This window comes from Triticum aestivum, chromosome 3B (assembly GCF_018294505.1).
Source record: "Triticum aestivum cultivar Chinese Spring chromosome 3B, IWGSC CS RefSeq v2.1, whole genome shotgun sequence".
NCBI classification, from domain to species: domain Eukaryota; kingdom Viridiplantae; phylum Streptophyta; class Magnoliopsida; order Poales; family Poaceae; genus Triticum; species Triticum aestivum.
The window spans coordinates 634,366,092-634,438,180 of NC_057801.1; positions in this window are offsets into that span (position 1 = coordinate 634,366,092).

The window sequence follows — 72,089 nt, forward strand, 5'->3', positions numbered from 1 at the left end:
ATGACAGATGCTAAGCGGAAGAGACATGTTTAAACCGAAAATACAAGGTGGGGTATATGTTTACTAGCTGCTTGATATTTGTGCAGACAGAGATGTCTGCCCGTTGCTATTTTGCAAACAAACAAAGTGACCGCAATTTTGGTTGAAGTGCACAAGAGAATAGTATAGTCACTTCATGCACTGCCATTTGAAAATAGATACAGAAAGATTGGATAGTCGCTTCATGGACTGCAAAAAAGTAGTATTGTACTATTTATTGGCCGACACTAGGTGCTTCATTGCTTTGGTTTGATTATACAATGGGAATCATTTTGCCTAAGTTAAAGTTTGTAATCCAAAAATAGTCTTGCCGTATGATCGAGAGAAAACCAAATCATATTGAAGTGGATGTTCCTCTATCATGTGTGGTTCATTCTCATGGTTCCAGCTGTTGGTGAAACCTTTTACGTTTGCAAGAGGAATTGTAGACTTCACAAACAAATTTGTCTTTCGGTCTGTACTGAATGTTGTCCAAGAGAAGCATGCATGTTAGTAGGAAGAACATATGTTTTTTCTAGATCTTTGTTTTTGGAGCTACATACTTGTATATGATATCTGAATCAATGAGATGCATTAACATGTTGATCTTATGTATGTGAATTGTACTAGTTGGTTTTAGTTGTGACGCAAGATGCGAAGTGGCTGATCTTTGCTTTTGGAGCTACATATTTGTATATGATCTGTGAATCATTGAGATGCATTAACAGTTCCTTATTTGTGTTTGCTCAGTGTTTACAAGTAACTGATCGATCACTAGCTAGCCTACTAATGGGCTCCTGGCAGTTTTAGTTGCGACGCAAGATCCAAAGTGGCAGTTTTTTGAATAAAAATGCCTACCTCTGAAGAAACAGACAAGCTACACTATCCGACCTACTCGATCCTACATGGATAAATAGCAGATCACACACGTACTACCTTCTTTCCTGTTTGCAGGGCTCAATTCAAGAAATGACTACTCGATCCTACATGAATAAATAGCAGATCACGCACGTACTAGTACGTCCTTTCCAGTTTGCAGGGCTTAATTCAAAAATCTCACCAACCAAGGTACTCCCTCTGTCCTGGTTTATTAGTCCCGCGAGCAAAGCAGCAAAGACCAAGGCATGACAATAATTAACTGCATGCAGAAGTTTAAGCCTAATTAATTCCAGTGATTTAAGTGGCTACATGCGTGCCTTCGGCTACGTATCATTGCATGCTACTCAGCATACTGGCTGCGAGCAATTCTGAGTGCCTGCATGCAGTCGGCCGTAATTAAGGCCGCTAACTAATGTGAAAAAAGATGCGCTTTAATTGTTGCGGGCCTTTTAAATCCGTGGAATCATTATTGACAAGGAGGGAGATAATTTGAGTGCACTGTTTGACTGTTAGGCCAGCGTGCGACCCAGCACGGATGGGACGGGACGGGACAGTCATAATTTCAGTTTCTCTAGTTTTCCACGGCAAGCTTATGCATTGAATTCCGATGACCATCGCGCTACCTTCCGCCTATAAGTACTATTTCCCAGCCTTCTCCGGTGGCACCGTGACCCAACTTTCCATATCCTCATAAGCCCCCACCGGCCCGACGTTGCTCGCCACTTATCCTCGCTCTCGCCACGTCGTCCATGCCCCCACCCGTCCGCGATAGGCGAGGCCGGAGGCGATCACCGCCGGAACTAGTGTTCGGTTTTTCACCGGAAGGCAGATGGAGGGAGGAATCATTCTATCGGTCTTTAGATGGCAATGCGGAGATCGAGGACTTGTTGGAGCGTGACTGCCTCGTGGAGGAGCAGCAGTTGTTGGAGTGCGACCACCTGGCGGAGGAGAAGTGTATCACCGATTTGCGCCACCAGCGGGACATGGAGTAGCAGCGCACCGACGCTTTGAGTCGCGAGCAGAGTGCTCGCAACTGGGCCAACTACGTGGAGGCTGGTGCATGGCAAATAGCCCTGGAGGCTGTCGGGCACGCACACATTTGTGATGCCAATATTTACTATCAACTCGTCAAGTGTGTTTCCCGCTTAGAAGCCGAAGCTTCGGTGGACCATGCTGGCATGGAAAGGGCCAACGCGCGCGAGCACCGCGCCCTATCGCACCTCTGGCAAGTCCGAGGCGAGGCGGAGGATGCCAGTGCCGGCGTTTTAGCATGTACCGCAGATGGCGACCGACATCGTTTAGTTATCTAAGAGTAAGTTAGTACTTGTATGCTACTGGAGTATTCGTGGGAGTAGATAGTTAACTTGGCTATGCTGGTTGTCAATGTGGAAGTTCAGTACTTTATATGCGGATCAGACCTGTTACTTTGCTCTGAATGTTGAACTTTCCGTTTGAACATATGGAATGGGCTGTTATTTTTTAAATGGGTTGTATTTATCCTCCACGGGTTTAGAGGCTGACTTGTGGGCCTACCAAGTTGACGCGTACACAATCAGGAGATGATTGTACGTGGAGTGGATGACAGCAGGGACCCGCCAAGGTCATGGCAGTATGCAAGCAAGTGCCTCCTTATTTCAAGCCAATAGAAAAATGGCTCCTCCTAATTGATTTCTGACATCTGGGTCACATGCCATTGTGAACGTAGTCAATAAACGAGAGAATTTCACAACGAGCGGCTGACACCAAGGACCCAGCAGCTCGCCTAGTTATTTTTGTTTTGGGTTAATTTGATAAATTCCACTCCAAATTTGGTGTTTCCGAGAAATGCCACTGCAATTTCCATACTTTGAAAAATGCCATTTCATGCCATTTCCAGTGGCATTTTTCGAAGTCTAGAGTGGCGTTTTTCAAAGTTTGCAAATTGCAGTGGCGTTTTTCAAAGTTTGCAAAAATTGTAGTGGCATTTTTCAAAGTTTGGAAATTGCAGTGGCATTTTTCTGAATCACCATAATTGGAGTGGCATTTAGCTAATTTGTTTTTGAGATAGAAGGAGGGTGTCAACTGGGCCGTGCGGGGCACTCTGGCCTGTCTAGACAGCCTTTTCTTTTATGTTTACCACAGACCAGCCTAGTAGTTTTTGTTCTTTCTGAAAATGGCTAGCCCAGTTTTTTGTGATTTGTCAGGTAAGTCGCTTTGTCAGGCCTGTTGGGTTGCAAATCTTTCAAGACGGGGAGAGCTTCATTCGGCTGGCCAAGAAAATGGCCTATCAGTAATGAGAAATGGGTTGTACATTTTTAAAGCACATCAAACCGGCAATTTGTTTCAAATTTCTTTTTTTCATTTCGAGATTTTAAATGCATTGATTTTTACAGTGACTCAAAATTTCAGGATTAAAAACAGCTCAGACCGCACAAACATATGCAAATTTTCGTATAATTTTTTAACCATGGCCACAATATGGGCTTGTAATGCTAACAAAAACAATATGGGCTCCAAAAAAACCCGTAAGAATTGGCAAATGGGATGTAAATTATTAGAAATAATGGCAGATGGCCTGTATGTTGTTTTCCACAAATTTGAGGCTTTCCTAAAAAAGGTTGACGCACAAGCAGTGACTGTTGGATGTCCATCCAACGGCCGTCCTGCTTCTTCAACCTCTGGTCTTCTTGCTCCAGCCGACCAAAGCAGCACCGGTCGTGCCGCCTGCTCCTGCCTCCCGTGGCCGGCTGTGCTTCCGCGGAGGCCTCACCGCCCCCATACTACTCCCACCGCTGGCCAGGCCATCCCTCCACTCACCCACACCCCCTATTATTTTGCGGCGATGGCAGCGTCACACCGCAGCCTAACTAGTGAACCCTCGTACTCCTCTCCGCATGGGCATACACTGCCTCGTCTTCCCCGGCACCACGTCATCCCCTTCCTAGGCCTCGCTGTCATCCACCGCTGTGGTGCTCTCGGCCCGGCGTGGTCAATGTGGTCAACGACCGACTTCCATCGGAAGAGTACTGTACGTGGAGAGGCTGATAACTGGGTCCACGACAGTCGCAAGGAAGTGCCTCCTTATTACGCAGAAAATAATTATTCCTCCACCTGACAGTAGGGACCCACCAGACAGGCTACCGTATTTCGTGAAAAAAACGTTTCCCCCTGACTGTTGGGACCCACCGGACGGGCCACCGTATTTCACGAAAAAACATTCCCCCCGCTGTCAGCTCGGACCCACCAGAAGTGCCTCCTTATTACGCACAAAAAAACGAATACTCCCCCTGCTAGCTGGGACCCACCTTAGTGGGAGGCTGACTTGTGGGCCTACTAAGTTAACTGGGATGGAGGGCTTGTCAATATGAATGATTCTAGCTCCAGTGACCGTACGATGTCCATACAATGACCGTAGTACTTCTTCAACCTTTGGTCTTCTTGCTCCAGCCACCCAAAGTAGCGCCGGTCGTGCCGCATGCTCCTGCCTCCCGTGGCCGGCTGTGATGCCATGGAGGCCTCACCGCCCCCTACTATACCCACCACTGGCCAGGCCATCCCTCTACTCACCCACACCCCCTGTTATTCTGCGGCGACTGTAGCCTCACACCGCAGCCGAACAAGTGAACCCTCATACTCCTCTACGCGTGGGCTTCCACTGCCGCGTCTTCCCCGGTTCCATGTCGTCCCCTTCCTAGGCCTCGCCGTCGTCCACCACCCTGGAGCTCTCGACGCGGAGTGGTCAACATGGTCAAGGAACGACTTCCATCGGAAGAGTACTGTACGTTGATAGGCTGACAGCTGGGTCCAGGGCAGCCAGAAGGAATTGGCTCCTTATTACGCAGAAAATAAAGATTCCTCCACCTGATAGTAGTGACCCACCGGACGGGCCACTGTATTTCGCAAAAAAAACCTTTCCCCTGACTGCTGGGACCCACCAACTACATCTTCACATGCAAGGAAGTGTGTCCGGGCAAAAAAGAAAAAACGATTCGCCCCCCTGACTGCTGGGATCCACCACCTACATCTTCGCACGCAACGAAGTGCCTGAAAGTCGGGACCCACCTGGTCGAAGGGTACGTAGCATTGTCATTTTGGTCGCGAACGTGTATGTACGTACTGGTCGATGTAGAGGCGTGCAAGTTTCGTAGTAGAGGCGCGCACATGTCGTATTAGAGGCGCGCACGTAGCATGTACACGTACGTCTAGCGGCCAGGGTGCAATAAAGTAAATATGTCCACAGACGTACATATGGGCGGAGTCTCGAACGCCTACTCGCGCATACATATGGCCAGGGCTCGTATACATCGCTGGGTCGGAACGGAGAAACAACGTCGTTGTCGTGTTCATGGGGAGCCAACCAGCTGGGTCAGAACGAAATGCGTCATCGTGTTCATCAGGAGGGCTTGGACAGAACAACCAATGGAAACGTGGCCTGGCGTACCGCAGAACGGAGGAAACGGCCTTGTGTTCGATCGGCCACGTTCGAAATGGGGTCCTGCTCGTCGGGAGGGGTGTGGCGTACCACAAAACGGAGGAAATGGACTTGTGTTGGAGTGCTACGGTCGAAATGGGGTTCCTGTTCATCGGGAGGGGTGTGGCGTACCGCAAAACGGGACTCCACGGGATAATGTGCATCTCCACCGTCGACCTCCTCCAGCCTCCACGGACTACTGTTCATCCACCGTCGACCTCCTCCAGCCTCCACTTGCGACTGTTCATCCAGCCTCCACCGCGTGCTACTGCACCGGCTACTGGTCAACCAGCCCTCTCCATGGGCTCCTGTTCAACCACCCCTCCACGGGCTAATGTTCATCCACCCCTCCACCATCTACTATTCATCCAGCCCTCCACGGGGTCATCCTGTTCATCCAGCCCTCCGCGGGGTTCTGTTCATCCAAGCCCAACCCGCTCGACCAATTAGGGTCATGTTCATGCAGAGGCAACACCACGGGGTCCTGTTCATCGACCCCCACCGGAAACTGTTCATCCAAACCCCACTGCAACGCTCACTGTTCATCGAGAGGTAGCATCGACCGGCTTCAGTTAGCAGTAGTAGCGAAGGAATCACTCGATCGGGTTCAGTTAACAGCCATTGATCGATCGCTCGTGTTCAGTAACGCATAGCTTGAAGTGCAATCGCTTGGGTTCAATAGGCGAACTCCTCGCTCGGGTTCAGTTAGAGCCCAACGCCTCGCACCCATGCGCGTGCGTGTACGAGAGAAACGCGCAAACCTCTGTGCATTGCTCGGCCCCGACCACCCATTGTAACTGGGAACACCCCGATATTTTCCTCGCCCTCGCTTCTACCATGGTTTTTCCCGTCATGGAGGGCCCAAAGAATGTCATGCAATTGCGTCTCCGGCGCGCCTAGGACGAAAAGCCCATTTTCTGTCATGATTTTTGGTCATAGAAGTAGGAGGCCACCACATCTATGATGATACCGGGTTTTGTCACAATTATCTTCATATAAGTGTCATAAGTATGACAGAAAAAAATTCGTTTGGCCCAAAATGTCACAGATGTGTCTTTTTTATAGTGGATGGCGGTGGAGATGCGCGTGCAGATGGACTCATGGAGGCGATATAGAAGCAGTTACGACTCCGTGGCCAGCATCCCTTCATGTAGTAGAGAGCAGCGGCCCAGACTTGTGTGCGCGTCTTCCTTCCTTTTTCAGTGGGGGGGGGGGGCTAATCTTCTTCTTTTGCTCCTGTGTTTCTGATTTTGCTTCGAGTGTTTTGCCGCACGTGTCACATTCTCTGCAAGGCATAAATATAACAATGCTAATGATGATTGGTGTCGTGGGACCGATGACTAGCAAATTAGATCATTTTTATCGCATATCGCATTGGGATGCCATGTTTTGTGCTTCTCAGTCGTACTAGTACTCCATTGGAGAACTTGAGTATACTGCATGGTTCTTTGCTCCTCCTCAGGTCGTCGGCAATATTTATACGAGCAGTCAAATCACAAGGCCCTGCCTTCCAGCAGTAATGAGCCGTCAAATCACAATGGCCCTCGCCTCCCATGAAATCACAGTAGTAGTACCGATGGATTGCGCCATGGAGCAAAACTAACAAGATGAAATTAAAGAAAAAAGGTGGTACATATAGAGAGCACTCGTCGCCAAGTTATGCATATAGTACTATTAAAAACCTAGTACGTGCTTAGATGGGGTGCTAAATTCTATTAAAGAAATTAGCATACCTATTTAATTCTTGGGTTTTTATTATTTATGCCACTAGTTGTGTCTCACTACTCAGTTTTGCCAATAGAAAATACAACCACTCAAAATGCCATCGATCCGTGAGATGCTTGCTCAATAATGCCATTAGATATCTCAAAAATGCCATCATTCCGTTAGATGTTTGCTCAAAAAAACCATTAGACAATTTTATTTTCACGCCAAACCGGTTGACCATGTTATATGACAAAAATAAGCCTAGACCCACATGCCGATTCTTTCTATCTCACAATGATAAGTGTGGCCCCGCTTGTTTGGAGTAACGAAGCAAATAATTTTATAGCAAAATAAGAACGTTGTTGGGATCAAGTAGGCCCTACACTTTATTGTAGTGAGATAGAGGGAGAGCTGGCATGTTGGTCCATAGGTATTTATGTCATTACAACATGACTAACCAGTGGCATTTTTGAGCATGTGTCTAACGAAGCGATGCCATTTTTGAGCAGTTGAAATTCCTATTGGCAACACTGAATAGTGGGACACAACCGGTGGTATAAATGATAAAAACCCTTGATTCTTTGAAAACTGAAGTACTGACTATATGATGTTGGCCATATATATTGTACGTATATAATGTGAAGTAACGAGTGGTAGTACTACCAACTACAACATGAACTATAAGAAATACTTGTATGTACGCACTGAAGAGTTAAAGTAACGACAAGGAACATAACATAGTTCTGCTGGGGGCTCAGCACAACACACCCCTCAAATAAAACTAAGCACCCTGAAATTAAACTAAGCCACTAATCCGGTAGACACTTCATTACAACCACCACGAGCAACCACACTGCCACCTTACTTGGACTCCTTGTCCACGTGCTCGACTTCGTCCTTGTCCCTCTTCCTCTTGGCCGATACTTCCACTACAAAAAAAAGACACATCCATGACATTTTGGGCCGAACAAATTTTTTTCTGTCATACATATGACACTTCTATGATGATAATTGTGACAAAACTCGGTATCATCATAGATGTGGTGGGCTCCTACTTCTATGACAAAAAATCATGACAGAAAATGGGCTTTTCGTCCTGGGCGGGCCGGAGACGTAGCTGCATGACATTGTTTGGGCCGTCCATGACGGAAAAAACCGTGGTAGAAGCGAGGGGGAGGAAAAATTTTGGGAGTTGCCGGTTACGGTGGGAGGTCGGGGGCGGAGCAATGCGCGTTTCTCTCGTACGTACGCACGTGTGTGCGAGGCATTGGCTCTAACTGAACCCGAGCGAGGCGTTGGGCTCTAACTGAACCCGAGCGATTGCACTGCAGGCTATGCGTTACTGAACCCGAGCGATCGGTCGATGGCTGTTAACTGAACCCGATGGAGCGATTCCTTCGCTACTGCTGCTAACTGAAGCAGATTGATTGGATGAACAGTGAGCGTTGCGGGGGGGGGGGGGGGTTGGATGAACAGTGAGCGGTGGTGTTGCCTCTCGATGAACAGGAACCCATGGTGTGGAGGGCTGGATGAACAATAGATGTTGGAGGGGTGGCCGTGGAGGGGTGGTTGAACAGGACCCCATGGTGTGGAGGGCTGGATGAACAGTAGACGGTGGAGGGGTGCCCGTGGAGGGGTGGTTGAACAGTAGCCGGTGGAGTAGCGCGCGGTGGAGGCTTGATGAATAGGAGCCCGTGGAGGCTGGAGGTGGTCGACGGTAGCCCGTGGAGGCTGGAGGAGGTCGACGGTGGAGATGAACAGTATCCTGTGGAGTCCCGTTTTGCGGTACGCCACACCCCTCCCGATGAACAGGACCCCCATTTCGACCGTAGCGCTCCAACACAAGTCCGTTTCATCCATTTTGCGGTACGCCACACCCCTCCCGATCAACAGGACCCCCGTTTCGACCGTAGGAGGTCCATTTCGTCCGTTTTGCGGTACGCCACACCCCTCCCGCTCAATAGGACCCCCGTTTCGACCGTAGGAGGTACATTTCCTCCATTTTGCGGTACGCCAGGCCCCTCCCGATCAACAGGACCCCGTTTCGAACATGGCTGGTCGAACACAAGGCCGTTTCCTCTGTTGTGCGGTACGCCAGGCCTTGTTTCCATCGCCTGTTCCATCCAAGCCCTCCCGATGAACACGACCACGCATTCCATTCCGACCCAGCCGGTTGGCTCCCCATGAACACGACGACAACGCTGTTTCTCCGTTCCGACCCAGCCATGTACGTATGCATGATAGGCGTTAGAGACCCTGCCCGTATGTACGTATGTGGCCGTATTTTCTTTCTTGCACCCTCTCCGTTGTACGTACATGTACATGCTACATGCGCGCCTCTACTACGACACGTGCGCGCCTCTACATCCACCAGTATATATGTACGTACACGTTCGCGACCAGAATGACAACGGTACGTACGCTTCGACCAGGTGGGTCTCGATTGTCAGGCACTTCCTTGCTTGCGAAGATGTAGCTGGTGGGTCCCAGCAGTCAGGGGGGCGAATCATTTTTTTTGCCCGGACGCACTTTCTTGTGTGCGAAGATGTGGCTGGTGGGTCCCAGCAGTCAGGGGGGCAAATCATTTTTTTGCCCGGACGCACTTCCTTGCGTGCGAAGATGTAGCTGGTGGGTCCTAGCAGTCAGGGGGGCGAATTGTTTTTTTCGCTCAGACGCACTTCCTTGCGTGCGAAGGTGCAGCTGGTGGGTCCCAGCAGTCATGGGGGAAACGTTTTTTTTGCGAAATACTGTGGCCCGTTCGGTGGGTCCCCGCTGTCAGGTGGAGGAATAATTATTTTCCATGTAATAAGGAGGCACTTCCTTGCTGCGGCCGTGGACCCAGCTGTCAGCCTCTCCACATATAGTCCACGTCCGATGGAAGTCGTTCCTTGACCACGTTGACCACGCTGCGCCGAGAGCACCAGGGCGGTGGACGACGGCGAGGCCTAGGAAGGGGACGACGGGGATCCGGGGAAGACGCGGCAGTGGAAGCCCGCGCGGAGAGGAGTACGAGGGTTCACTGGTTCGGCTGCGGTGTGAGGCTGCCGTCACAGCAAAGCCTGGCCAGCGGTGGGAATAGTAGGGGGCGGTGAGGCCTCCGCGGCAGCACATCCGGCCACGGGAAGCAGGAGCATGCGGCACGACCGGTGCTGCTTTGGGCGGCTGGAGCAAGAAGACCAGAGGTTGAAGAAGCACTACGGCCGTTGGATGGACATCGTACGGTCACTGGAGCTAGAATCGTTTATATTGACTAAGTTGACAAAGCCCTTCGTCCCCGTCAACTTAGTAGGCCCACAAGTCAGCCTCCCACCAAGGTGGGTCCCAGCTAGCAGGGGGTATTCATTTTTTTGTGCGTAATAAGGAGGCACTTCCGGTGGGTCCGAGCTGACAGCAGGGGGAACGTTTTTTTCGCGAAATACGGTGGCCCGTCGGGTGGGTCCCAGCAGTCAGGGGCAAACGTTTTTTTCGCGAAATACTGGTGGCCCGTCCGGTGGGTCCCTGCTGTCAGGTGGAGGAATAATTATTTTCCGCATAATAAGGAGGCACTTCCTTGCGGCTGCCGTGGACCCAGCTGTCAGCCTCTTCACGTACAGTATTCTTCTGATGGAATTCGGTCGTTGACCACATTGACCACGCCACGCCGAGAGCACCACGGTAGTGGACGACGGCGAGGCCTAGGAAGGGGACGACGCGGAGCCGGGGAAGACGCGGCAGTGGATGCCCACGCGGAGAGGAGTACAAGGGTTCACTGGTTCGGCTGCGCTGCCATCGCCGCAGAATAACAGGGGGTGTGGGTGAGTGGAGTGGAGGGATGGCCTGGCCAGCGGTGGGAGTAGTATGGAGGCGGTGAGGCCTCCGCGACAGCACAGCCGGCCACGGGAGGCAGGAGCAGGTGACACGACCGGCGCTGCTTTGGGCGGCTGGAGCAAGAAGACCAGAGGTTGAAGAAGCACTACGGCCGTTGGATGGACATCGTACGGTCACTAGAGCTAGAATCCTTTATATTGACTAAGTTGACAAAGCCCTCCGTCCCCGTCAACTTAGTAGGCCCACAAGTCAGCTTCCCACCAAGGTGAGTCCCAGCTAGCAGTGGGAGTATTCATTTTTTTGTGCGTAATAAAGAGGCACTTCTGGTGGGTCCGAGCTGATAGTGGGGGGAATGTTTTTTTTGTGAAATACGGTGACCCATCCGGTGGGTACCAGCAGTCAGGGGGGAAACGTTTTTGTCGCGAAATAAGGTGGCCCGTCTGGCGGGTCCCTGCTGTCGGGTGGAGGAATAATTATTTTGCACGTAATAAGGAGGCACTTCCTTGCGGCCGCCGTGGACCCAGCTGTCAGCCTCTCCATGTACAATACTCTTCCGATGGAAGTCGGTCGTTGACCACGCCGCTCTGAGAGCACCAGGGCAGTGGACGATGGCGATGACTAGGAAGGGGACGACACGGAGCCGGGGAAGACACAGCAGCGGAAGCCCGCGCAGAGAGGAGTATGAGGGCTCACTGGTTCGGCTGCGGTGTGAGGCTGCCGTCTCCGCAGAATAACAGGGGGTGTGGGTGAGTGGAGGTATGGCCTGGACAGCGGTGGGAGTAGTATGGGGGCGGTGAGGCCTCCGCGGCAGCAAAGCCGGCCACGAGCAGGCGGCACGACCAACACTGCTTTGGGTGGCTGGACCAAGAAGACCAGAGGTTGAAGAAGCACTACGGCCGTTGGATGGACATCGTACGGTCGCTGAAGCTAGAATCGTTTATATTGACCAAGTTGAGAAAGCCCTTTGTACGCTCCAACTTAGTAGGCCCACAGGTCAGCCTCCGGAACGGTGCACCCCAGATGTCAGGGGGAGGAATCATTTTTTGGGCGGCCGAAGCTAAGAATATCCGAGATTGAAGAAGAAGCACGACATCCGTTGGATAGACATCCAACGGCCACTGCTGTTAGAACCGTGTGTTGACTATAATAAGTTGACAAAGCCTTGCTTAACCGTCAACTTATTTTTTTAGGGGACGCGTCACTTAGTAGGCCCACAAGTGTGTGGCAGAGAACTTATAGCCCATTTGCGTTTTGTAAGAATGTACAGCCCATTTTTGAATTCTAATGGAATTTACAACAGCCCATTTACAGTTTGTTAAAAGTACAACCCATTTTCTAGCTAGGACAACGATTAATAATTTCAACCAACCGTTGAAGACAGAATTCAATAAAATTTCCCACATTTTTATGGGATCCGAAATATTTTTATCCCGAAATTTCTATTCAGATTAAATATAAATTTGTATTACGTAAAAATCCAACGAAACATTGCGCGCGCAACAATGAAAATTTAAGATTTTCAAAATCCATAAATAATATTTTATAAACTAATTTCGTGTTTGGTGCATTTTTTTATAGTTACTGCCCAGTTTTTATAATTACATCCCATTTATTATTAAAGCCCATTTTCCTATTAAGCCTAATGCATCCCTCCTAGGAAAAATTTGCAGCACAGCGGGGCGGAGAATAACAAGTTGACCTTGCCTGGGTATTCCTCAAAAAGACGTATAGCTGGGCTAGCCATTTTCATCTTGAAAAAAGTAGTATCTGGGCTGGATATCTGGCCTGGGCTAGACGGGCCACAGACTGCCCAGTTAATACCCTGCTCTCCTCTGAAGAACAACGAAATCATCGCCAAGAGAAACTCTGCAGTGCTCACGCCTCAAAAACACAAATACTGCTCGAGCTGCTTGGTCCCAGCTGTCGGCCGCACCTTGTGCAATTCTCTCGTTTATATTGACTACATAGGTTGACAATGGTGTGGGACCGTGATGTCAGGAAACCAGGAGAAAGCAAAAAAATATAGTTATACATAATAAGGAGGTAGTTGCGTATGTACGGCTATGGCCCTAGTGGGTCCCTAGTGTCATCTAGTCAAAATAAAGTCATCTCCTGAATCCTCATGTTCGTTGACCATGTTAACAATGCTCGGCGCCACGGCGAGCGCAACAACTCGAAGGACAACGGAGAGGGCCTCGCGGGCCCTACGGAGGTCTGATACAGCGCCCGCTGCTCATTCAGGAAGCCAGGATCATCGGACACCTATGAGCACCTTCGAGAAACTGAGACGGCATGAAACGGTAAGGCCGCGCTTGGGAGCTCTGGTTTATTTCAAACCTGTATTAACATACAAGTGTAATTTACTCGTCATCGGAAGGCCCGAGGTCTGTAAGTAAAACCGGCGGGTTACGCGTGTAATTTGAGAGACCAGTGTATATTTTACGAGCATTGCTATATGGACGACATTACCAGACGATACATGCACGACGTGCGTATCATGCCATCCATGGGCAAGGCTGAAACAACAGCTAACGGCTGGATTAGCAATCGTCCGAGTGTCGTTCAGCGTTTTTATCGTGTGTGAAGTACTTCCGATATTTTACTAGTCGAAATCGACCAACCAAGCGCCTTCGCCCGAGACCATCTGCTTTAATTTACAAGCGTCAGTTTTACAAGCGGTTTTGGTTGGAAAACGACGATCCAATCACGGCCTAATATCATGAGTTGGTCGGAAGATCATATGGTTTCACGTCTAACCTACCCGACATGTCGTATAGGCTATGAATGAAACATCAGACGATGAACTTCTTACGCACGGAAACAACAGAAGAGGATGATCTTCTTAACAAGCAAATCACTGGCATTAGATCGACATGCAAAACAATACGAAGCATTATTCTCAGGAGGCACGGTGAACAGCTCGTGATGCCGCATGCCACAACATTCCAAGCTCAACTTTGCAATCAAACACAAGGCCTGGCATTACATAGACAATATTCAGAACAAACTCTTAACACAGGAATATCTCAGCAGAGTAACTATTTACTTCTAAACTGAACACAGGAATAGGAAAAAACACTCGACGCTGCTCACAGCAAGGGCGTCCCACTCAAAAATATCAAATGCATGTCTTCTGGCTAACATCAATGAGCAAATTTTGACAAGGTTTTCCAATTCCAATATATTAAACTAACGTCTTCTTGCTAACATCAATGAGCAAATTTTGACAAGGTTTTCCAATTCCAATATATTAAACTAACGTCTTCTTGCTAACATCAATGATTAAACTTTGACAAGCTTTTCCCATTCAAAATATGTAATGCCTATGATCGTGTCCTGTCTTAGCTTCTTGTACTTGTTTGGGCACTTTTTGCCCAGGGCACTCCACGTGTTGTTAAATTGCCAATGGTCTCTGCAGACTAGTCATGTCACCGGTGTCTAATAATACTCTGTAAAGCTTCTCGGTCATTCCTTCTGTAATGTACCGCATCCAGTGACTGCTTCTTTCTGCAAAGTGGAACGACCAACTGGACCCAGTAACGCAGCAGTTTGCCTTGGACACATTGGCTCCTTTTGTGCAGTTCAACTAAAATCGAAGTCGGAATAAAACCGAGCTTTAATTTTGATATCCCTGTAAGCAACAATAGGTATAAGGGAAACAATTACTGAGAAATAACGGTTGATGACTTGTCTTAATGGGAAACAAAGCAGGAGAGGAGCAATTCTCCATCAGTGTGATTCATTCATATTGACTCCTGTTTTAACAGAGGCAAAAAAGGAAACAATTACTTGCCGATAAAGGAGGATGAAACAAACGGTGACAGAAAGAAGCATCTAACTTATCTTGGATGGAAAACAAAGTAGGATAGTAGCATTTCTAAAACGGTAGCATTGATTCATATTAACAGAGACACTCTCTTGAAACAACATTCGTTAAAAAATGTAATTTACTTTTAACAGTGGCATTGCTTCAATTTTCCGGCGGCATTCTAGCAAAATAGCTGTATGGGACATGCTAGCACCATGTGCGTCCACACGTATAAATGGGTGATGCAGAGTATGTAGCCAAGCAGCATATCTGTGTTGGTCCCATATTTGTTCTCTTTGAACTTTTTTCCTATGTGAGGGCAGCAAATCTAGTCCTGCACAAACTACCCGACCCCCCCCAGTTTCTTTCCCTTTTCAACAAAGAGATCGGTTCCTTACAGATGTGTGTACTGGGTTACCCCCTTTTTCCCTTTTCGACCAACAAAGCGGCTGGATAGCCAGTCTATACTACTTTTCCTCCCTCCTTTCCTCATTGAACCACGTCCTAGATTCATGCTCCACCCCACCGCACCTTTCTTTCCTCTTTGAACCAAGACCTAGATTCGACTACAGATCGAAAAAGATCCACATGCAGCTAGAGCAACGACGGTTTCAAAGAAACTTATACCTTAGGGTCGTCGGGATGTGGCAAGGCGTGCGGCGGGAGGCCGGATCTGCCCACACTACGTACGACAGCGAGGAAGAAGGGGTCGGTGGCCCTCCCGCACAGGCGCTGGGTGAAAGAGAACAGCGCAGCCGGCAGTGGATTGCCTCCCTCGCCGAAGGCGATAGAGTTAACGCTGCACCTCCTCCCCTTCCCGGTGCGACGGGATACGGACGCCTCCTTCACCAGCTGTGAGGGGGGAGAGAGACAAGAGGCCAACGCAGTCTTGTTTAGATCTGGTGAAGAGAGGGTGAGAGACTGTGAATATAGCAAACCCTAGCAAATGAACGCTGAGCCTCCAGCGTGTAACATATATGTATTGCGGCGAGCGTGTGGAGAGTGCAAACCCTAGCGAACAAGCGCTGAGGCTCCCGCTTATATATATATACTAATGTAGTACGGACTGAGCTCCGGTGCCTTCACTCCATCTGCTTTTGGCTGTATGACAGGTGAGCCAGCCACATTTTGGGCCCACCTGTCATAAACCCAAAGGCAGGTGCACTAAGTCAATGAAGCTGCGTCCATATAGTACTCTCGTGTGTATACGACTAATATATAGTGGAGTGGTTTTCTTATTCTCTCCATAACAATCGTTTTAAATTGTGTAAGTACGAAACGAAACTCTTTATTTAATGTACAGAGGGAGTACTACTTCCGATGAACTAACGATCCACGCCCACGCGTCCTGGTCGCACTTCCTGTCCTTCACGTGTGGTACACTACCCTCCCTTAAGTGAACAACCACACATGCGCCAAATTATCGGAAACGTGTGAGAGTGTGTACAAATAAAGAATTTTAATTTCAATTATCGGAAAGGTTTGAGAGTATTACAAAGTTTGACTTCAGTCAAATCTAATATGCGGAGTAAATAAAAATGGAGGGCTACTACGTCCATCCGGGTTTTTAGTCCACACCATTTTTTAAATCAAAGTTAATAGCTGGACAAATAAAATTACAGGGGAGCTGGAGACAAAGTTGTGAGAAGGCTTAGAAATCAATACAAAACTTATGCTCTTAGTACCAACGTCGATCCTTCTTCGAGGAAACATTTGGTTCATAGCCAATTGTGTGATAAAATTGCACCAACGTGAAAGACGACTGCGTCTCCAACGCAACCAAGGTGAACTGACGAAGGATATCATCTTTGTGCGTAACAAGCAAAGAGCACTGATGGAAGACAGCTTGTTTTTCATTGAAAATCGATCAGCTTCACCAGCCGACGCAACCATGAGGCGCGACCATGAGCATCGATAGTTTGTGGTCTATTTTTTTGTCCTAGTTTTTTTGTTTCTTGTTGCTACATTATATACTTGTGGGAGCTTAGATGTGATATCCTTAAATAACATCTAGATGTGAATTGGACAAACTGATTTTCTAACGTACCAAGAAAGAAAACTCGATCAAAAACACGCCCCCGCTTCCAGGTCGCGAGAGTCGTCGCGCACACACACATAGACATAGACATGCATATCCGTGTTTACGTAAAATTCCATTTCCATCTCCATCTCCAATCATATTTGTCCAACTGGCACATTATTCACGTTGTTAATTATATACGCAGCAATATTAACGTACAACATCTCTTGTTTGCGCACGTCCGGACCGCTGCCACGGCCGGTCCTGACCAACCCGAACCCTCTTCATCACCCGCGCGTGCTTCCCGCCCGAAACGGTCAGTGCCGCATTCATGCCCGGCCAGAGCGGACGCGACCTCTCACTGGCGCCGGCATTGAAGCGGCGCGCCGGCCGAGAGAGCGTCGCCCGCGCCGCTTCCGGGTGCACGCGGCTGCTCCGCGTTCAAAGGTCGCAATAGCCGGCTACAACATGCATGTAAAAAGTTTTTGGGAGTCCGTGCTACAACTAGTTGTCCTCCCCCAACTCGTCAATCTCTTCCAGTAGTGCTAGTAGTACTCCATGGCGCGATCCATCGACAAGCAGGCGGGAAAGTTACCGTATACTCGGTTTGCGGTGAGTGGCATGCCGAGCGACCGTGTGGGCCGGGTCGAGCCGTGGAGGAGGGTGAGACACGAACACGACAGACGTGATTTACTGTGTGATTTGACTGCTCCTTAGTGGCCCCTACACGTACTCCCCCTATGTGTATGCAACAGTCACACGTACACATGGACGCAAAAACGCGCGCGACGGAACACACACGGTCACGCTAAGTGCTCAACCTACACGTGCATGCACACACATACTCAGTCAGGGTGAGCTAGTGACCGTATAAACACCGGAAAATATATATATTGAGCGCAATGAGCATATTATGAAGTCCACTGACCGTATTTTTACAAATATACAGTGACAGACAGTGTATTTATCTCGTTTGAAATTAATCCATATTAACCGGAGAGGAGGCAGTATGGACTAGCATTACTTGCGTGCGGTGGCTCGCAGGACAAGGAGAAACTTTTGACTAATGCAAGCTCTCCCTCGCTCAGGCGGTGGATGTGCAACAGTTAATTCGGTGTCAGATTGCCAGAAGCATACACTATACTACTAGTTCTACTATTGTTCGACTTCCCGAATAGGCGAACAGCCGAGCGCAAAGTTTACTAATATAGTCTATAAAGGTACGTACTATACTAGTACTAGGAACCGGATGGAGGAGCATCTGCACTCTTATTATAATTTTAAAATGTGATAAAGCAATCTTCAACACATTTGGTTATCTTCGAGGGTTCTCGCATGTGATAATGGAAGTTGATTGCATGGAACACTCGCCATAATTCTCGCTTAATTCTGGCTCATATCCTGTTACAAATAGTAGCACTCGGTAATATTTCCTATTTTTTGCTATTTAGCATGTAAACAGGTCAGCAAACCTTGCAGCGCATCTTCGTGCGAACCGTGCTTGCTGCACTTTGAATGTGGCCGAGAGCTGGCTTGATGAAACACCTCGCTTCCTACTTATTTTTTTGTGGGGTACCTCACTTCCTAATGACCAGTGTCTTGGTTGATCGTCCTAAGAATTCTTATATATGAATAAAGCTCTCTCATTTACCCGCAAAAAGGATTGAGCCATATTAACCGGAAAGGAGGGAGTATGGAGTAGCACTACTTTTTGGTGTGTCCCGTCAACTCGGTGAACGAGGAGAAGCTTGCAGGACAAGGTGAAGTTTGCTTACGCCTTTTGACTAATGCAACCTACCCTCGGTGGACATGGATCAGTCCATTTGGTCTCAGATTGTCAAAGGCATACACTGTAGTACCCAACATGCGGAGTACCATCATTGTTCGACTTCACGAAGAGGCGAAGAGCTAAGCGCAGTAGTACGAGTAGTACTACTACTAGAACCTCATGGTGGAGCATTTGTACTCTTATTTATTTTTATCTCTCATAAAGTGCATGTTTATTCCGGAGAAGGGCGGAAAACGGCAGCCCAACATCTACATGTAATGAATGATATCGATCAACCAACCATGCTCGAATATATCTTGGCCTCCATGCGAACCCGTCTGTGTGTTCTCGCTCCTCGTCTCTCTCAAGGAAAGGCGGGTTGGCTCTTTGCCGTCAATTGAGATCAGTTTGCTCACACTTGTCGGATTTAGGGTTCCGGCAGACCCTTGAGGTTCGAACACTGGGGTGCGCACGGAGGATTCGCCTTCTACCTACCTGTTCCTCGCCGAATCGCTATGATCTAAACTACGAGAAGAACAACACAAGAGACACAGGGTTTATACTGGTTCAGGCCACCATTGTGGTGTAATACCCTACTCCAGTGTGTGGTGTGGTGGATTGCCTCTTGGGCTGATGATGAACAATACAGGGAAGAACGGCCTCACGAGGGTCTGTTCTTGTGGTGGTGTTGTCCCTTTGGAAGGGTTGATTCTAGATGACTATCTTATCTTCAGCTTCCTATGTCGATCCCTCTCTTTTGCCGGCTCGATCCCTCTACCCTGTGGGTGGCTAGTCCTATTTATAGGCGAAGGCCCTGGGCCTCTTCCCAAATATTGAGTGGGAAGGGCGCCAACAATTGGCCAATTTGAAGGGGGGCATCTAGTACACTTATCCTGAGTAAAGTTGGTCCTCGCCTGTCAAAGGCTCTCGTGGTGACATCGACTTGGGCTCCATGGTGACCTCCATCCTGCCGTTGGACTGGTCTTGGTATCATTGCACCAAAATGGATGCCTTTGCTTGATGCTCTCGCCTGCCTTGCTCCCCTTGCACCAAAGAGGAAAGAAGGACACTGCGCGGCTGGCGCCCGTCCGGCGCCCTTGGTCGTCTTGGCTTGCGTCATGGGCACCTCGCGAGGTACTCCGCCTTGAACTCTCCGCCTCCTCGTGAGATAGCCTGACGAGGCCGTGCCTGAGGAAGCTCCTTGTCGTCCGCCCGGCGAGGCTTGGCCCCTCGCGAGGGTCTTGAGCTTGTGTTCATGAAGATGGGCCGTGCTGGGCCCCCTTTGTGCCATGCAGCAGGCCACAGGCAGGCAAGTCTGGGGACCCCCATTCCCAGAATGCCGAAGGTAGCCCCCGGGCCCAAGGCGTGCCCGGACTTGGCCGAGCAGAGAGGCCAAAGGGCAAGTGCGAAGCGTCACGGGCCCTAACAACCTGTGGCCTTGGGCGCCGCGTGGCGGTTGATTGGACGTGGGTGCCTCCACTTCCCCACGACGCAGTTGGAGAAGATTAGGCTCGGAGTTGGATGAGGAGGATAGAGCAAAACCAGTCTCCCTTTGTGCAGTCGCACTGAAATGTAGAGACGTTGCCCATGTGACATTTTAGTACAACTGCACAAAACACTCTTAAGAAAAAAGTGATTTGTGCAGTTCACCAAAAGGTCGCAATAGCAACGAGGTGAAATGGATAGCCCTATTTGCAAAAAAGAGGTAGAAAGGAAACAATTACTGGCCAATAATGGTTGATGACACATGCGATGACAAAAAAGAAGCATATTCCTTGCCCTATGGGAAGATAACAACACGGTTGTATTTGTCTAAAACGGTGTGAGGACGAGAATGCAATATGGAAAGTATGCTGGACGAGCTACATTTTGGGCAAAGAACTATGGAAGATCCACATGCAGCGACGTCGGAAGACGGGCAGTGGAGCAAGGCCGGAGGGGATACCTGGAGGTCGTCAGGATGTAACTAGGTGAGTGGCGGCGGGCGGAATCTGCCAGCAGGTGGCGTAGGCCCTGCCGCGCCGGAGCTTGGTTAGAGAAAATGGCGTGTACCGCAGATCGGGACATGCTGCCTCGGCACCGTCGAATGGAGAAACTATGCACTTCCTCCCTTTCCCCCAGCGGATGGGATGTGGCCGGATCAGTGACCAACAGTGAGAGAGAGAGAGAGGCCATGTGTCACATCCCTAGTTCTGGTATGCACTAGGCTAGCCCTTCATGTGTGCATCATGTTTAAATTTTATTTAAGTTGAAATGGGGATTGCTCAAACCCTAGCACCAGATCAAATCAACTAGGTTCAAATAAAAATATTCTCAATGAACCCAAAATGCTCTTCAGAAAAGTTCATTATTTTTGGATTGGTCTAGAACCTCTCCCAAAAATGGTGCACATTTTTCTAGGTCATTCTGGATTTTTGAATTAAATCATATGGTATTTGCATTTGGGCATTTAATTGCTAAATAATATTTTAAATGCTCAAATAATCACAAACTGAAATGTTTGCTGTTGGAAATATTCCAAACAGTGACATTGAGCAGTTTCTTGATTTTTAAATGTGCCTAGCTATTTTTAATAAAGCCCAACAGATACAGAAATATAGAAAAACAGAACTAAATGGAAGAGAGAGAGAGAGAGAGAGAGAGAGAGAGAGAGAGAGAAAAAGGCCACAGGCTACTTACCTGGCTGGGCCGGCCCACCTGGCCCGTGCCAGTCATCACCTACCTCTGCCAGTAGGCAGAGGAGGGAGACAGCGCACGCGCGCTGCGGCACCACGCACCTTCCTGCTTGCCTGCGTCACTGAGGCCACCACGACGCCTCGGGCCTTCTCTTCATTGCCGCCCCGACCACTTGGACCCGTCCTTCACTCTCCCCCGTCCTCACCCTCTCCCCTGGATCTCTCTCTCTCACTCACCCGAACGGGTTCGTCGCCACCGTTCGTCACCACCGCGGCCACCGGCCAGCGCTAGACCCATGGACCAGCCCCCGAGCTCCGCCGTGCCACCCTCGTCCTCTCCGTCAGCTCACATGGCCGTAAGAGCTCCACCGCACCGTCCCCGACCACTTCTTCATCGTCGGCCACCGCGGATCTCCATCGCCGACTCGCCGCCATCTGAGCTTCCCCGAGCACGCCGAGGCCACCACTTCACACCACGTGAACTCCTGATCATCCTCCCCCTCTCTGTTTTCTCTCTAGCATGCCGTAGCCGCCGCGCCTCTCTCGCCCGAGCTCCGGCCGCCGCCTCTGTGCTTGCCGTCGTCATCTCCGGTGACTCCGAGGCCTTCCGATCGCTCTGCTAGATGCGGTCGAGCATGGGCTACCTCCTGGTGGCCTTCGCGCATCCAGCTGTCGCCCGCAGCTCAAGTCCGGCGAGTTGCCGCCGCAGTTTAGGTCGCCGCCGGCCAAACTCCAGCGTGCCGACGTGGCCGCGTAATTAGTGCTAATCAACGCCAGCTAAACCACCCTTAGACACTAACAGCGGGCCCCGCAGCGGGTCAAAGCCCGAGTCAACACGGGATTAGTGTATGTCTCACTGACCAGTGGACCCCACGGGTCAGGTTTGACCCTGTTGACCTTGCTGACGTCATGCTGTCATCATGTTGACACAGTAAGTGATTTTCTGGATTTGTTTTATTTCTAAATAACCAGGAAAATCCAGAAAATGATTTAAACTTCAAAAATTCATAGAAATTTAACTATAACTCCAAATGAACCAAATTATATATAAAAAATGGTGAGAAAAATCCAATCTATCCATCTGTACGATTTTCATGCATGTTAGAACAACTTATAGCTGCTGTTTAGGACAAATCATATAAATGGCATTTTAATATCCACATATGGAGTTTGAATTTGAATCTTGGATTCAAACCAACTTCATTTAATTTGGTTGCTAGTTGCATTAGCTCAAACTACAGCATATTGCCACGCCACACTCATGCATCATATTGTTGCATTGCATTGATTGTGTTCTTTCTCTATTGCTAGTGGTTGTCCCCTCTCGGTAGACGTTGCTTCGACGATGTGATCGATAACACTAATGAAGAGCTATACTATCTTCCGAAGTGTCAGGCAAGCAAAACCCCCTTGTTCATTCCGATACAATCCCACTCTATTGCTCCTGCTCTCTTTTACTGCATTTGGACAACAACGATTCAACTGTTACATGCTGCGGTAGCTGAACCCCTTTGTCCTCTGCATGAGCTGTCATTGCCACAGTAAATAGATGAAGCCCACTAGCATGAGTAGGAGTTGTTTGAGCCCTGATATGCCTACTCATTCATGTTTGTTTGTCATGCCTGCTACTGCTTAGAGTTGAGTCAGGTCTGATTCATCGGGGATGAATTGGAGGTGTGTAAACATGTCCTACTGAGTGTGAGCTAAGTGTGTGAACACAATTTGGTAAAGGTAGCGGTGAGAGGCCATGTAGGAGTACATGGTGGGTTGTCTCATTGTAGCCGTCCTCAGGAACTGAGTTCTGTATTTGTGATCCATGATCAGTTACTACCACAAATTGGGCTCCGGGCGCTCCAAGCTCTCTCGACTTATTAATCAACTTGATCTCTGTCCAGGAGTTGCAAATAGTTTCTGGTGTTTGTAGGTAGTGTTAGTAGTCTACCAAGTGGCACCCGGTACAGGTGGGCTTGGGACAGACTAGGCACCATGGCATGGTGTACCAAGCGTAGATCCACCCGTCGAGGTGGGCTTGGGAACCCTGCTCACATCATTTGGGGCCGTGAGCGACACCCCGGCCGGATCTCCTTGCAGATGGAACCCGAATAGGCGATAAACCTGGACTAGAGACGTGTGTGGTTAGTCAGGTCGTGGTCGACACCCTCGCCAGGCTTCCGCTTGAAGGTTGCCGAGATACATGACGTGTACATGGCGGTAAGTGGCGAGAGCGTGTGTGAAGAAGTACACCCCTGCAGGGTTAACATCATCTATTCGAATAGCCGTGTCCGCATTAAAGGACTTCTGGGTTGCCTGTACAGTTCATAGACAAGTGAAAGTGGATACTTTAAAATACGCAAGATAAGCGTGAGTGCTATGGATGGCGTTCTCGTAGGGAGACGGGAGCGGATCCATAGTGGTGTATTGATATGGTGAATATGTGGACTCGTGTGCGCCACCTCAAAAGAGTTACTTGCAATCGTAGTTCAGGATAGCCACCGAGTCAAAGCTGGCTTGCTACAGTTAAACCCCACCATCCCCTTTGTTGATAATGATGCATATGTAGATAGTTCTGATGTAAGTCTTGCTGGGTACATTTTTACTCACATTTGCCTATTTTATGGTTTTGCAGAGAGATTTCCATCTCACTAGTAATTCCGCGTGGACTTCGACGTTTAGCTTGTTACCTCAGCTACGATCTTGTGCCCTCGGCAGGATCTAGTAGATAGTCAGGCTTCTCAGCCTTTTCATTTATAGTTATCTATACTCAGACATGTTAAGCTTCCGCTTGTGCTTTGATTTGTGTGCTCTGAATGTTGGGTCATGAGACCCATGTTTGTAATATCTCGCTCCTTGGAGCCTATTGAATAAAATACTTGAGTTGTAGAGTCATGTTGTGATGCCATGTTGTATTTGCACATATCGAGCATATTGTGTGTATGTTATTGAAATGCTTGGTATGTGTGGGATCTGACTATCTAGTTGTTTATCCTTAGTAGCCTCCCTTACCGGGAAATGTCTCCTAGTGCTTCCACTGAGCCATGGTAGCTTGCTACTGCTCCGGAACACTTAGGCTGGCCGACATGTGTCCTTGTTCGTTCCTGTGTCTGTCCCTTCGGGGAAATGTCACGCGATGAATACCGTCGTCCTATTAGCCGCTACAGCCCGGTTCACCGGAGTCCTGTTAGCCCAGTGCTACAGCCTGGATCCACTCGCTGATGACCGACACGTTCGATGTTGGGTCATGGATGACTGTCCTTGTAAGTTTGTGCCACTTTGGGTTTACGACTAGCCATGTAAGCCCGGGCTCCTTATCATATGGATGCTAGTGACACTATCATATACGTGTGCCAAAAGGCGCAAACGGTCCTGGGCAAATGTAAGGCGACACCCGTGGGAATACCGTGCGTGAGGCCGCAAAGTGATGTGGGGTGTTACATGCTAGATCGATGTGGCATTGAGTCGGGGTCCTGACACCACCGCACTCTCTTTCCCCCGGCGGACGGGATGCAGCCGGATCAGTGACCAACAGTGAGAGAGACAGGCCACCGCAGCCGTGTGTGAGATACTCTGACGAGCGACAAACCAGGCACGCAAGGCTCCATTGTATATAGTGAGCGGACTACCTTTTTCTCCATAAAAATCGTTTTATATTCTGTGTACGTGCCATTGAGCGCTATAACTTTATTTAAAAATAACGCGGCAACGCGTCAAGTCAAACTTTGTTTCGTGTAGGCATGGTACACGACCTCCCTAGGTAAACAACTGCTACAGGCGTCCAAATTAGCACGTGGGCTTCCATTTCGTAAAGAAATGAGCTCCACCGTGTACCCGCGCAGGTGTGGCTGGGCACGAAGGGTGAGTACGTGCGTGGTGCACCTATTCTCTTCTTGTATACGTACACCACCTCCGTGGGGTTGTGTGAGAGAGATACAAACCTAGAGAGATATAGTGTGTGGGTTATTGAGAGTTTTTTTTGGGTGGGGGGGTTCAATCAAAAATTGTAACATATGCAATCTGTGTGAAATAGAGTCCTGGATATAACATATATATAGAGGGGGTGATCCACGAGAAGAGAGTGGAGGTATCACCGGCTTGAGGTGTCCATAGAATCGAAAAGATGGATGATGTGTATGTGTGTGCACGCGCGATCGATAAAGAGTGCCATCGAATTTGTGTGTGCCCACGTCAAAGATATAGAGTGGCTGGCCTACTGGAACATGAGAGGGGACATGTGCAGTTTGTCTCTATGGCATGGATACCTACCTGCAGCGCTCGACTATCGGTGTGTGGTGGGGGAAGAGGGAGGCCCAATTAACTATAGAGGTACAATGGTTGGTATATGTGTGGAGGAGGAGAGAGGCCTACCTCATGTATTAAGGAGATCGATCTGCCTCATGTATTACGGGAGATCGATCAGCATCCATGCATATGTGCATGAGAGGAATAAGGTTGGGAGAGAGGCAGAGCTAGAGTGTTGGAGGGGGTGGTAGTGGAGTCACTTCTAACAAATGGTGGGATAGGCTTGCTAGACAAATGGAGGGCACGCCCGCAATATCAATAAGAGAGGAGATGGTTGCTTGTTGTCTGTGCACGTGCTTGTGAGAGACGGGTCAGGAGGCATGCACGAATGATGAGGGGGGACGATGTGGCTGTGGTAAGCAGACATAACTACATAGGAAGATCAATCGCCCTTTGTTAGAGAAAGGAGAGACATAACTTGTGAGGTACGTCGATCGATGGGGGGGTAGTTAAAGTCGATCCAGGTATATGTAGGGAGATCAATCGGTATACATGCATGTGTGTGTTAGAAGCAAACGAGGCACGAGGAGAAGTATAGAGATAGAGGGATGCATGTAGGAGGTGGTACGAGAGGCATACTATATCAAGCGGGGAGGAGTGTGCGAGTACGAGAACGATGAAAAGAGTGGTGGGAGTGAGGCATGGACGGTGACAAGAGAAGAGGGAATCTTGTGTTTGTGCTAGGCACACCTGGCTAGAGAGGCATGTCGATCGATGTGTGCCGTAAAGAAGGAGCTGGGGGGCCTACACACACCGTGGGTGAACGACCTAAAGTGAAAAGACGAATTTGCGCGATGGAGCTAGACAATGCTGAGGGAGGGTGAGAGGGATGCGGGCGTGTGCATGCACAAAATAAAGTTAGCGCTAGCTACAAAGATAAGAGGGTTGTGTGGGTGTTTAAGACGAATAGAGATCATATATACTTCATTATAAAAAGTGAATTTGGATATTTGAAGAATTTATCATAGTCTTTTAAACCGACGTATGTGTGAATAAATATAACGGTGATACACATGGTGTGTTTATGAACATGTTATACTACATTTAATATATTTTATCTCTACTCTTAAAAAAAACGGAGTTGTTGATGACGGTGTGCTAGCCATCCTACATTATAGGTCGTCCGATTTATATTTGGCGGATAGCAAGGAAACTATGATGGTTGAAGTTGGCAACAATCATGATTGTAGATTCTTATTGAAATAGAGAAACGAATTCAAATTTAGTTCGAATTGCAGAGGTAGTATAGACATTTGGAATGCACTAAAATGTTGGTATGAGTAGGTTACATGCATTACACAACAAAGCGAAAAAAATAATCGGACATAACATGGATTCATACTCCCTCCTTCCATCTATATAGGGCGTAATGAGATTTTTAAGACCGCCTTTGACTATTGACAACATTAATAGTACATGACATGCACAATGTGAAAATTATATCATTGAAAGAACCTTTCACAGAGGAAGTTAACGGTGTTCTTTGTGTAAGATGCATGTCATATATCATGGTTTACTATTTGGTCAAAGTTAGCATCGAAAAACGCATTAGGCCCTATATAGATGGAAGGAGGGAGTAGCTTTGAATAGCATTTGTATAGTAAAACGGGGCAAGACTCTCTTGTCGGAGTAATGGGCCACGGGTAGGCTAACCTGAGCCCCAGGACATTTCAAGACATCGGGGCAGGCCGCGCCCCTCAGGCCGAGTCCCAGGAGCAACTCCAAGATATGCCGAGTCCCAGACAGCGACTCCCAAATAAGCCGACTCCAAGCTGGCGACTTCCAGGGAGGCCGACTATGGAGAGTCGGCCCAAGACTCCTCCCTTATCCCAAAGTACGACGCGGGGTATGATCACGGCATGGCCGTTTCCCCCCTGCTTACAAAGGGCCGACATGGCTACAGTGAGCCGTATCGCTGGAAGATCTCCGGCGAGATGCGGCACTGTAGCCATGCCTGCCCTGATCTCAGCCACAGTACGCAGTACACTGTGCCCATGACGCCGGCCTGTACGACCCGAAGGCGGTGGGGTCGCCTGTCAGTGGGTGGGCCGAAGGCGGCCTGGGCAACCCGAAGACAGACCTGTGGGAGTCGGCCTCCCTGCAGTCGGCCGACCCCTCCCGGGGCCCCACGAGCCATTAATCAGATAAGATGGGGAATGGCGACAGTGATCGCCCGATAGACGGCGGCACTGTTGCCACGACCCGATGACCGAGCCTGCGTCATCAGGAGTGCCGCTACAGTATCAAGCCTGTCCGCGGGACCCGCCAGTCGGCGGGCCCAGAAGCCGGCGGGAAGGACGTCGGCCTGAGAGACAGACGGCTGGGACCCGCGCCCATCCGGATTACTATTGTACCCCCGGGGGGTAGGCCTATATAAACCCCCCGGGGCACCCATGCAAAGGGTATGGACCTAGAGAGAGGGATAGACCAGATAGCCCAGGGTGGAGAGAGCTAGCCTTGCCCTCTCCTACCTCCCGAAACAGCTCCAGGAGCACCATTGTAGTCACTTTGCTTTAGTGATCATGCGGAGACCCCACAGAGCAGCAGTAGGGGTGTTATCTCCTAGGAGAGCCCTGAAGCTGGGTTAGTTCCACCGGCGTGCATGTCTTCGCCTCATCCCGCTTCCAGGCACCGGCGACGTTCTACTCGCTCCCACCATGATAAGCCATCCTTTGGCATATGTCGTATCCAACCCCCGACATTTGGCACCCATTGTGGGGTGAGGTGCACCATCGTCCGGAGATCTGCTCTGGATGGGAACCCTGTTCCTCCCCGGCGAGCACAGCCAGCCCGGCACGCCGGACGGCGTCTGTGCCGACGCGCTACGCGGCGCTGAGATCGCCTGTGCAGCCAGCTGCCTCGCCGATCTTGTCGGCGAGGTTTGCCTCTCCAACGGGCCTGCGCCCGACGCAGGCACGAGTGGCCCCGAGAGCCTCCTGGCGGGCCTTCTCGACCAACTCCACGTCGCTGGCGAGCCTGCCACGGACCTGGAGTCCATAGGATCCACCGACCCGATGCTGGTCGACTCCGGCACCGCGTCGCTCGACGCATTCCCCACCAATGTGGTGGTCTACGATGAGCCGCTCTCGTACGCGGGGAGCAGCGGAAGCACTGTCACTGAGGTCCTCGTCCTCGAGCACGGCGAGCGCTCCGGCAAAGGAGCGCATGACCCGTTTGACGCGGCCCTGCGAGATCTTGCAGCACCGGTTCCAGAAAACGCCGACGCCGGGACGCTGGAGGTGCTCCGCCTTCAGCTCATCGAGGGCGCGAAGAAGCTGGCAAGCATGAGGCGCTTGTTAGAAGCTTACCAACGAGAGATGGATCGCGCCGTAGGCGGCTCGCCGGCTCCAACCGGGCCTAGCCGCCTAGGCGCGGTCCGACAGCGCGGCACGACAACCGCCAACCTCTTCGGGGCTGATCGCCCTGTGTATGCCACGCTCGCAGAGAATATCCGTGCCGCCCAGGCGGCAGCAGACGAGCTCGACAACTTCAAAGGCGAAGAGCGCCGCATAATGATGGAGCGAGTTCAGCAGCTCCTCGACGCGGCTGCCGCGCAGAATGATGCCGGCTGCCGCGCCGAGGCGCCGCAGCGCCAAAATAACGACCCACCGCCTCGTCGAGACAAAGGTGCGACATCTCCAACACCGACTGGCGGGGCCCGTGGGAAGAAGGACAAGGAGCCGGCTGCCAGCCGCAGTCGGACTCACATCACCATCGAGCGCGACCAAGACGGCCGCCCTAGAGCGGTGGAATGCCGGGACGACTACTTGCCTCCCCCTCCTCGCAGAGAAAGACAAGTCTCCCCGCCGCCCGTGGAACATCCGACTCTCGGCGACCGCCTTGGCTGCCGAGAGGGAGTCAGAGAGAACGACACCCGCCACCGGATCGACCAACTCCACCGATCCCTGGCGCTGGAAGAAGAAGACCAGTTGGGTCCCCCCTGCTTCGGACCCCGCATCCGGGACGAGCCTTTTCCCAAAGGGTTCACGCTCCCCCGAGACATGCCCAAATATACCGGCACCGTGAAGCCAGAAGAGTGGCTGATCGACTACTCCACAACCGTCAACATAGCGAACGGCAACAAGCGTGTTGCCGTAAGATACGTCCCGATCATGCTCCAGGGCTCGGCCCGGACGTGGTTAAACAGTCTGAAGCCTCGCAGCATCAATAGCTGGGTCGACTTCACCGAGGCTTTCGTCCGCAACTTCACGAGCACGTACAAGCGACCTCCCAAGCAATGCCAGCTCTCCTTGTGCGTGCAAGGCCCTGACGAGTCTACCCGCGATTACCTCACGCGATGGGGTGAACTCCGGAACTCCTGCGAGGGCATGCACGAGGTGCAGGCTATAGAGTACTTTACTGCCGGGTGCAGAGAAGGCACCCTCCTCAAGCACAAGCTCCTCCGCAACGAGCCGGAGACCCTCGATGAGCTGCTGATCATAGTGGACAAGTACGCCACGGCTGACTCCTCCATGAAGGCGGAGATTCGGGTCAGCACAACTGGCAAAGTCGCCCCTCAGGCTCCAAGAACTCCGGCTGGAGACACCAGTCGGCGGCAACAGCAGAATGACCAGAAGCGCAAAGCCCCACAGCCGATTTCTAGCAGTCGGCAAGTGGTAACGGCAATGGACCAGCAGCTGGAGGGACCGCCTCCGGCGAAGCGACAGAAGGGCGGCAAGTCCAACTGGCTGCCAGCTTTCTCCTACCAGCAGACTCTAGATGGTCCCTGCAAGTTTCACAGCGGCGCGAAGCCGTCAAACCACACCACCAGGAAATGCCACTGGCTGACCAGAATCGCCAAGGGGGACGGCCTGCTCCCTCCCGCTCCTACTAGGCGGCCTCCTCCACCACCGCCCCAGAAGCCGGGCGTCAGGCCAGTCGGCGCGATACAAGACGAGTTCCTAGATGAGCATAGAGCCTATGTGGTGTTCACCAGTGTAGCAGATGACCGGCGCAGCCGGCGCCAACAACAGCAAGAAGTGAATGCGGTTGCATCAAGCACTCCAGAGTTCATGCATTGGTCCGAGAAGCCTATCAGTTGGAGCAGAGCTGATCACCCAGAAGTGATGCCGAGTCCAGGCTCCTACGCCTTGGTCTTAGGCACCACACTCGCCACAGATAGGCGGGCCGCTCGCTTCTCACGGGTATTGATAGATGAAGGCAGCAGTATCAACATCCTGTACAAGGATACAATGGAGATATTAGGAATCAAGCGAAGACAGCTTCAGAGCAGCCGGACTGTGTTCCACAGAATCGTCCCTGGCCTTTCCTGCTCACCAATCGGCAAAGATCATTTCCGCTGAGAGCCAATTTGGTTTGAGGTGGTGGACATTGAGAGCCCATATCATGCACTGCTTGGCCGACCCGCCTTGGCCAAGTTCATGGCGGTCCCCCACTATGCCTACCTCAAGATGAAGATGCCGAGTTCCAAGGGAATCCTAACCGTGTCCGGCGACTACAGGAAGTCGTCCACTTGCGCGGCCGAAAGCAGTCGGCTGGCCGAGTCCTTGGTGATCGTAGCTGAGAAACGGCTCCTTGATCGGGTCGTGGCGATGGCCGGCAAGCAGCCCGAGTTATCGCCCGACCCCAAGGAGTCGAAAGCAGAAGGATCATTCAAGCCGGCCAGAGAAACAAAGAAGATAGTGTTGGACCCGGACCACCGGGAGAGGTACGCTGTCATGGGCATAGGCCTTGACAGCAAATAGGAAGGCGAGCTCATCGATTTCCTCCGTGAGAATGGCGACATCTTCGCATGGTCCCCCAAGGACATGCCTGGTGTCCCGACGGAATTCGCCGAGCACAAATTACACGTCCGATCTGATATGAAGCCCGTCAGGTAGCCCTTGTGCCGCCTGTCAGAAGAAAAAAGAAGAGTTGTTGGAGAATAAATAGCCCGGCTCCTTGCAGCCGGCTTCATCATGGAAGTATTTTTTCCAGAGTGGCTGGCAAACCCAGTACTGGTGCTGAAGAAGAACAAGCAGTGGCGGATGTGCATTGATTACACAAGCCTCAACAAAGCCTGCCCCAAGGACCCATTTGCTCTGCCAAGAATTGATCAGGTGATACACTCCACAGCCGGATGCGAGCTGTTGAGTTTCCTAGATGCATATTCAGGATATCATCAGATCAAGCTGAACCCGGCTGACAGACTGAAGACCGCCTTCATCACGCCATTTGGAGCCTTCTGCTACCTGACCATGAAGTTCGGCTTAAGAAACGCCGGCGCCACCTTTCAGCGTTGCATGCAGAAGTGCCTCCTGAAGCAACTCGGCAGAAATGCCCATGTCTATGTGGATGACGTGGTGGTGAAGACAGAGAAGCGTGGAACCTTGCTGGAGGACCTCAGGGAAACATTTGAGAATCTGCGCCGATTCCAGATCAAGCTCAACCCGGAGAAGTCCATTTTCGAAGTACCAGCCGGCCAGCTCCTCGGTTTCCTGGTCTTCGAAAGGGGCATAGAGTGCAATCCAATAAAGATCAAGGCCATTGAAAGGATGGAGGCACCCATATGACTGTTAGATGTGCAGAAGTTCACCGGCTATTTGGCATCCATCAGCCGATTCATCAGTCGACTGGGCGAGAAGGCTCTCCCCTTGTATCAGCTCTCATCAGCCGATTCATTAGACGACCTTCTTTGAGTGGACTCCCAAGGCGGACGAGGCTTTTCTCCAACTAAAGAAGATGTTGACTACTCCCCCTGTGCTGGCGGCTCTGACTCCCAAAGAGCCCATGCTCCTATACATTGCCGCCACCAGCCGAGTAGTCAACACGGTCATTGTAGTCGAGCGCAAGGAGGAAGGCAAGGCGCTACCCGTCCAGAGACCGGTATATTACTTGAGCGAGGTGCTGTCGACCTCCAAGCAGAACTACCCCCATTACCAGAAGATGTGCTACGGCGTGCATTTTGCCGCCAAGAAATTGAAGCCTTACTTCTAGGAGCATCCAATCACCGTGGCCTGCACAGCTCCACTGGCCGAGATCATTGGAAGCCGAGATGCTTTTGGCCGGGTGGCCAAATGGGCCATCGACCTGGCTCCCTACACCATCTACTACGAGCCCCACACTGCCATCAAGTCACAAGCACTGGCCGACTTCCTCGTCGACTGGGCCGAGACCCAGTATCTGCCGCCAGCGCCCGACTCCACCCATTGGCGGATGCACTTCGATGGCTCCAAGATGCGCACCGTCCTGGGAGCCGGCGTCGTCCTCACTTCCCCCAAGGGCGACAAGCTCAGATATGCGCTACAGATCCACTTCGCCGTCTCCAACAACTTGGCCGAGTACGAGGCGCTCATCCACGGGCTTCGGCTTGCCAAAGAACTCGGCATTCGCCGGATCCTTTGTTATGGCGACTCTGACTTGGTGGTCCAGCAATCATCTGGCGATTGGGACGCCAAGGACGCAAATATGGCGAGCTACCGTTTCCTCGTCCAGCAACTCAGCGGATACTTCGAGGGGTGCGAGTTCCTCCACGTGCCAAGGAACGACAACGACCAAGTAGACGCCTTGGCACGAATCGGCTCCACCCACCAGGCAATACCATCTGGTGTCGCCCTCCGGCACCTCCTCAAGCCTTCTATCAAGCCGTCACGAGAATCAGATTCAATCTATGTGCCGGCTCCGCCTGAGGAGGACGGATCCGACTCCAACAAACATACAGTCGAAGCCGGCCCAGGGACTTCAGAACCCGGCCCGGGGACTGCAGTAGCAAGATCGAAGACTCCAGAGCTCGGCCCGGGGACTGCTCCAGTCGGCCCCGGGACTTTGTCAAATCAGCAAGCGGCTGCGGACTCCAACCCACCGCCTCCCAGCCCGACCGCCCTTATCCAAGTCGCGCTAGTGGCAGTTGAAGAAATAGCAGCACCTTCATGGGCCCAGCCCATCCTCAGATTCTTAGTAAACAAAGAGCTACCAACTGATGAAATCTTGGCTCGGCAAGTGCAACGCCGAGTAGCAGCATACACCATAGTCAACAGAGAGCTGGTCAGGTGCAGCGTTACCGGTGTCTTCCAACGCTGCGTCGAAGCAGAACAAGGTCGGGAAATCCTCAAAGACATCCACGAAGGCGAGTGCGGTCACCACGCGGCCTCAAGGGCACTCGTCGCCAAAGCCTTCCGGCACGGTTTTTTCTGGCCAACCACTCTGGAAGAGGCCAAAGAGTTAGTCCAAAAGTGCAAGGGGTGCCAGATTTTTTGTTCCAAGCCACTTCAGCCGGCTTCCGCTGTCACACCCTAGCTAGTCATGCATTAGAATGTGTGCATCATGTTTAAAATTCCATTTAATTTGAATTGGGGATTTGTGAAACCCTCAGAATCATTTCTGAAAAATGACCCAAATAAAAATCTCTCCAAAAGGGTCCAAGATAATGCTCATGTTGCTCTCTGAAAATATTGGACAGAGATAAAAATCAAACCAATATTTTTAAGAGCTCATAGGTATTTATTTTGGGCATTTGGATTTAATACATAAATATTTGCCTTGGAAATATATTAGTTATATATATTAATATATGTCCAAATATTATGCCACTTATAAAGGAGCTCTGGAATAATATATCTAGCTCCTGCAAAAATTGGCATAAGGTAAATAAATGATTTAATATTTTTTTTAAATCAAAACAAATGTCAGAAATTAGAAAAGAAAAATAATAAAGGGAGAACCTTACCTGGGCTCCTCCCTGTGCAGCCCAGCCAGCTGGCCGGCCCAGCCAGCAGGCGGCCCAGCCCGCCTCCCTCCTCTGTCGTCTTTGTCCTCGACAGAGGGAGGGGAGTGTGGCCGGCGCGCGCGTGCGCCACCGCGCCACGCCACCTGCTCGGCTGCCTGCCTGCCCCTCCCCTCCTCGCCTCGATGCCCCGGACGACGCCACGCCCTCCCCTGCTCTCTCTCACTCTCCCTCGGTTCTTCCCCTCCTCTCCCTCGCTCTCTCTCTCACGGCCGAACAGCACCATCGCCGCCGTTCGCCATAGCAGCCGTCACCGGCCACCCCTCGCCCCTCCGCTGAGCTCGGAAGCTCCGCCGCGATCCCCTCTTCCTCCCCACCAAGCCAAGCCCCTCCGGAAGCCCTGCATCGCCTCCACGCCATCGTCTTCTTCCTCGGGCTCCAACCACCATCACCGTCGATTCGCCGTCTCCAGCGCATCCCCGAGCCCGCTTCGACGCCCACTGCAACCGCGGTGAGCTCCGCCACCGCTTCCCCCTCTTCTGCCCCTCGTGCCCGCACCGTAACCCCATCTCCCACCACGGCCGAACCTCCGCCGTCGCCGAGCTCGCCGTCAACGCAGCTCCGGTGACCATTTGGTCACCCCGGCGAGTCCAACAAGTCCGTAAGGACCCGTAGAACCCCTCCAGCGCCTCAGCTCCCTCGCTTGCGAGCAGCAGCACCGATCCCGACCGCACCCGAACTCCGGCCGCCGCTCATGAGCTCACCGTCGTCGGTACCGGCCACCTCAGGCACGGCCACCACCACCGTTCGACGCGCGGGAGCAAGGGCTCTCCAACGAGCCCAAGCACGGCCTCGCCCGTGCCCTGTAGCGCGATCCCGCATCGCGCCGCCGTCTCGGGCCTCGCCGGCGTCATGTCGCCGGTGGGGTTGACCTGTCTGACCTGGGGTTTGACCCCCCCAGGGTCACTGACGCGTGGGCCCCGTCGGCCAGGTAGTCAGATTAGTGCTAATCACTGTTAGTTAACCCCTGACACTGACCAGTGGGCCCCAGCGCCACTAATTCCTAATTAGAACTAAACTAACCCTGTTTAACCCCCCCTGTCACTGACGTGTGGACCCCACACGTCAGGTTTGACCCCAGCCAGCCGCAGTTGACCACTGACGTCATGCTGACGTCATGCTGGCGCAATATATATATTTCTGGATTTAATTTAAATCAGGAAATTCCAGATTATTATTTAAACTTCAAAAATTCATAACTTTTATTCTGTAACTCCAAATTAGACAAATTATATATGAAAAATGATCAAAAAAATCCAATCTATCCATCTGTACTATTTTCATGCATGATCAAACAAGTTAAATTGATGTTTTTAACAGAACAAGGAAAAGCACTTTAAAAGGCCATGTTTGAGTTTGAAATTTGAATCTTTGATTCAAATTTGTTCAAACCTTTCTGGTTTTAGTTGCATTAGCCCAACACACTCATATTGCCATGTTTCATGCATGCATCATATTGTTGCACATTGTTTGGTGATGGTTGTATATCGGTGTCCTTTGCGACAGGTTCTGCCTCCGAGGAGTACCGTGATTACCCTAACGAAGAACCGTATCAGTGCATCGAACCATCAGGCAAGCAACCAACCATTTGATCATATCGATACAATCCCATGTTCTCGCTCCTGCTCTCTTTTACTGCATTAGGACAACGCGTTTCAAACTGCTGTGTGCTACGGTAGTTGAACCCATTTCCTCTGCATGACTTGTCATTGCCACAGTAACTAGATGAAACCCTCTAGCATGTGTAGGAGTTGATTGAGCCATATGTATGTGTTGTTCCTACCTTGCTATGCCTGCTATGCTTAGGGTCGTGTCAGGTCTGGTTCATCTGGGTGATGGGCTAGAGTGAAATGATTATGTCAGTAATGAGAGTGGTGTGGTGAACACGATTTGGTAAAGGTATCGATGAGAGGCCATGTAGGAGTACATGGTGGGTTGCTTCATTGAAGCCGACCTTAAGCACTGAGATCTGTATGTGTGATTTAAGATACAACTACTACCATGCATTGGGCCCTGAAATATGACCCCGCTCGACTTCTTATTCACCCTAGCTCTCTATCCAGGAGTTGCAAGTAGTTTCTGGTGTTTGTAGCCTACTGGAGGCCGTGGACAGCACTGACCGTAGGGGTGGGCTGTGATGCGGTAGGTACGTGGCATGGTGTACCGAATACCCGTTAGGTATCTCGAGAACCCTGTTCACATCGTTCGGGGCCGTATGGGAAACCTCGGCCGGACTCCCTGCGGATGGAACCTGGATAGGCGATAAACCTGGACTAGAGGCTTAAGTGTTTAGGTAGGTCGTGGTCTACACCCACGTCGGCTTTCGCTTGAAGTCTGCCGAGCACATGTCGTGTGCAGACGCTAAGTGGTGGAAACATGTATGAAGAAGTACACCCCTGCAGGGTTAACATGATCTATTCGAATAGCCGCGTCCGCGGTAAAGGACTACTTGGTTGCCTGTACAGTTCATAGACAAGTAAATGGAAACTACTAAAAGCCTCAAGATAAGTGTGAGTGCCGAGGATGGCTCTTCCGTAGGAAGACGGAGGTGGATCCTCGGTAGTGTATTGAAGTGGTGAGTAGTGGACTCGTGTGCGCAAAACCATTTCTAGTTGGAGTACCATAGGATAGTCTAGCCAAGAGTCAAAGCTGGCTTGCTGCAATAACTCCACCAACCCTTCTTGATAATATGCATGTATGTAGGATCTGATGTAAGTCTTGCTGAGTACCTTTGTACTCATGTTGCTATAATTTACATTTTTTACAGAAGACGCTGCAACCCCTTCTGATGGGTTCTATGTAGACGTTGACATCAACGAGTAGGCTAAGGACCCAGGTGGTGACCCTGAGCTTGTGAAGGACCACGTAGTATAGCTAGGCTTTCCAAGCCTCTTTTATTTTACTAGTTGTCTGTACTCGGACAAGTTACTTCCGCTGTTGGTTTGTATGACTGTATGACTTGAATGCTGGGTCGTGTGACCCGTATCTTTGTGTATGCTATGTATGGCTCCCTGAGCCTTAAATAAAATACTTGTGTCGTAGAGTCATGTTGTGATGCTTCGTTGTATTTGCACATATCGAGCATATTGTGTGTATGATTGAAATGCTTGGTATGTGTGGGATCTGACTATCTAGTTGTTTATCCTTAGTAGCCTCTCTTACCGGGAAATGTCTCCTAGTGTTACCGCTGAGCCATGGTAGCTTGCTACTGCTCTGGAACACTTAGGCTGGCCGGCATGTGTCCTTCTTCGTTCCTGTGTCTGTCCCTTCGGGGAAATGTCATGCATTGAGTACTGGAGTCCTGTTAGCCCGCTACAGCCCGGTTTACCGGAGTCCTGCTAGCCCAGTGCTACAGCCCGGACCCACTTGCTGATGACCGACACGTTCGAAGCTGGGTCATGGATGCCTGTCCCTGTAAGTCTGTGCCACTTTGGGTTTACGACTAGTCATGTCAGCCCGGGCTCCTTATCATATGGATGCTAGCGACACTATCATATACGTGAGCCAAAAGGTGCAAACGGTCCCGGGCAAAGGTAAGGCGACACCCGTGGGGATACCGTGCGTGAGGCCGCAAAGTGATATGAGGTGTTACCGGCTAGATCGATGTGACATCGAGTCGGGGTCCTGACAGCGTTGGCATCAGAGCCGGACTGCCTGTAGGTTCTCCAAGCCAAAATGGTCGATGTTGAGTCTAGAAATTCTTTAGATATATGTAGGGGAATTGTTTGTGGATTGGAACGTAAGGCTCTTTTTACTCCTTTATCTTATGACATTCTGATCTGAGTCAGTCCATTCTTCTACCGGGGGTTAAGGAATTAGGATCTATTCTCTCTATCAGGATCACGTGTTACTAATCAGTAGTACCTTATAAGTTGATGGATACAAGCCTAGTTCAGTTCTACTACCACATTATGTTGTTAGAATGGATTCGGAACTTTGATATGATGATGTTGAGTGTGTACGAAATCCTTTGTCAAATGTCTCAAATCCTTCTTGAGCATTTACAGCTGTTATGCTGCCGAAATTTTGCTAGAAATTCTAATGCCCTTGCATTATGATTGTGCTTTCAGATGGCCACTCGCGACCTCAATCAAGTGGTTCGCCTGACTCGATGCCTAGATGTACCCGGCCATACTGCCAAATTGGTCAGGGTAATGACTGAGGCTGGATACCGCTGGTATCCTGAGTACACAGTTGAAGAGCAATTCCGAGACTTTAATCAAAGCCAGTATCTCTACACTGTCAGGATATTTCCATCTTATCCTGGATCCACCGAGCCCCTTCACTGCTCCTATGGACTCGGGGTTACTATTGAGATGGCTGTGCAGGACGCCGCCTACTCTATGATGACCATCATGCGAGTCAGATCTGGTCTATTTCGGGACTCTGATTTCCGGTATATGCCAGGGTCACTTCCGGGAGCACAAGGGTATCTCCAGGCTATCTATGCTGACCCCACTCAGGAGGATTCACGGACTCGCACCACTGCTGAGATGCTCGAGGATAAGGACCGTGAAAATTGGGCCTTAAGGTTAGAGCTCTTCAATACCCGTGCTGACCACTGGGCCACTTTGACTCGGTTCGCACCGGCGGTGCAAGCTGGATATTCAGATATGCGCGATCTCTATCCTGTGAGATCTGCTCTGCCAGACGTGATGGGTTTGGCGTGATGTAGGAGGCATCCACCCCACCCTCGCGGTCCCAGCAGGCCACCGTTTGTTGGTCCCAAGGCCTCATCCTAGCCCCTATGGTCCACAAGCTCCGCGAGACCGTCTGTTTCCGGATGATCATGTTGAGCCTTCCAGGCTATGGAGGTGACTTCTACGAGGACTACTACGGATCGGTCTGAGTTAGTGGTAGTATCACTAGTTCGCACTAGCTGTGTCGTCTATCGTCCCGCGTGACTCGTGGGATATGACCTAGTTTGTACTCTTCCGGAGGTGTAGAAAAATAATGTATAGGAGCTTGGATGCCTCCGATGAGATGTAATCCTCTTTCACCGTAATAGTACTCTGTTTGGTCTTGTACTAAACCCTGTATGGTGTGTATGACGATGGAATAAAGAAGCAGTTTCTGTATCTACCATGTCATACGGATGATCATCTTGCATTCCGAGTTATTCCTTACATTATGTATCCTATGTCGGAATTTTATCATCTTGACTAAATCATTGTCTTGTTTACCTAGGATGGTCAACACGCGCGCTAACCCTGCTCCTCAAGAGCAGGCCGAAGGCAGTGAAGTCAGGGATGCAAATCTGCCTCATCCTCCTTCACTAGCCGAGGTTATGATGGAAGCTGAGAGAAACAAGCGGGAGACCAACCGTTTGTTGGAGCGTATTGAACAGAACACAGCACACCATCAGAGGACTAACGTGGTGTCACTCAGTGATTTTATCAAATTACATCCACCCACGTTCCACCACTCCGTCGAGCCTCTCGACGCTGATGACTGGCTTCGCAGTATCTCTCACAAACTGCGTTCCGCGCTGGTAGCAGAGGCTGACAAGGTCACCTTTGCTGCATATCATCTTGAAGGCCCCGCCAGTCTATGGTGGGAGAATTATGGAGCTATGCGCCCAGCGGGCCATGTCACTACTTGGGCTGAGTTCAGCGAGGCTTTCCGTGAACATCACATTCCGGAGGGTCTCATGGACCGTAAACGTGAGAATTTTGCAGTTTCACCCAAGGCCGACTTTCTGTGGATGTCTATAGCAGGGAGTTTGGTAATCTCGCACGATATGCAACTGAGGAAGTGTCTACTGACGCCAAGAAGCAAGCAAGGTTCCGTAAGGGCCTTAGTCCTGAGCTTCGCCGCGACCTCCGTCTGCATGAGTGCACATCTTTCGAAACTTGTCAACAAAGCCATCAGTGCTGAAACTGGTCAGACTGACTATGACGCAACACGCAAGCATGGCCGTGACATGGGTTCCTCATCCGGTGCTGGTCCTCAGAAGCGCCGCGTGTGGGTACCCAACACCGCCCTGCCACCCAGGTTCACACCGAGGCCATCTTTCCAGGCGCCTCGCCCTGTTCAACAGTCTGCTCCAGCCAAGCCCTATGGGGGTCCAACCAATAATGCTCCTCCACGTACCAGTTCCGTGACTTGTTTCAAGTGTGGGGAATCTGGTCACTATATGCGTGAGTGTCCCCAGACCAACCCCAATCATCTGCTAAAGCTGTTGGCCGTGGCAAGCCGACAGGAAAAGTGTTCCACGCTAAACCGGTCACCAGCTTCACAGTGGCCATGTCAACTGTATCTCTGCCGAAGAAGCTCAAGAGGATCCCAACGTCGTTCTCGGTACGCTTCTTGTTAATTGCCACCCGGCATCTGTTCTTTCGATACAGGAGCCTCTCATTCTTTATATCTGAAAATTATGCTCGTTGCATAACGTCGCATTCGGTGATATGCCATCCTCTATGGTAATTCAAACTCCGGGATCCAAATGGCAAACTTCTAGGAGTAAGCCATGGAAATGAATCCAAGTCGACAGACTTGTTTTCCTTGCATCTTTGATAGCCCTTAAATCTTCAGATATTAATATCATTTTGGGTATGGACTGGATGTCAGCTCATCAGCAAAATTGATTGCTTCTCTAGGACTGTTCAACTCACCCACCCTTCGGGCAAGATAGTCAATGTCTTGACCCGAATAGCCAAGCGACAATTATATTCTCTTAACGCCAGCCCTTTGCCAGACCTTGAGGACGTTCCGGTAGTCCGTGACTTCCCGGATGTCTTTCCAGAGGAATTGCCAGGTGTTCCACCTGACAGGGATGTTGAGTTCGTAATAGACCTCATTCCAGGAACCGTTCCGATTGCTAGAAGACCTTATAAGATGGCACCCCTAGAACTAGCCGAGCTTAAGAAACAACTCGATGAGTCCTTGAAAAAGGGTTTCATCCGCCCTAGCTCATCTCCGTGGGCTTGCCCCGTCCTATTCGTCAAGAAGAAGGATGGTACGGACCGGATGGTTGTAGATTACCGACCTGTCAATTTGGTCACAATCAAGAACAAATATCCGCTTCCCAGGATCAACACCTGTATGATCAGCTCGCTGGATCCTCAGTCTTCTCCAAGATGGATTTGAGGTTGGGCTACCATCAAATCAAAATCAGAAACGGGGACATTCCTAAAACGGCCTTTGTTACTCGTTATGGCCAATACGAGTACACCGTCATGTCCTTCGGATTAACCAACGCTCCAGCCACCTTTTCTCGGTTAATGAACTCAATCTTCATGGAGTATTTGGATAAATTCGTCGTGGTTTACCTCGATGATATACTCATCTACTCCAAGAACGAGGAAGAACATGCCGAACATCTAAGGCTAGTGTTGAAGAAACTTCGAGAGCATCGCCTTTATGCCAAATTTTCTAAATGTGAATTCTGGTTGTCAGAAGTGACCTATCTGGGTCATGTAATATCTGGTAAAGGTATTGCTGTTAACCCTGAGCGAGTTCAAGCCGTCCTTAATTGGACTCCACCTGAATCGGTCAAGCAAGTTCGGAGTTTTCTGGGCTTAGCGAGCTATTGTCGTCGCTTTGTCGAGAACTTCTCCAAAGTTGCCAAACCTCTAACCGAACTCCTCAAGAAAGATAAGAAGTTCGAATGGACTCCACAATGTGAGCACAACTTTCAGGAACTGAAAAGACGCCTGACCTCTGCTCCCGTACTGGTACCGCCAGACTTCTCCAAGGACTTTGTTATCTACTGCGACGCCTCGCGACAAGGACTAGGTTGCATTCTCATGCAAGATCGACACGTAATTGCTTACGCTTCACGGCAATTGCACCCACATGAGGAGAATTATCCTACTCATGATCTAGAGCTTGCAGCCGTAGTCTATGCACTTAAGACCTGGCGACATTACCTCCTCGGTAATCGTTGCGAAATATTCACTGATCACCAAAGTCTGAAGTACATTTTCACCCAACCGGATCTGAATCTCAGGCAAAGACGTTGGGTTGAGTTGATTACAGACTTCGACTTAGGAATAACCTACACCCCAGGGAAAGCCAACGTCATGGCTGATGCACTAAGTCGTAAATCTTATTGTAACAACCTGATGTTACAACAAAGTCAACCGCTTCTCCATGAGGAATTTCGGAAGCTTAACCTTCACATTGTACCTCAAGGTTTTCTTTCCACCTTGGTAGCAAAACCTACTCTTACGGATCAAATCATCGCTGCCCAAAAGCGAGATAAGGGAATATCCAAAATCAAAGAGAACATTGCTAGCGGAGGTGCTAGTTGTTTCTCCACAAATGATCATGGTGTTGTGTACTTTGAGAACCGTCTAGTGGTTCCCAGGAACCAGCATCTACGGCAGTTGATCCTTAAGGAGGCTCATGAATCTCCTCTCACCATTCATCCCGGTAGTACTAAGATGTATCAGGACCTACGCCAGAGGTTCTGGTGGACTAGGATGAAGAGAGAGATTGCTCAGTATATTGCAATTGCGACGTCTGTCGTCGTGTAAAAGCAGAGCATCAACGGCCTGCTGGCACCCTTCAACCCTTAGCTATTCCTGAATGGAAATGGGATAAAATTGGTATGGATTTCATTACCGGCTTTCCCAGGACCAAGAGAGGGAATAATGCTATCTTCGTCGTTGTCGATCGTCTTTCCAAAGTAGCCCATTTCTTACCTATTCGTGAGAGTATAACCGCTAGTCAGCTGGCAGACTTATACATCTCCCGAATAGTGTCCCTCCATGGTGTTCCTTTGGAAATTAACTCGGATCGAGGAAGTCTTTTCACCTCTCGATTTTGGGAAAGTTTCCAAAATGCTATGGGAACCCGTCTCTCCTTTAGCACCGCTTTCCACCCTCAGTCAAGTGGTCAAGTGGAACGCGTCAACCAGATTCTAGAAGACATGCTTCGAGCCTCTGTTATCTCATTCGGAATGGACTGGGAGAAGTGCCTTCCATTTGCCGAATTCGCTTACAACAACAGCTATCAATCTAGCTTGGGTAAAGCTCCTTTTGAAGTTCTCTATGGACGACGTGTCGAACACCCCTTAACTGGTCAGAGACCGGGGAAAGACAATTCTTTGGCCCGGATATGATTCAGGAAGCAGAAGAACAAGTTCGTATCGTTCGTGAAAAGTTGAAAACAGCCCAATCTCGTCAAAAGAGTCAATACGACCGAAAACATAAGGCTATGACTTTCGAGGTTGACGAGAAGGCTTATCTTCGGGTCACCCCTCTGAAGGGAACCCATCGTTTCGGTATCAAAGGCAAATTGGCTCCTCGTTACATTGGACCTTTTCGCATTCTCGCCAAACGAGGAGAAGTTGCCTACCAGTTGGAACTACCTCCGCACCTCTCCAGAGTCCACGATGTCTTCCACGTTTCTCAACTCAGGCGTTGCTTCTCGGATCCTATCCGTGAAGTGGACCACGACAACGCTTGATCTCCGAGATAATCTTACATATCGAGAGTACCCCATTCGTATCCTCGATCAGGCCGAACGTACCACCGACGTCATAATATCAAGTTTCTCAAAGTTCAATGGTCGCACCATTCTGAGGATGAAGCAACTTGGGAAAGGGAGGATCGTCTTCGACTTGAATATCCCGCCTTCTTCCCGGAGGAACCCAAATCTCGGGACGAGATTCTTTTGAGTGGGGGTGAGTTGTCACACCTACTAGTCATGCATTAGATGTGTGCATCATGTTTAAAATTCCATTTAATTTGAATGGGGATTTGTGAAACCCTCAGAATCATTTCTGAAAAATGACCCAAATAAAAATTCTCCAAAAGGGTCCAAGAAAATGCTCATGTTGCTCTCTGAAAATATTGGACAGAGATAAAAATCAAACCAATATTTTTAAGAGCTCATAGGTATTTATTTTGGGCATTTGGATTAATGCATAAATATTTGCCTTGGAAATATATTAGTTATATATATTAATATATGTCCAAATATTATGCCACTTATAAAGGAGCTCTGAATAATATATCTAGCTCCTGCAAAAATTGGCATAAGGTAAATAAATGATTTAATATTTTTTTAAATCAAAAAAATGTCAGAAATTAGAAAAGAAAAATAATAAAGGGAGAACCTTACCTGGGCTCCTCCCTGTGCAGCCCAGCCAGCTGGCCGGCCCAGCCAGCAGGCGGCCCAGCCCGCCTCCCTCCTCTGTCGTCTTCGTCCTCGACAGAGGGAGGGGAGTGTGGCCGGCGCGCGCGCGCGCCACCGCGCCACGCCACCTGCTCGCTGCCTGCCTGCCCTCCTCCTCGCTCGATGCCCCGGACGACGCCACGCCCTCCCTGCTCTCTCTCACTCTCCCTCGGTTCTTCCCCTCCTCTCCCTCGCTCTCTCTTCACGGCCGAACACCATCGCTGCCGTTCGCCATAGCAGCCGTCACCGGCCACCCCTCGCCCCTCCGCTGAGCTCGGAGCTCCGCCGCGATCCCCTCTTCTCCCCACCAACCAAGCCCCTCCGGAAGGCCCGTGCCATCGCCTCCACGCCATCGTCTTCTTCCTCGGGCTCCGAACCACCATCGCCGTCGATCGCCGTCTCCCAGCGCGTCCCCAAGCCCGCTTCGACGCCCACTGCAAACTCGCGGTGAGCTCGCGCCCACCGTTTCCCCTCTTCTCCCCCTCGTTCCCGCACCGTAACCCCATCTCCCACCACGGCCGAACCTCCGCCGTCGCGAGCTCGCCGTCGACGCCAGCCCCGGTGACCATGTTGGTCAACCCCGGCGAGTCCAACAAGTCCGTAAGGACCCGTAGAACCACCTCCAGCGCCCTCAGCTCCCTCGCTTGCGAGCAGCAGCACCGATCCCGACCGCACTCCGAACTCCGGCCGCCGCTCCATGAGCTCACCGGTCGTCTGGTACCGGCCCACCTCAGGCACGGCCACCACCACCGTTCGACGCGCGGGGGAGCAAGGGCTCTCCAACGAGCCCAAGCACCGGCCCTCGCCCCGTGCCCTGTAGCGCGGACTCCCGCATCGCGCCGCCGTCTCGGGCCTCGCCGGCGTCATGTCGCCGGTGGGGTTGACCTGTCTGACCTGGGGTTTGACCCCCCCAGGGTCACTGACGCGTGGGCCCCGTCGGCCAGGTAGTCAGATTAGTGATGATCACTGTTAGTTAACCCCTGACACTGACCAATGGGCCCCAGCGCCACTAATTCCTAATTAGAACTAAACTAACCCTGTTTAACCCCCCCTGTCACTGACGTGTGGACCCCACACGTCAGGTTTGACCCCAGCCAGCCGCAGTTGACCACTGACGTCATGCTGACGTCATGCTGGCGCAATATATATATTTCTGGATTTAATTTAAATCAGGAAATTCCAGAATATTATTTAAACTTCAAAAATTCATAACTTTTATTCTGTAACTCCAAATTAGACAAATTATATATGAAAAATGATCAGAAAAATCCAATCTATCCATCTGTACTATTTTCATGCATGATCAAACAAGTTAAATTGATGTTTTTAACAGAACAAGGAAAAGCACTTTAAAAGGCCATGTTTGAGTTTGAAATTTGAATCTTTGATTCAAATTTGTTCAAACCTTTCTGGTTTTAGTTGCATTAGCCCAACACACTCATATTGCCATGTTTCATGCATGCATCATATTGTTGCACATTGTTTGGTGATGGTTGTATATCGGTGTCCTTTGCGACAGGTTCTGCCTCCGAGGAGTACCGTGATTACCCTAACGAAGAACCGTATCAGTGCATCGAACCATCAGGCAATCAACCAACCATTTGATCATATCGATACAATCCCATGTTCTCGCTCCTGCTCTCTTTTACTGCATTAGGACAACGCGTTTCAAACTGCTGTGTGCTACAGTAGTTGAACCCATTTCCTCTGCATGACCTGTCATTGCCACAGTAACTAGATGAAACCCTCTAGCATGGGTAGGAGTTGATTGAGCCATATGTATGTGTTGCTCCTACCTTGCTATGCCTGCTATGCTTAGGGTCGTGTCAGGTCTGGTTCATCTGGGTGATGGGCTAGAGTGAAATGATTATGTCAGTAATGAGAGTGGTGTGGTGAACACGATTTGGTAAAGGTATCGATGAGAGGCCATGTAGGAGTACATGGTGGGTTGTTTCATTGAAGCCGACCTTAAGCACTGAGATCTGTATGTGTGATTTAAGATACAGCTACTACCATGCATTGGGCCCTGAAATATGACCCCGCTCGACTTCTTATTCACCCTAGCTCTCTGTCCAAGAGTTGCAAGTAGTTTCTGGTGTTTGTAGCGTACTGGAGGCCGTGGACAGCGCTGACCGTAGGGGTGGGCTGTGATGCGGTAGGTACGTGGCACGGTGTACCGAATACCCGTTAGGTATCTCGGGAACCCTGTTCACATCGTTCGGGGCCGTATGGGAAACCTCGGCCGGACTCCCTGCGGATGGAACCTGGATAGGCGATAAACCTGGACTAGAGGCTTAAGTGTTTAGGTAGGTCGTGGTCTACACCCACGTCGGCTTTCGCTTGAAGTCTGCCGAGCACATGTCGTGTGCAGACGCTAAGTGGTGGAAACATGTATGAAGAAGTACACCCCTGCAGGGTTAACATGATCTATTCGAATAGCCGCGTCCGCGATAAAGGACTACTTGGTTGCCTGTACAGTTCATAGACAAGTAAATGGAAACTACTAAAAGCCTCAAGATAAGTGTGAGTGCCGAGGATGGCTCTTCCGTAGGAAGACGGAGGTGGATCCTCGGTAGTGTATTGAAGTGGTGAGTAGTGGACTCGTGTGCGCAAAACCATTTCTAGTTGGAGTACCATAGGATAGTCCAGCCAAGAGTCAAAGCTGGCTTGCTGCAATAACTCCACCAACCCTTCTTGATAATATGCATGTATGTAGGATCTGATGTAAGTCTTGCTGAGTACCTTTGTACTCATGTTGCTATAATTTACATTTTTTACAGAAGACGCTGCAACCCCTTCTGATGGGTTCTATGTAGACGTTGACATCAACGAGTAGGCTAAGGACCCAGGTGGTGACCCTGAGCTTGTGAAGGACCACGTAGTATAGCTAGGCATTCCAAGCCTCTTTTATTTTACTAGTTGTCTGTACTCGGACAAGTTACTTCCGCTGTTGGTTTGTATGACTGTATGACTTGAATGCTGGGTCGTGTGACCCGTATCTTTGTGTATGCTATGTATGGCTCCCTGAGCCTTAAATAAAATACTTGTGTCGTAGAGTCATGTTGTGATGCTTCGTTGTATTTGCACATATCGAGCATATTGTGTGTATGATTGAAATGCTTGGTATGTGTGGGATCTGACTATCTAGTTGTTTATCCTTAGTAACCTCTCTTACCGGGAAATGTCTCCTAGTGTTACCGCTGAGCCATGGTAACTTGCTACTGCTCTGGAACACTTAGGCTGGCCGGCATGTGTCCTTCTTCGTTCCTGTGTCTGTCCCTTCGGGGAAATGTCACGCATTGAGTACCGGAGTCCTGTTAGCCCGCTACAGCCCGGTTTACCGGAGTCCTGCTAGCCCAGTGCTACAGCCCGGACCCACTTGCTGATGACCGACACGTTCGAAGCTGGGTCATGGATGCCTGTCCCTGTAAGTCTGTGCCACTTTGGGTTTACGACTAGTCATGTCAGCCCGGGCTCCTTATCATATGGATGCTAGCGACACTATCATATACGTGAGACAAAAGGTGCAAACGGTCCCGGGCAAAGGTAAAGCGACACCCGTGGGGATACCGTGCGTGAGGCCGCAAAGTGATATGAGGTGTTATCGGCTAGATCGATGTGACATCGAGTCGGGGTCCTGACATCCGCACTCAAGACTATCCCCACGCCTGGCCCTTTGCAGTCTGGGGCCTGGACATGGTGGGACCATTCAAGACGGCACGAGGTGGCTTGACTCACCTACTTGTCGCAGTGGACAAGTTCACCAAGTGGGTGGAGGTGAAACCCATCAAGAAATTGAATGGTCCGACTGCAGTGACCTTCATCGCTGATATCACAACTCGGTACGGCATCTCACACAGCATCATCACCGACAATGGCAGGAATTTTGCCAAAGGCACCTTGGCCCGTTTTTGCGCGACACAGGGCATCCGACTGGACTTAGCGTCCGTTGCCCATCCGCAGTCAAACGGCCAGGTGGAGCGAGCAAACGGCCTCATCTTATCTGGCATCAAGCCTCGACTCATCATACCGCTGGAGCGATCTGCCGGCTGTTGGCTTGAGGAGCTGCCAGCCGTCCTCTGGAGTCTGCGCACGACTCCAAACAAGTCAACCGGCTTCACACCATTCTTCCTCGTCTATGGCGCCGAAGCCGTCATCCCAACGGACATAGAGTTCGACTCCCCGCGAGTCACCATGTACACCGAGGAAGAAGCAGAAGAAGCACGTCAAGACGGCATCGATCATGCTGGAAGAGGGCCGGCTGTTGGCACTCAGTCGGTCCAGCATCTACCAGCAGAGTCTGCGTCGATACTACAACAGGAAGGTTAGGCCAAGATCTTTTCAAGAAGGCGACCTTGTGCTCCGGCTGATCCAGCGAACAGCCGGCTAGCACAAGCTGTCGGCACCTTGGGAAGGCCCCTTCATCATCAGCAAGGTGCTAGGGAACGACGCCTACTATTTGATCGACACCCAGAAGCCCCGAGCGCGCAAGAGGGACGAGTCCGGCAAAGAGACAGAGCGCCCGTGGAATGCAAATCTTCTTCGAAGATTTTACAATTGATGCAGTATGTATCACACTACCCCTTTGTATTAAAGTACTAAGACTTTGGGCCCCCTGAGACAAGCTCGGGGACTGCCCTTTTTGTTATCTGTACGGTAAGAATTATGCCTCCAAGTACATTACTTTCATTACAAGCCGCTTGGCACCCGGCCTGACTAGTCAGCCCGGGGACTCGCCACCTTGCGCTATGAGAAGCTTCCCGCAGTCAGACAAGTAGTGTGCGGTGCCCAATCCGCCTCCTGGCAAAGCCGCAGCTCGTAGAGCGACTGTGAGGCAGGCAGGAGTGAGGAAGAACAGGCACCCACACGAAAAATGGCTAAGGGCCTAAAGCACGAACATAGCATAAGACGGCCTCCAGCATTTCTGAAGCGGAAGGCCGACTCATGAGTAGCCGGCTCGCCGTCTTTATTAGCCTCTATTAAGGACGGCCGACTCTTGGGTAGTCGGCATGTCGCTTTCTATCCGACTTGCTAAAGAAACTCTAAACGGCCAAGTCCTTGCCTTCCCGAAGTAGCCAAGAACTTGACCCAGCGACAGTTCACAGAGCGGCTGCTCGACTGACAAGGCAGCGAATAAAGGAAGGCGGCAAAAGGAAAAGCCTAAAGAGTAGTAACCAAGGAAAGACGGAAAGCAGATTAATATTTACATAGGCCCTTGGCCGAATCTTCGAATAGAAGTTCAAGATACAACCCGCGGGTGGAATTGTTCGAATCTAGCAAAGTTTTCAAAAGATTACTAATACAGACAAACAGAGGCGAAAAAAGCAGCCTAGGAGGCGGCATCTGGGATTGGAGGATCGGAGGAGACGGCGGTGTCAGGCGCCGGGGCAGTCGGCTGGGAGGTCTCGGTTTGATCGCCTCCGACGGCAGTCATTTTCTCTTGACACGGCTCGTTGCTCGAGGCACGATCGAGCTGAGGCTGGCCACCTGCTCCGTCTTCTGGCACCTCTGCCTCGCCTTCGGCCTCCGCCTCGTCCTCCTCCTCAGTGCTGGAGTCGATCACCTCCGTCGAGTCCTCACCATACTTCGGGTTCATCCCGAACCACTCTGCCGGCACTTCCTCGCCGCCTTCAGCTCGCTCGGGCACGAAGACGCTGGTGTTCGTGTACTCGGCGATGGCCGCCACACGCTCGATAAGGGCGCCCTCCACGGCCTCCATCTCGGCCTGGGCTTTTGACCGGAACGCGGCCAGATGGTCCAGGTCCAGCCCTGGATACCATGCCTTGACGAACTCCAAGGACCGGGGCGCTCTGGCCCGGGCCGAGGAGCCCTTCCAGGCCTCAAGACGGCCGGCAGCGACTTCCAGCCAGTCGGTGGTCTGACTGGCGGTGCGCAGAGCCAGCATATCCGGCCACAAAGCGGCAACCGCCTAGGCGCCGGCACGCTGAAGCCGGTGCTTCTGCCGGTGGGCTGGACGAAGACGGGCTTCAATGCTCGGGAGCTGTTCATCAATGGTTCGGGGGGCATTGGCAGCAATCTCCTCACCATTCGCCCTTCGCGCCTCACGAGCAGCCTCGATGGCCAGAGGGACCGCTTGCGAGTGACCAGGGAAGAAGTCTGCCCAAACAAAAAGAAGCAAGCCGAAAAATCAGAAGTCGGCCTGGCACATAGTCGGCAGCCCGAAGAAACGAAAGAAACGTACCATCCACAATATCCTCGATCTCGTGGAAGCCGGAGGTCAGCATCGCCTCCCTGTCAGTCCAGGAGGAGCGCTCGCTTTCGAACTCGGCCAGGAGAGCGGCTTCCTTCTTCTCGGCCTCGTCCTGCGCCTTCTTGAGCATCTCCTTCTGCTCGGCCAGCTGCGCCGCCAGCAGGTCGCGCTCCGTGGCGAGCCTGTCACACTCCTCCTCCTTGGCGCGACTGGCGGTATTGGCCTCGCCCAGCTACTCCTGAAGAGCGGCGTTGGCTCCTGAAAAACGAAAGAGGAAACAAATCAGTCGTCAGCAAAGAAGATCGCCGGGAAGGTCCGGCCCGACTGCTCAGCAGTCGGCCCGAATCTCGGGGACTACAGCCCGCGGGTGCGCCAGCGCGCCCCCGCGAAGAAAAAGAGCTCACTCCGGCTTTCCGACAAGTCGGCAGCCCGCTTGCTCAACTCCTCAACATTGCAGTTGAAGGCAGTGGCACGGAGGTTGTGATACTCCTGCAAATAAGTCATTGAAGACAAAGTTAGTGTATGGAACTCGCCAGAGGGAGTTCCGAACCGCCTGCTCAGCAACCGGTCCGGAACTCGGGGACTACACCCAGTGGGTGCGCTGGCGCGCCCTCACAGAGAAAAACAAGAATCAAGAAGGAGAAGAAACTTACTCGGACGGCCATTCGCGCGGCCAGGTGCACTCTGGTGCAGGCTTGAAGGGCGTCACCTTCGGCCCGCAACTTCGCCTGGACTTCCAGGAGCAATTGATTTAGCGTCCCAGTGCCGCCTCCACGCACCCACCTGGTGGGCGCGGCGCTTGTGGCCTCGGCGTCTAGAGTTGCCGAGCTGGCAGCGCCGATCTCCCGAGGTCACGGCGCTGAGGTCGCCCTCTGAAGACGGCGACGCATCGGCGAGGCGACTTGGAGAAGCAACCGCGCTTCGGCCTCGTCCATGGCCCGCGGCTCCGACGGATCCACCGGCTGTTTGCCGTGTGGTCTCCCAGACGGCGGTGGAGGCGGCGGCGGCACGAGAGCGTCCGACATGGAGGCCTCGCCGCTCTCCTTCTCCGCAATGGGGTTCTCGGTGCCGGCTCCCCCGGTCTGCCCCGTGAACTCCGGAGGCGGCGGTGCAGACGATAGTGGGGGGACGAGCATCGCCGATCAGCGACGCGCGGCCTCCTCGGCACGCCGTCTCGCCACAAGGGCGGCTTCGGCATCGTCCAGCTTTTTCTGGGCGGAGGCGGCCGCCCTGTCGGCCTCCGCCTTCTCCAAACGCGTGGCCTCCTCCTCCTCGCGCTTCTCCCGCGCATTCCGCTCTGTCGCCTCCCGGAGGTCGGCGGCAGGGTCGGGCCGCCGAGTATTGGCGGACGTCTCTGCCGACCCCATGACGGAGGGGACGGCGACTCTCTCAAGGGAAAGAGGGGCTCTGAAGAAGAATGGAGGGAGTATATAAATGAAGACTCGGACAAGATTCAATGAAGAAAATAAAAGAGCGTAAAGACTTACGTGGATACTAGCGGCGGCTTTCTCACTCCCCTTCGGAAGCGGTTGGCCATCGCGGCCGCCTCCTCTCGTCTGGTCGCGGCGGCCGCCCCCTTGAGATTTTTCAGTTTGCCGCCGGGCGCACTCGGCCCGGCGTGACGCCTCTTCGCGCCGCCTTGGCCGGCGGAGGGGCCGGCGCCCGACGGGCCGATCCTCATCTGGTGGCGCAGAGCGACTTCGCCTTCGGCTCGTCATCAGGCCAGTCGGCGAAGGTGGCCGAGGGCCTGAAGTCGCCTTCTGCTCCTCCTCCCCCGCCTTCGGCATCGGCTTCCATCGCCGCCGCTGTCACATCCTAGCTAGTCATGCATTAGAGTGTTGCATCATGTTTACTCTTTCATCAGAAACTTGAAATGGGGATGACAGAACCCCCAGTCCCCTCTGAAACCAACTAGGGTTTACTAAAATAATTTTCAATGAACCTGAAATGCCCTTCTAAAATGCCCATCATTTTTGCCTTGGTTCAGAACCTCTGCCAAAAGTGGTGCACATTTTTCTAGGCCATCCTAGGGTTTTTGAATTAAATCATAGATATTTGAATTTGGGCATTTAAAATAATATAAAATATTTAAATGCTCAAATATCTCCAAACTAAAATGTTCCATGTTGGAAATAATCCAACTATGGACCAGGAGTAGTTTGGTGATTTTTGGAGTTGCCTGGGTATTTTATTTAATTCAACAAAGTTGCAAGTATATTAAATAAAACAGAAAACAGAAAAATAAATAAAAGGAGTAGACTTACCTGGACCTACCTGCCCAGCCCAGCCGGCCCAGCACTGTGCTGGCCCGTGCCAGCCAGCTGCTTCCCCTTGCCAGAGCAGGCAGGGAGGTGAGCATGGCGCGCCCGAGCTCGCCACGCACCACCCAGCCTCTCTGCATCGCCCTGGTCGCCGTTGCGCCGCGTGGATCGTCTTCTGGTCGTCGCCACGACCTCGCCGACACCCCATTCACTCTCCCCCGGCTCTCCCTCGCTCTCTCTCCCGCCGACCGAACACCACCGTCGCCACCGTTCGCCGTAGCAGTCGTCTCCGACCACCCCTCGCTCCCCCGATTAGCTCAGAAGCTCCGCCTCGACTCCCTCTTCCTCCCCACCGCTCCACGGGTCTCCGGAAGCCCTGCATCGCCGCCACGTCGCCGTTCCCCTCTTCGGACTCCGACCACCGTCGCCGTCAAATTCGTCGTCTCCGACGCGTCCCCGAGCCCGCTTCGACGCCCACTGCAACCGCGGTGAGCCCCCGGAACGTTTCCCCCTTCTTCCCTGGTCTCTCCCGACCCCTAGGCCCTAGCTCCACCTCGACCGAGAGCTCCACGCCGCCGGCGATGTCGCCGTCGTGGCCACGGTCGCCGTGGCGCCCAACCGAGCACACCATCGTGCTCCACACATCACCAGGAGCACGTAGAACGCACCAATGCCTCCCCAAACCCCCTGCAACACTGATCCCGACCGCACCCAAACTCCGGCCGCCGTAGCCGAGCTCGCCGCCGTCGACTCCGGCCACCCCGACCCCAACGGGCTCCGCCAAGAGATGCGGGTTGTCCTCAGCTCCACTCCGGTGGCCTCCGCGGTCCATTTGGTGGCCGAAACGACCAAAACCACTCTCGCCGCCGCGCTAATGGTCGCCGCCGGCCAGAACTCCGGCGGGCTGACGTGGCCTAGTTAATTAGTCACTAACCCCCCCACCTACTGACGCTGACAAGTGGGCCCCAGGGCTTAGTCAAAGCTAACCAGCCCGGGTCAACGCGGGATTAGCCCCTGTGTCACTGACGTGTGGACCCCACACGTCAGCTTTGACCCGAGCCAGCCCTGTTGACCTGCTGATGCCACTGTGACGTCAGGCTGACGCAGTAATTGAATTTCTGGATTTAAATTAAATCAGGAAATTCCAGAATATTAATTAAACTTCGAAAATTCATAACTTTTATTCTGTAACTCCAAATTGGACAAATTATATATGAAAAATGATCAGAAAAATCCAATCTATCCATCTGTACTATTTTCATGCATGATCAAACAAGTTAAATTGATGTTTTAATCAGAACAAGGAAAAGCACTTTAAAAGGCCATATTTGAATTTGAAATTTGAATCTTTGATTCAAATTTGTTCAAACCCTTCTGGTTTTAGTTGCATTAGCCCAACACACTCATATTGCCATGTTTCATGCATGCATCATATTGTTGCATATTGTTTGGTGATGTTTGTGTATCGATGTCCTTCGCGACAGGATCTGTTCCCGAGGAGTACCGTGATTACCCTAACGAAGAACCGTATCCGTGCATCGAACCATCAGGCAAGCAACCAACCATTTGATCATATCGATACAATCCCATGTTCTCGCTCCTGCTCTCTTTTACTGCATTAAGACAACGCGATTCAAACTGCTGTGTGCTACGGTAGTTGAACCCATTTCCTCTGCATGACCTGTCATTGCCACAGTAACTAGATGAAACCCACTAGCATGTGTAGGAGTTGATTGAGCCCTATGTATGTGTTGTTCCTACCTTGCTATGCCTGCTATGCTTAGAGTCGTGTCAGGTCTGGTTCATCTGGGTGATGGGCTAGAGTGAAATGATTATGTCGGTAATGAGAGTGGTGTGGTGAACACGATTTGGTAAAGGTATCGATGAGAGGCCATGTAGGAGTACATGGTGGGTTGTTTCATTGAAGCCGACCTTAAGCACTGAGATCTGTATGTGTGATTTAAGAATCAGCTACTACCATGCATTGGGCCCGAAACCAATGGACCCTCTCGACTTCTTATTCACCCTAGTTCTCCGTCCAGGAGTTGCAAGTAGTTTCTGGTGTTTGTAGCCTACTGGAGGCCGTGGACAGCGCTGACCGTAGGGGTGGGCTGTGATGCGGTAGGTACGTGGCACGGTGTACCGAATACCCGTTAGGTATCTCGGGAACCCTGTTCACATCGTTCGGGGCCGTATGGGAAACCTCGGCCGGACTCCCTGCGGATGGAACCTGAATAGGCGATAAACCTGGACTGGAGGCTTAGGTGATTAGGTAGGTCGTGGCCGACACCCACGTTGGGCTTCCGCTTGAAGGTTGCCGAGTACATGTCGTGTAAACGACGGTAAGTGGTGAGAGCGTGTATGAAGAAGTACCCCCTGCAGGGTTAACATGATCTATTCGAATAGCCGCGTCCGCGGTAAAGGACTACTTGGTTGCCTATACAGTTCATAGACAAGTAAATGGAAACTGATAAAAGCCTCAAGATAAGTGTGAGTGCCGAGGATGGCTCTTCCGTAGGAAGACGGAGGTGGATCCTCGGTAGTGTATTGAAGTGGTGAATAGTGGACTCGTGTGCGCAAAACTATTTCAAGTTGGAGTATCGTAGGATAGTCTAGCCAAGAGTCAAAGCTGGCTTGCTGCAATAACTCCACCAACCCTTCTTGATACTATGCATGTATGTAGGATCTGATGTAAGTCTTGCTGAGTACCTTTGTACTCATGTTGCTATAATCTACATTTTTACAGAAGACGCTGCAACCCCTTCTGATGGGTTCTATGTAGACGTTGACATCAACGAGTAGGCTAAAGACCCAGGTGGTGACCCTGAGCTTGTGATGGACCACGTAGTATAGTTAGGCTTCCAAGCCTCTTTTATTTTACTAGTTGTCTGTACTCAGACAAGTTACTTCCGCTGTTGGCTTGTATGACTGTATGACTTGTATGTTGGGTCGTGAGACCCGTACCTTTGTGTATGTTATGTATGGCTCCCTGAGCCTTAAATAAAGTACTTGTGTCATAGAGTCATGTTGTGATGCTTCGTTGTATTTGCACATATCGAGCATATTGTGTGTATGATTGAAATGCTTGGTATGTGTGGGATCTGACTATCTAGTTGTTTATCTTTAGTAGCCTCTCTTACCGGGAAATGTCTCCTAGTGTTACCGCTGAGCCATGGTAGCTTGCTACTGCTCTGGAACACTTAGGCTGGCCGGCATGTGTCCTTCTTCGTTCCTGTGTCTGTCCCTTCGGGGAAATGTCACGCTTTGAGTACCGGAGTCCTGTTAGCCCGCTACAGCCCGGTTTACCGGAGTCCTGCTAGCCCAGTGCTACAGCCCGGACCCACTTGCTGATGACCGACACGTTCGAAGCTGGGTCATGGATGCCTGTCCCTGTAAGTCTGTGCCACTTTGGGTTTACGACTAGTCATGTCAGCCCGGGCTCTTTATCATATGGATGCTAGCGACACTATCATATACGTGAGCCAAAAGGCGCAAACGGTCCCGGGAAAAGGTAAGACGACACCCGTGGGGATACCGTGCGTGAGGCCGCAAAGTGATATGAGGTGTTACCAGCTAGATCGATGTGACATCGAGTCGGGGTCCTGACAGCGTTGGCATCAGAGCCGGACTGCCTGTAGGTTCTCCAAGCCAAACTGGTCGATGTTGAGTCTAGAAATTCTTTAGTTATATGTAGGGGAATTGTTTGTGGGTTGGAACGTAAGGCTCTTTTTACTCCTTATACCTTATGACTTTCTGATCTGAGTCAGTCCATTCTTCCACCGGGGGTTAAGGAATTAGGATCTGCTCTCTCTATCAGGATCACGAGTTACTAATCAGTAGTACCTTATAAGTTTAATGGTTACAAGCCTAGTTCAGTTCTACTACCACATCATGTTGCCAGAATGGTTTCAGAACTTTGATGTGATGATGTTGAGTGTGTACGAAATCCTTTGTCAAATGTCTCAAAATCCTTTTTGAGCATTTACAGCTGTTATGCTGCCGAAATTTTGCTAGAAATTCTAATGCCTTTGCATTATGATTATGCTTTCAGATGGCCACTCGCGACCTCAATCAAGTGGTTCGCCTGACTCGATGCCTAGATGTACCCGGCCATACTGCTAAGTTGGTCAGGGTAATGACTGAGGCTGGATATCGCTGGTATCCTGAGTACACGGTCGAAGAGCAATTCCGAGACTTTAACCAAAGCCAGTATCTCTGCACTGTCAGGATATTTCCATGTTATCCTGGATCCACTGAGCCTCTTCACTGCTCCTATGGACTCGGGGTTACTATTGAGATGGCTGTGCAGGATGCCGCCTACTCTATGATGACCATTATGCGAGTCAGATCTGGTCTATTTCGGGACTCTGACTTCCGGTATATGCCAGGATCACTTCCGGGAGCACAAGGGTATCTCCAGGCTATCTATGCTGACTCCACTCAGGAGGATTCACGGACTCGCACCACTGCTGAGATGCTCGAGGATAAGGACCGTGAAAATCGGGCCTTAAGGTTAGAGCTCTTCAATACCCGTGCTGACCACTGGGCCACTTTGACTCGGTTCGCATCGGCGGTGCAAGCTGGATATTCAGATATGCGCGATCTCTATCCTGTGAGATCTGCTCTGCCAGACGTGATGGTTTGGCGTGATGTAGGAGGCATCACCCCACCTCGCGGTCCCCGCAGGCCACCGTTTGTTGGTCCAAGACCTCATCCTAGCCCCTATGGTCCACAAGCTCCGCGAGATCGTCTGTTTCCGGATGAACATGTTGAGCTTCCAGGCTATGGAGGTGACTTCTACGAGGACTACTACGGATCGGTCTGAGTTAGTGGTAGTACCACTAGTTCGCACTAGCTGTGTCGTCTATCGTCCCGCGTGACTCGTGGGTTATGACCTAGTTTGTACTCCTTCCGGAGGTGTAGAAAAATAATGTATAGGAGCTTGGAATGCCTCCGATGAGATGTAATCCTTTTCTCACCGTAATAGTACTTTGTTTGGTCTTGTACTAAACCTTGTATGGTGTGTATGACGATGGAATAAAGAAGTAGTTTCTGTATCTACCATGTCATACGGATGATCATCTTGCATTCCGAGTTATTTCTTACATTATGTATCCCATGTCGGAATTTCATCATTCTGACTAAATCATTGTCTTGTTCACCTAGGATGGTCAACACGCGCGCCAACCCTGCTTCCCAAGAGCAGGCCGAAGGCAGTGAAGCCAGGAATGAAAATCTGCCTCATCCTCCTTCACTAGCCGAGGTGATGATGGAAGCTGAGAGAAACAAGCGGGAGACAAACCGTTTGTTGGAGCGTATTGAACAGAATACAGCACACCATCAGAGGGCTAACGTGGTGTCACTCAGTGATTTTATCAAATTGCATCCACCCACGTTCCACCACTCCGTCGAGCCTCTTGACGCTGATGACTGGCTTCGCAGTATCTCTCACAAGCTGCGTTCTGCGCTGGTAGCGGAGGCTGACAAGGTCACCTTTGCCGCATATCATCTTGAAGGCCCCGCCAGTCTATGGTGGGAGAATTATGGAGCTATGCGCCCAGCAGGCCATGTCACAACTTGGGCTGAGTTCAGTGAGGCTTTCCGTGAACATCACATTCCGGAGGGTCTCATGGACCGTAAACGTGAAGAATTTTGCAGTTTCACCCAAGGCCGACTTTCTGTGGATGTCTATAGCAGAGAGTTCGGTAATCTCGCCCGATATGCAACTGAGGAAGTGTCTACTGACGCCAAGAAGCAAGCAAGGTTCCGTAAGGGCCTTAGTCCTGAGCTTCGCCGCGACCTCCGTCTGCATGAGTGCACATCTTTTTCGAAACTTGTCAACAAAGCCATCAGTGCTGAAACTGGTCAGACTGACTATGACGCAACACGCAAGCATGGACGTGACACGGGTTCCTCATCCGGTGCTGGTCCTCAGAAGCGCCGCGTGTGGGTACCCAACACCGCCCTGCCACCCAGGTTCACACCGAGGCCATCCTTCCAGGCGCCTCGCCCTGTTCAACAGTCTGCACCAACCAAGCCCTATGGGGGTCCAACCAATAATGCTCCTCCACGCACCAGTTCCGTGACTTGTTTCAAGTGTGGGGAATCTGGTCACTATATGCGGGAGTGCCCCCAGACCAACCCCAATCAATCTGCTAAAGCTGTTGGCCGTGGCAAGCCGACAGGGAAAGTATTCCACGCTAAACCGGTCACCGCTTCACGTGGCCATGTCAACTGTATCTCTGCCGAAGAAGCTCAAGAAGATCCCAACGTCGTTCTCGGTACGCTTCTTGTTAATTGCCACCCGGCATCTGTTCTTTTCGATACAGGAGCCTCTCATTCTTTTATATCTGAAAACTATGCTCGTTTGCATAACGTTGCATTCTGTGACTTGCCATCCTCCATGGTAATTCAAACTCCGGGATCCAAATGGCAAACCTCTAGAGTAAGCCATGGAAATGAAATCCAAGTCGATAGACTTGTTTTCCTCGCATCTTTGATAGCCCTTAAATCTTCAGATATTAATATCATTTTGGGTATGGACTGGATGTCAGCTCATCAAGCCAAAATTGATTGCTTCTCTAGGACTGTTCAACTCACCCATCCTTCGGGGAAGATAGTCAATGTCTTGACCCGAATAGCCAAGCGACAATTATATTCTCTTAACGCCAGCCCTTTGCCAGACCTTGAGGACGTTCCGGTAGTCCGTGACTTCCCGGATGTCTTTCCAGAGGAATTGCCAGGTATTCCACCCGACAGGGATGTTGAGTTCGTAATAGATCTCATTCCAGGAACCGTTCCGATTGCTAGAAGACTTTATAAGATGGCACCCCTAGAACTAGCCGGGCTTAAGAAACAACTCGATGAATCCTTGAAAAAGGGTTTCATCCACCCTAGTTCATCTCCGTGGGCTTGCCCCGTTCTATTCGTCAAGAAGAAGGATGGTACGGACCGGATGGTTGTAGATTACCGACCTGTCAACCTGGTCACAATCAAAAACAAATATCCACTTCCCAGGATCAACGATCTGTATGATCAGCTTGCTGGATCCTCAGTCTTCTCCAAGATGGATTTGAGGTTGGGCTACCATCAAATCAAAATCAGAAACGGGGACATTCCTAAAACGGCCTTTGTTACTCGTTATGGCCAATACGAGTACACCGTCATGTCCTTCGGATTAACCAACGCTCCAGCCACCTTTTCTCGGTTAATGAACTCAATCTTCATGGAGTATTTGGATAAATTCGTCGTAGTTTATCTCGATGATATACTCATCTACTCCAAGAACAAGGAAGAACATGCCGAACATCTAAGGCTAGTGTTGAAGAAACTTCGAGAGCATCGCCTTTATGCCAAATTTTCAAAATGTGAATTCTGGTTGTCAGAAGTGACCTATCTGGGTCATGTAATATCTGGTAAAGGTATTGCTGTTAACCCTGAGCGAGTTCAAGCCGTCCTTGATTGGACTCCACCTGAATCGGTCAAGCAAGTTCGGAGTTTTCTGGGCTTAGCGAGCTATTGTCGTCGCTTTGTCGAGAACTTCTCCAAAGTTGCCAAACCTCTAACCGAACTCCTCAAGAAAGATAAGAAGTTCGAATGGACTCCACAATGTGAGCACAGCTTTCAGGAACTGAAAAGACGCCTGACTTCTGCTCCCGTACTGGTACCGCCAGACTTCTCCAAGAACTTTGTTATCTACTGCGACGCCTCGCGACAAGGACTAGGTTGCATTCTCATGCAAGATCGACACGTAATTGCTTACGCTTCACGGCAATTGCACCCACATGAGGGGAATTATCCCACTCATGATCTAGAGCTTGCAGCCGTAGTCTATGCACTTAAGACCTGGCGACATTACCTCCTCGGTAATCGTTGCGAAATATTCACTGATCACCAAAGTCTGAAGTACATCTTCACCCAACCGGATCTGAATCTCAGGCAAAGACGTTGGGTTGAATTGATCACAGACTTCGACTTAGGAATAACCTACACCCCAGGGAAAGCCAACGTCATGGCTGATGCGCTAAGTCGTAAATCTTATTGTAACAACCTGATGTTACAACAAAGTCAACCGCTTCTCCATGAGGAATTTCGAAAGCTTAACCTTCACATTGTTCCTCAAGGTTTTCTCTCCACCTTGGTGGCAAAACCTACCCTTACGGATCAAATTATCAAAGCACAGAAGGTAGATCCGGGAATCTCCCGCATCAAGAGGAACATTCAGAAAGGAATTGCGAATTGCTTCTCCGTTAATGATCAAGGAGTCGTATACTTCGGGGATCGACTAGTGGTTCCCAAGGTGCGCAACCTGAGGCGATTGATCCTTAAGGAAGCCCATGAATCTCCTCTCACCATTCATCCCGGTAGTACAAAAATGTATCAGGACCTACGCCAGAGGTTCTGGTGGACTAGGATGAAGAGAGAAATTGCTCAGTATATTGCCAATTGCGACGTCTGCCGTCGTGTAAAAGCAGAGCATCAACGGCCTGCTGGCACCCTTCAACCATTAGCTATTCCTGAATGGAAATGGGATAAAATTGGTATGGATTTCATTACCGGTTTTCCCAGGACCAAAAGAGGGAATAATGCTATTTTCGTCGTGGTCGATCGTCTTTCCAAAGTAGCTCATTTCTTACCTGTTCGTGAGAGTATAACCGCTAGTCAGCTGGCAGACTTATACATCTCCCGAATAGTGTCCCTCCATGGTGTTCCTTTGGAAATCAATTCGGATCGAGGAAGTCTCTTCACCTCTCGATTTTGGGAAAGCTTCCAAAATGCTATGGGAACTCGTCTCTCCTTTAGCACCGCTTTCCACCCTCAGTCAAGTGGTCAAGTGGAACGCGTCAATCAGATTCTAGAAGACATGCTTCGAGCCTCTGTTATCTCGTTCGGAATGGACTGGGAGAAGTGCCTTCCATTTGCCGAATTCGCTTACAACAACAGCTATCAATCTAGCTTGGGTAAAGCCCCTTTTGAAGTTCTCTATGGACGACGATGTCGAACACCCCTTAACTGGTCAGAGACCGGGGAAAGACAATTCTTTGGCCCGGATATGATTCAGGAAGCAGAAGAACAAGTTCGTATCGTTCGTGAAAAGTTGAAAACAGCCCAATCCCGTCAAAAGAGTCAATATGACCGAAAACATAAGGCTATGACTTTCGAGGTTGACGAGAAGGCTTATCTTCGGGTCACCCCTCTGAAGGGAACCCATCGCTTCGTTATCAAAGGCAAATTGGCTCCTCGTTACATTGGACCCTTTCGTATTCTCGCCAAACGAGGAGAAGTTGCCTACCAATTGGAACTACCTCCGCACCTCTCCAGAGTTCACGATGTCTTCCACGTCTCTCAACTCAGGCGTTGCTTCTCGGATCCTATCCGTGAAGTGGACCACGAAACGCTTGATCTCCAAGATGATCTTACATATCGAGAGTACCCCATTCGTATCCTCGATCAGGCCGAGCGTACCACCCGACGTCATAATATCAAGTTTCTCAAAGTTCAATGGTCGCACCATTCTGAAGATGAAGCAACTTGGGAAAGGGAGGATCGTCTTCGACTTGAATATCCCGCTTTCTTCTCGGAGGAACCCAAATCTCGGGACGAGATTCTTTTGAGTGGGGGTGAGTTGTCACATCCTAGCTAGTCATGCATTAGAGTGTTGCATCATGTTTACTCTTTCATCAGAAACTTGAAATGGGGATGACAGAACCCCCAGTCCCCTCTGAAACCAACTAGGGTTTACTAAAATAATTTTCAATGAACCTGAAATGCCCTTCTAAAATGCCCATCATTTTTGCCTTGGTTCAGAACCTCTGCCAAAAGTGGTGCCCATTTTTCTAGGCCATCCTAGGGTTTTTGAATTAAATCATAGATATTTGAATTTGGGCATTTAAAATAATATAAAATATTTAAATGCTCAAATATCTCCAAACTAAAATGTTCCATGTTGGAAATAATCCAACTATGGACCAGGAGTAGTTTGGTGATTTTTGGAGTTGCCTGGGTATTTTATTTAATTCAACAAAGTTGCAAGTATATTAAATAAAACAGAAAACAGAAAAATAAATAAAAGGAGTAGACTTACCTGGACCTACCTGCCCAGCCCAGCCGGCCCACCACTGTGCTGGCCCGTGCCAGCCAGCTGCTTCCCCTTGCCAGAGCAGGCAGGGAGGTGAGCATGGCGCGCCCGAGCTCGCCACGCACCACCCAGCCTCTCTGCATCGCCCTGGTCGCCGTTGCGCCGCGTGGATCGTCTTCTGGTCGTCGCCCCGACCTCGCCGACACCCCATTCACTCTCCCCCGGCTCTCCCTCGCTCTCTCTCCCGCCGACCGAACACCACCGTCGCCACCGTTCGCCGTAGCAGTCGTCTCCGACCACCCCTCGCTCCCCCGATTAGCTCAGAAGCTCCGCCTCGACTCCCTCTTCCTCCCCACCGCTCCACGGGTCTCCGGAAGCCCTGCATCGCCGCCACGTCGCCGTTCCCCTCTTCGGACTCCGACCACCGTCGCCGTCAAATTCGTCGTCTCCGACGCGTCCCCGAGCCCGCTTCGACGCCCACTGCAACCGCGGTGAGCCCCCGGAACGTTTCCCCCTTCTTCCCTGGTCTCTCCCGACCCCTAGGCCCTAGCTCCACCTCGACCGAGAGCTCCACGTCGCCGGCGATGTCGCCGTCGTGGCCACAGTCGCCGTGGCGCCCAACCGAGCACACCATCGTGCTCCACACATCACCAGGAGCACGTAGAACGCACCAATGCCTCCCCAAACCCCCTGCAACACTGATCCCGACCGCACCCGAACTCCGGCCGCCGCAGCCGAGCTCGCCGCCGTCGACTCCGGCCACCCCGACCCCAACGGGCTCCGCCAAGAGATGCGGGTTGTCCTCAGCTCCACTCCGGTGGCCTCCGCGGTCCATTTGGTGGCCGAAACGACCAAAACCACTCTCGCCGCCGCGCTAAGGGTCGCCGCCGGCCAGAACTCCGGCGGGCTGACGTGGCCTAGTTAATTAGTCACTAACCCCCCCCACCTACTGACGCTGACAAGTGGGCCCCAGGGCTTAGTCAAAGCTAACCAGCCCGGGTCAACGCGGGATTAGCCCCTGTGTCACTGACGTGTGGACCCCACACATCAGGTTTGACCCGAGCCAGCCCTGTTGACCTGCTGATGCCACTGTGACGTCAGGCTGACGCAGTAATTGAATTTCTGGATTTAAATTAAATCAGGAAATTCCAGAATATTATTTAAACTTCAAAAATTCATAACTTTTATTCTGTAACTCCAAATTGGACAAATTATATATGAAAAATGATCAGAAAAATCCAATCTATCCATCTGTACTATTTTCATGCATGATCAAACAAGTTAAATTGATGTTTTAATCAGAACAAGGAAAAGCACTTTAAAAGGCCATATTTGAATTTGAAATTTGAATCTTTGATTCAAATTTGTTCAAACCCTTCTGGTTTTAGTTGCATTAGCCCAACACACTCATATTGCCATGTTTCATGCATGCATCATATTGTTGCATATTGTTTGGTGATGTTTGTGTATCGATGTCCTTCGCGACAGGATCTGTTCCCGAGGAGTACCGTGATTACCCTAACGAAGAACCGTATCCGTGCATCGAACCATCAGGCAAGCAACCAACCATTTGATCATATCGATACAATCCCATGTTCTCGCTCCTGCTCTCTTTTACTGCATTAAGACAACGCGATTCAAACTGCTGTGTGCTACGGTAGTTGAACCCATTTCCTCTGCATGACCTGTCATTGCCACAGTAACTAGATGAAACCCACTAGCATGTGTAGGAGTTGATTGAGCCCTATGTATGTGTTGTTCCTACCTTGCTATGCCTGCTATGCTTAGAGTCGTGTCAGGTCTGGTTCATCTGGGTGATGGGCTAGAGTGAAATGTTAATGTCGGTAATGAGAGTGGTGTGGTGAACACGATTTGGTAAAGGTATCGATGAGAGGCCATGTAGGAGTACATCGTGGGTTGTTTCATTGAAGTCGACCTTAAGCACTGAGATCTGTATGTGTGATTTAAGAATCAGCTACTACCATGCATTGGGCCCGAAACCAATGGACCCTCTCGACTTCTTATTCACCCTAGTTCTCCGTCCAGGAGTTGCAAGTAGTTTCTGGTGTTTGTAGCCTACTGGAGGCCGTGGACAGCGCTGACCGTAGGGGTGGGCTGTGATGCGGTAGGTACGTGGCACGGTGTACCGAATACCCGTTAGGTATCTCGGGAACCCTGTTCACATCGTTCGGGGCCGTATGGGAAACCTCGGCCGGACTCCCTGCGGATGGAACCTGAATAGGCGATAAACCTGGACTGGAGGCTTAGGTGATTAGGTAGGTCATGGCCGACACCCACGTTGGGCTTCCGCTTGAAGGTTGCCGAGTACATGTCGTGTAAACGACGGTAAGTGGTGAGAGCGTGTATGAAGAAGTACCCCCTGCAGGGTTAACATGATCTATTCGAATAGCCGCGTCCGCGGTAAAGGACTACTTGGTTGCCTATACAGTTCATAGACAAGTAAATGGAAACTGATAAAAGCCTCAAGATAAGTGTGAGTGCCGAGGATGGCTCTTCCGTAGGAAGACGGAGGTGGATCCTCGGTAGTGTATTGAAGTGGTGAATAGTGGACTCGTGTGCGCAAAACTATTTCAAGTTGGAGTATCGTAGGATAGTCTAGCCAAGAGTCAAAGCTGGCTTGCTGCAATAACTCCACCAACCCTTCTTGATACTATGCATGTATGTAGGATCTGATGTAAGTCTTGCTGAGTACCTTTGTACTCATGTTGCTATAATCTACATTTTTACAGAAGACGTTGCAACCCCTTCTGATGGGTTCTATGTAGACGTTGACATCAACGAGTAGGCTAAAGACCCAGGTGGTGATCCTGAGCTTGTGATGGACCACGTAGTATAGTTAGGCTTCCAAGCCTCTTTTATTTTACTAGTTGTCTGTACCCAGACAAAGTACTTCCGCTGTTGGCTTGTATGACTGTATGACTTGTATGTTGGGTCGTGAAACCCGTATCTTTGTGTATGTTATGTATGGCTCTCTGAGCCTTAAATAAAGTACTTGTGTTGTAGAGTCATGTTGTGATGCTTCGTTGTATTTGCACATATCGAGCATATTGTGTGTATGATTGAAATGCTTGGTATGTGTGGGATCTGACCATCTAGTTGTTTATCTTTAGTAGCCTCTCTTACCGGGAAATGTCTCCTAGTGTTACCGCTGAGCCATGGTAGCTTGCTACTGCTCTGGAACACTTAGGCTGGCCGGCATGTGTCCTTCTTCGTTCCTGTGTCTGTCCCTTCGGGGAAATGTCACGCTTTGAGTACCGGAGTCCTGTTAGCCCGCTACAGCCCGGTTTACCGGAGTCCTGCTAGCCCAGTGCTACAGCCCGGACCCACTTGCTGATGACCGACACGTTCGAAGCTGGGTCATGGATGCCTGTCCCTGTAAGTCTGTGCCACTTTGGGTTTACGACTAGTCATGTCAGCCCGGGCTCTTTATCATATGGATGCTAGCGACACTATCATATACGTGAGCCAAAAGGCGCAAACGGCCCGGGAAAAGGTAAGACGACACCCGTGGGGATACCGTGCGTGAGGCCGCAAAGTGATATGAGGTGTTACCAGCTAGATCGATGTGACATCGAGTCGGGGTCCTGACAGCCGCCCCCAAGTCGGGGTCGTCGACGTCGCTCTCCGCGCGGTCGGGAACATACTCGCGGGGCTGTCTCGTGGCGCCGGCGGCAGGCTGCATAAAAGGATTCTAGTTCAGAAGAAGCTAACAAGAGTCAGAAGCCGGAGTCGGCTGCGGAAAAAGACAAAACAATAGGAAGACGCGACTTACCACCGGTGGAGGGTTGTCGCGCGAGTACGGCTCCTTGCCGAACTGCCAGTCCTCCTCGTACTCGCAGTGCGCGATGTAATTCACCATGTTCGCCACCTCCTTGCGGGGCATCTCCTTGGTGCTCATCCGACTTGGGTCTCGGAGGCCGCTCATCTGACAGATCAGGTGAGGCCGGCCTTGGAGCGGGAGAACTCGGCGCGCCACGAAGGCGGCTAGCAAGTCGGCCCCGACGAGTCCCTCCGACTGCATCAAGACTCGGAGTCGCGCTACGGCGGTGGCTCCGGCGGGAGTCAGCGTCTTGACTCGGTGGGACCAGCTGGGGAGCCGCCCAGTCAGGGGAGCGGCATTGTAAGGCGGCAAGTTGACCCAGTCGCCGTCGAAGGCGAGGTTGTTCACGTAGAAGTACGAGCGCTGCCACATCTTCACCGACTTGATCAGCGTGATGGGAGGAAAGGGGTTGTCGGCCGTCGAGCGCTGCATCGCGATGAAGGCGCCGCACTGGGCCGGCACGCCAGCGATGTGCATGCCGAGCTTAGAAGAGAAGAATTCTCCCCACAGCTCGATGGTGTGGAGGACGCCGAGGAAACCTTCGCACAGAGTGGCGAAGGCGGAGAGCAACACCACCGTATTTGGAGTGAGGTGGTGCGGCTGAAGACTGTGGAACTCCAGGAACGAGCAGAAGAAGCCGCTCGCCGGCAGCCCCAGGCCGCGCATAATGTGCAAGCGGAAGATGACCCGCTCGCCCTCTTCCTGCGCCGGCCGGATTTCCCCCTCCGACGCGGCGCGGGCACGCACGAGGTCCACGCTAGGGAAACGGCGGGTCCGGCGGAGGAACTCGATGTGTTCTTCCTCTACCTCCGAGCCGTCCCATACGCCGGAGCGCACGGCAGGGGCCGCGGCGGAGGAAGAGCTCATCGCCGTGGTATGGCGTGCTCTTGCTCGACGGCGGAGGAAGGAGGGAGAGAAAGCAAGATGAGGCGGGGGAGCAGGGAAGAAGGGCGCGCGAGCTATGCCGCTCCACTTCCCCCCGCCTACTTATAGCCCTGCGGGCTGAGAAGCCGAGGGGGCGGGCGTGGGATTAACTGCGCACGATGCCCCACGCCGCCCCACGATTTACCCACGAAGTTACTGCACGCAGTAACAACGTGGGAAAACCAACCGTCCTCGGCCGCAACGGATCCGTTCGTATGCCGAGGCACGGTAGTGGCGGGCCCCGCCTGACGGCCTGTCCCATCACGCGCGTGGGTGGGCAGACTGTTCTCCCCACGTGGCGCCATGCGATAGGACCGCCCTGATGGCTGCGGGGAAGCGTATCCGGCACGCCGCCTGGCTTCCTGCCGCGACTTTCGAACTGAGGCTCTTCACTGAAGCGCCGACTTTCGACAGTCGGCCCAAGGGAAGACGGCAAACGAGTCCCGGAGTCTGCACTTTTAAAGATTGACGCTGTTGAAGCCCCACAATGCGGCGATCGCAGGGCTTCACCAACTTCGGGGACTACTGTTGGAGTAATGGGCCACGGGTAGGCTAACCCGAGCCCCAGGACATTTCAAGACATCGGGGCAGGCTGCGCCCCTCAGGCCGAGTCCCGGGAGCGACTCCAAGATATGCCGAGTCCCAGACAGCGACTCCCAGATAAGCCGACTCCAAGCTGGCGACTTCCAGGGAGGCCGACTATGGAGAGTCGGCCCAAGACTCCTCCCTTATCCCGAAGTACGACGCGGGGTACGGTCAAGGCATGGCCGTTTCCCCCCTGCTTACGAAGGGCCGGCATGGCTATAGTGAGCCGTATCGCTGGAAGATCTCTGGCGAGATGCGGCACTGTTGCCATGCCTGCCCTGATCTCAGCCACAGTACGCAGTACACTGTGCCCACGACGCCGGCCTGTACGACCCGAAGGCGGTGGGGCCGCCTGTCAGTGGGTGGGCCGAAGGCGGCCTGGGCAACCCGAAGACGGACCTGTGGGAGTCGGCCTCCCTAGAGTCGGCCGACCCCTCCCGGGGCCCCACGAGCCATTAATCAGATAAGATGGGGAATGGGACAGTGATCGCCCGATAGACGGCGGCACTGTTGCCACGACCCGATGACCGAGCCTGCATCATCACGAGTGCCGCTACAGTATCAAGCCTGTCCGTGGGACCCGCCAGTCGGCGGGCCCCAGAAGCCGGCGGGAAGGATGGCGGCCGGAGAGACAGACGGCTGGGACCCGCGCCCAGCCAGATTACTATTGTACCCCCGGGGTGTAAGCCTATATAAACCCCCCGGGGCACCCATGCAAAGGGTTCGGACCTAGAAAGAGAGATAGACCAGAAAGCCCAGGGAGGAGAGAGCTAGCCTTGCCCTCTCCTACCTCCCGAAACAGCTCCAGGAGCACCATTGTAGTCACTTTGCTTTAGTGATCATGCGGAGACCCCGCAGAGCAGCAGTAGGGGTGTTATCTCCTAGGAGAGCCCTGAAGCTGGGTAAGTTCCACCGGCGTGCATGTCTTCGCCTCATCCCGTTTCCAGGCACCGACGACATTCTACTCGCTCCCACCACGATAAGCCATCCTTTGGCATATGTCGTATCCAACCCCCGACATCTCTCTTTGTGTGGTGTGAATAGTTTTATTTTTTTTCGTTTTATTTTTGGTTGAGGGAAGTGCGAATTGATTTGGTACGTACAAGTACAATATTACTACACATTAGGCTTGTCCCTAAAATTCAACCCGCATCTTGTTATATGCCAAAAATTCAGATATCGTGCTCCCAAAACTGGCGCCTTCACAACCCACGCCTTGCTATCCCGAAATTACAACGCGCGCGAAACGTCCCTCCAGCTGCCAAATCCCGACACGCGAAATCCCCCTTCTAACCCTGAGCCGAAAGGGCCGCTAGTTCAAATCGGTGGGGGGTACTTTTGTAACACACCCTACATTTTGGACAAGCGCGTCCCTAAGTCATGCTTCACCCCCTCCCATCGCCCCCTTTTCGCCATTCAAAATCCACGGCCGCCATAACCTCTCCGCTCCAGCTGCGAAACCCCACCCTCGTCCGTACGCCACGTCACTGCTGCCCAGCCGGAGCCTCTTCCCTAACGACGTCCCTCGTCCACCTCCGCGGATGAGGATCCGTCGTCCATCTCGCTGTCCCACCGGTTCAACTGCCCCGTCCTCCACCTCAAAGGAGCTCCCCCGATGATCGCCTCGTCTATCACGGCTGCTCCATCCCCACAGCGCCGCCTTAACCTGCTCCACCGGAACCGCAGCATCCTCACCGACTCCTCGGACGAAGCCGAGGCCTACTCGGCGCCACCAAAGAGGTTGTACACTCATCGCATCACACCTTCTCCTTAAATCGACCTCCCGCACCACCATGGAGCGGCTACCTTGAAGCGGGCGCCACGGGCGACATCTCCACGGCGGCTCTCCCCCGGTGCAAGGCCCCTTCGGCGGCAGCGGCCGTACTAGCCAGATCTGCTGCTGCTGCTCCAGCTCTCGCTCGCTCGCTCGCGCTGCTGCTGCTGCTGCGGCTCTTGCTCGATCGCTCGCTCGCCCTGATGCTGCTGCTGCCGCTCTCCCCCTCGCTCGTGCTGCTTCTCTCCGCCGATTAAGCCACACTTCAGTCGACTGAATCGACTTTTGGGTCAGTCAATTTTCAGGGGTTGGGGGGGGGCTCGCTGGAGTTAAGGAAGAACCACCGGCAGCGGGGACAGGGGCTCGCCAGAGAGGTACCCCAGTATCTATCTTAGGGTTCAGGGTGGGGGGTGGGGGCCTAGAGGGCTGGCCGGGGCGGCGATGGCGAGTTGTTTCGGGGCGGCGAGGCGGCACTGGGGCCGGCGGTTCGGCCGGTGCTGGCAGGCGGCTCAGTGGTGTTCAGGTTGAAGTTGAACTACAGGCCCTCCCTAAACTACATGTCAAGTTTCTCTCTGCTACCATTGCATTCAGTTTCGATAGTAGCATTCAGATTCCACAGTTAATTTCAGTTTCGACAATTAAGTTCAGAGTCAACAGTTTTTACCTCATCTGTTGTAGTCAGGTGGTTTTTGGTGATGTTAATTTTACATCCATTTTTCATCATCTATTGGAGATGCTATTAGAATCCCACTTGAGATTGACGATGTCTGTCTTGTGCTGCTTCAGCCTTGACGTCTTACGGCTCACCGGAGCTGCTCCAATGACAAAACGATCCATCACAACAGAGCAGTGCCCTGGACGCCGTCTACAGATTCCTCAGATCTTCCTCCACACCTCCGACAGCCACCTCTGCCTCAACTGCTTTAGTGACCAACCCAATGATGCTCAGGTCGACACGGCTAAGGCAAAGAGGTGGTACACTTGTTGCGTCACTTATTACTATACATTCACGTCGATCCATTAGGGCTATTTTGGTTCAACGGAAAAACATAGCAATAGTAAATTTTCTAATGGCACTCTACTATTCAATTATTCATGCATTTTGTTGAAACAAATGAAGCAAAATATCCACCTGGACCTACTTTTCAAAATCCTATGCATGAAAACAAGACCAAGTGCATTATTGCCAGAATAACATTCTAACTATACACGCTTTCATATGGTTTCTCTTTATTTTGGCCATGTTTCTTTGCATTCATCTGCTCTTCCAATTCCTGTAAACCAAACACCCAAGTTGATAGAAATCTTGTGTTTACAAATGCTCTATTTACCATGTGCATTTTCCTATCCTATTTTGTTGTTTTTCCTATCCCTGCGTTTTAAGAATCATGCAAGCCAAATGAGCCCTTACAGAATTACTTCAGTTACAGGTACGTGTTGAAGGGAACTTTGTGTGGTTTTTCCTGCTCCTGCCATGACTTCGTCCACCTCACCTGAGCTGCTCCATCGACAGAAGCATCCACCAAACCAGACATCACGACTCCTGACCGTCTTTCGCTGCCTTAGATCTCCTTCCCTGCCGCCGGCATGCACCCCAACGGCATCACCATCATCGACTCAGCAGATGAACCTGAGGAGTACACGGGTCCGCAAGAGAGGTCGCACTCTTTTGTTTCAGCTTATGTTATGCATTGCTTAAACTTACCTGGTACTTTATCGTCCTGTTCAGCTCTTGGACTCCCAACTCAGGTCCAAACCCATGTTCAAACTTGAGTTCTAAATTAGTTGTGGGGCACATATCGAGGCAGCAATGAATAGTATGTATGTCTAATATCTGGTTCACCTAGGGTATGCCTATGTTGTTCATCTTGGGTGGGAAACAAATAGTAAAGCAATCGTCATCTGTCTTTTTATTAATTTAAAGCAATCATCAGCCCGCTATCATTATTATTGGATCCATCCACTGGTTGTTACCATCACTCTAAATTTCTGCATGCTCTCCTTACATAATCTCACCATATTTTTTTCATATGCATGTCAGGTATTGTACACAGTCCTGTTGAACATGTAGAGAAAAAGAGAAGAGTTTTGAGCGGTAATACAATGTCATGCAGAAATCGCTCCATGGTGGGTTCAATGG